This window comes from Erigeron canadensis, chromosome 1 (assembly GCF_010389155.1).
Source record: "Erigeron canadensis isolate Cc75 chromosome 1, C_canadensis_v1, whole genome shotgun sequence".
NCBI lineage: Eukaryota > Viridiplantae > Streptophyta > Magnoliopsida > Asterales > Asteraceae > Erigeron > Erigeron canadensis.
The window spans coordinates 9347237-9419325 of NC_057761.1; the positions used below are offsets into that span (position 1 = coordinate 9347237).

Consider the following 72089-nt stretch of genomic DNA (forward strand, 5'->3'; position numbering starts at 1 on the left):
ATCAGTAAGTAGTAGTCGCGTTTGTAAAACCGTCCATTCACGTAGTATGAAGTTTCCGGTATCGTGCTATTTTGCTTCGTAAGATACAAATCGGATTGGTTCAACACGTTGATGTCATTGTTTGAGCTAGGGGTACCAAAATAAGCATGTCAAATCCACATATCTTGTGACGCGGTTATTTCAAACATAATAGTGGGAATGCCATGTTCACCTCTCGTATATTATTCTTGCAAGTGACTGGGACAATTTAACCACTCGACATGTGTGCAATCAATGCTACCAAGAATCTCCGGAATGTGATGTCGCTCGTCATAGGGCCCCGAATATGTGTGCAACATCGTGTTAAGTAGGCGTACCTAGGTACTCTCGACCGTACAACTTCATGATGGCTTCACAAAGTGAGGTTCGAACGGCCACATGTAAATACTCATCGTACTCGTCGGATGGAGTGCTCGTTGCAAATTGTTGTATAGCCGAGGGCCATATGTAAGCATGCACCTCAGCAGATTTAACCGCCATGATATTTGGATACAAGTTGTATCTATATCTAAGATTGTTCTTGTTTAAATATGCAGTGAAGAAAACACAGCAAGAAGAAAAACCTTTAATAATCAATAGACTTCTGAACCAAGAAACTCCATTTCCATAAATCTTTTTATTATTTTGCAGCTCTTCTTGAAGTTTAATTCTTTTCGATACATTGGCGTTATACTGGCCAATCAAACTTCTTTTTTTCATCTTCATCGTTACCAATTTCAGTTTCCTGAGCCAAATTTAGGGTTTAATTTCTTCTATGAATTACGAACGTTTATTTATATATGGGTATGATATAATAGGAAGTTTCACGCGTAGTTTCTACATTTAACGGTATAATTAAAATGTTACTTTGATTCACGCTCATGTTTTCTCCTTTCTCTTTATGTGTACATCCAGTTTACTTGTTTTTGAAAAATCTAATTTGCCCTAAAAAAAATAATTTATAAATAGCAACTGAAATTTGTGTAGAATTTATACAAGGGAAATTTGGAAGAAAAAGTGCAGATAAAACAAAAGGTTATGAAGAAGGCCAAAGACGTTCGAACTTACGTTGGTATGCTTTTTTAACAAGACCATAGGTCTTAGGTCTTAACACTGCTATAAAATGGTTAAATACATTAAACTTTATAAAATGGTTCTAATATTAATCACTGATAGCGAAGAACCCAAATGTACACATCCTCAACCATAAAAGACGGTTATAGCGGCATAACCGCGCTTGAAGTTGGTTTTTATTCTTGAAATGGTGATGGTGTTATATATTGTTGAATTTAGTTTAAATGAAAAGCTCTATTGACTTTTAGAAAGACATACAGCCATACAGCAAGGCCAAAGCTAACATGAGGGTCAAAATTTATTGATTAGAGGGTTTATTTGATACAGTGAAAGAAAGAGGGGAGGTTATGGAGTTATGGGACCTCCAATAGTAGGAGATAAATGTCGTTTATTTTTGTACAAACAAATCATCATCCATTTGAATCACTCTACCTTAGAGATTGAGATTCTGTGGTATATATATATAATTTGTTGTTAAATCTGTATAAGAAACGTAAGAAAACTTACTTAAAAAAGGACAACGTTATCATAAACTCCCAAAAAAGGTCCTAAATGAAATCCTACCCCTAAAAGATGAATCACGTTTAAAAGGTTTTTGAAATATATAAGTGAAAACCGATACTCAGCCATAAATATGCCCATAAGACAAATCCACAACAACAATACCAGAGAAATCACATTCTTTTTAACATTTTTGTAAACAGTGATCGAACATGAACGACCTATATGACCTAAAAATTGCTTGTTTTTGTTGAATAAAAAAGATGACGTCTAAAATACAGTGAAATTGTTTAAGGGGGCCAGAACAAAAGTGAATCTCATGTAAATCAGAATAGTTTTCACTCATCTGCAGAAGCTGAAGTGTGAGCAGGGTATTTCTTTAAGATATCATCCCATGTGCTCCGTCCCTCAGACACCTCCTTCACAACAGATGCTACCTCCTCCACGTTCACACGAATCTGATCTTTGGTATCCCTCTCACGAATTGTAACTGAAGTTGTCGAATCTACGGTAACAGCAAATGGCACCCCAAGTTCGTCCGTTCTAGCATACCGTTTACCAATAGATGTACCTAGAAACAAATCATCCAATCTATTAACCTTTTGTTGCTTATGCAAATAAATCATTTTCACATTCAATTTTTTATTACATCAAGAAAAAATTTCATTTTTCTTTCTAGAGGTTAGACAAAGTTTTAACCTCCAAAATTTTACAGCAGCTTGAAGCTTCTATTGGTATTTGGCTATTTGCAACTAATATTAAAGAAACTGCTTAAAAAATCTTAAAAGGGTTATGAACATTAAAAGGGGCCAAGTGTTTTACTAATATACTTAGAGAATATACTCCTTAATAATTTAATGATAATTTAACTTGAGGAGATAAAATAAATTAAGAGGTTTATTGAACTAAAAGCACACTTAAGCGACGTTGGTTCACCCTAGGTGACATTTTCTTGTTGAACTAGTTTTTGTGAATTTTAACAATTCTTAGATAATTCACAACCTGCACTTTCCAATCTTAATAAGACCATTCTTAACCATTCACCTTCTTCACCTACATTTTTTTCTACCACATCAACATCGCCTTCTCATCACCATCACCTTCTTTTTTTCCCTTGAACTTTCACCTTCAAGTTTAATATCTCACTATACCCCACTATATCTTACAATACAACCAATCAAAATAGAACAAATAATAAAACAAAAGAAACCAGACCCACCAATTTTCTTTTCACCTAGGTGAACCATTTCACCTAGCTTACTTCACCTAAGCATTTCACCACCTAGGCCTTACGAATGGTCTAAATGGGTTGAAAGGGCCAAATTCCCCTGACAAATGCGCACACACAAAATTGAGAAAACTCCCACATACCTGTGATATCTTTCTTGTTTGAAATTCCAACTGCAGTGAGAGATCTGGAGATTTGTTTAGCAACTTCCTCATATTTCTGATTTTGGACCAATGGGAAGACAGTGCATTTAATGGGGGCCACAAGAGGAGGGAACCGGAAAACATTCAACTGTTCATCCCCAGCTTTGCTCGGCCTCATGTAGAAGGAGTGTTCGTAGAGACAATAAATGATTCTTCCAATGCCAAAGGAAGGTTCGATCACAGAGGGTGTAAATACTCTCTGGTGTTCTTTCTTCTTTTCCTTAGATATGGACAACATGTTCTTCTTTATTGTAACCGTCTTCTGAAGAGTGCAAACTTCAAATTCTACCTCACCCTTGGATTCTAGTGCAGCCTTCATTTCCATGGCTTCATTTTCATTCATCGCCTAAGAAAAAGCAAGCAAACAGAAGTTAGACCTACCTTTGTACAGAATTCAACTTAATCAAATACTTTATTGGGGGCATTAGAACACCATAGCTACTACATTTACATCTTAAAATCTTTAAGCAAATTTCTTAGATTTACTTTGTCACTTTGTGAATTCAACACAAATATATAAAGGTGCATAAAGTCAACAAATTACATGAAATGGAGAAACTGAGTTATTAATTTCTTGTGTAACAGGCTTAACAAGTTACCCGTACAATACTCATGTGCTTGACATCACAAATTGCTTTAATATCAAAAATCATATTCAACATAATAAACATTTATTAACTAAGAAAGACATAAGTATTGGTGGGTTAGCCAGACCAGTTTCGACTTGCTACCTAACCCATCAGACCTGCCCAGATTGCAACCTCTAAAATAACCCGTGATATTGATTAATAGTCACAAAGATTAGCCAATCGTCAGCATTACATACACTTCCTGACATCCACTGTATAGTCCCAAATTTCAACTACCAAAATATATAGTAACCTTATTTTAATGCAGTTAATGTGTATACAAAATGAGGCCATGTGTATACAAAATGAGGCCACAAGTATACAATCTGATTCTAATGTACTATAAGTCAGTACGGGTTGGGTCAACAAATGACAAAGATATTATAAGTGAGCAACAATTAGCAATCACTTAAACATCAAAGACATTAGGGGTCTCCAAATCGCCTGAAGCAAGCAAATATCACACTAGACAAAATTAAACCAAAAGCCAGAAATTAGGACCGTGTTTAGTTGTGGAAAATGTTTTCTAGTTTTCCATTTTCAATTTCCTAGAACATGAAAGGAGTTTTCCATCTCTAGAAAACGAATGAAATATTTGAAAAAGCGTTCAAACCTGGAAAATGGAAAACAATTTGAGGTTTTCAAAATTTAGAAAATGAAAGGTGAAAAACAATAAAAAAGTGTTTTCTAATTTTCCATAGAAAAGTGGAAAACAGTGGAAAACTATGATTTGAACGTGTTTTGCGTTTCCATGTTTTCTTGGAAAACAAAATGGAAATCAAGGGGTGCTTTCCTCAACTAAACACACCCTAACGGCTCGCTGAGAAGAAAAGAACGACAAAGAAGTCAAGTGCTTATGACTCATAACTAGAGGGGAATCCCAAGTAAAACAAAAGCATCTTAAAACAGCAACTTCAACATGTAGATGATAAGGTCAAAGGGCAACTACAATGCAAGTATAACCACTATTACCAGAAAGAAGATTTATGGTTATATGTTTGAATAATGTATATGTAAATAAACATATTTGGCTAGTGTCAGAAAAACAATAATTCCAAACAAATATTCATAAACTGCCAAGTTTCTTAAACTTCTAATTAAGTTTTCTGATATTTATCATGAAAGAACAAAAGTTGGATGTTCAATAGCTAAACAAGCCTGATCGGTAACAACCCACAAGTTGCGATTTTCATGGGACAAATAAGAGAGGTAAATGATGATTGGTGGGTAAAGACGGAGAGGGCAATACCGAAAACCTAAAAGACAGTAACTTGCGCACAAACTATCCATGTAAATTTAATCTTTAGAATCACAATAAGTCTGCCATATCTGATATAAAAGAAACTTTTTACCTCAAGTGCTTCAACAACCATCTTTTGATTACCCTTGAACGCAAGCCCAAGCTCCTTTTTAGCAGGTGTTATAACCAGTTTCTGGAAGTACAGTAATTATTAGTGGTTGCTCAGTTTAAAATATCACAAACCAGCTTCATAGGTATAACAGTTACCTCCACTTCTTTAGGTTCTGCGAACTTTTCTTGTGCGACAAGAGCAACACCACTTTTATCCTAGGTAATAACACAGTTACACAAAACTTCATACAAGGCATAACATTACATGGAAATAGCATGTCAATAAAATGTCAAGCATGCAACTGAGTGTTATAAATAAAACACATACTGTGTGTGCACGCAAGTCATACGCCGATCTATCAGCAATCCCAACACACTCTATCCAACCATAAGAAGACTCGATTTCTGCATCCCAACAGTCTGCAGCGTAGTGAGCCATCTCGTTTGGGAGATGTTGTCTGAACCGCAATCGTTTTTCATCTATCCCCAGCCGTGTCAAAAAGAGATATACTCTCCCAATAAAATAAGCAAGTGTTTGATTGTTTACAATCCCCTGGAATAAGCAAAGTTCAGTAACCACAAATGTCAAATGTTTATATGATACCTGTGCAATTAAAGGAATAAAAATCTCTAGTGAGAACTAACCTTTGAAACCGCTTCACCAAGACAAAGCTTTTTGGCAGACTCTCCTGACATTTGTTCGTCCCTTGGAAACATGAGAAACTCCAAGTTTGAAACTTCAGAATACTTGGGATGTGATTTGTCATCAGGGTCCACAAAATGCTCTATCTCCGCAAGTGTGAATTCACGTACTCTTAAAAGACCTTGTCGAGGAGATATCTGAAAAAGTTACGCGCATGTCAAATTCTAGAACCGGACCCCTAGCCACTCATCACAGTACTAAGAATATGACCGATAAAAATATTGCTGGTTTAAATCTGTGAGAAAGTTGATTTAAGCTAAACAAGCATCATCCTTCCAATTACTATTTTAAACATACATAAAGCACGAATGGAATGCACTGGTTTGCAATCTCAAGTTTTCAAGAGAGCAAATGACCTCGTTTCTGAAAGCTTGGCCAATTTGAGCAGCAGCAAACGGCAGCTTGTTTCCATTGTAATAGTACAGGTCTCTGAAGTTGACAAAAATACCCTGTGCGGTTTCAGGACGCATGTACCTAGATATTTTAGAAGAAACGAATTACAACATATAAGTTATTAAGTTGAATGGAACATAAAAGCATAACCATTGCAATTTTAGCAAAACATATTAAACATACTAGAAAAAATATTACGGACCCGGTACTGGCGCCAGAAGGACCAATTTGAGTCTGGAACATAAGATTAAATGGATAAGGATCAGAGAGCGGATTCTTGGTATCGGGTGCAACTATACCATATTCCTTGATCTTCGCACCGAGTTGTTCAGCAGAGAGATCGTCAAGAACAGCAAGAACATGTTTCAATTCAGCAGCCTTTTCTGCACTGATACTCAAGTCTTTCTCCAACTTATCCTTGCAATGATCCTTGAGCAGGTGATCAGCTCTGTAACAAGTTCCACTCTTCTCATCTTTAACCATAAGATCAGTAAACTTGTCAACATGGCCAGAAGCCTTCAGTACAACTTCAGGTGTCACACATGGGCAATCAACTTCCAACATATCCTCTTCCAAAACAAAATGCTGAGGAACATTTAAATACAGATATTAGACCCTATATGTAGCACCAAATTGATCAACTTACAAGCATAAAGTATCAAAAGTCGAATTGGCATACAAGAAAAGTCCCACATGGATTTACAAGTTTACAGCCTACCTCTGCAAACTAATTTCAATGAGAAAGAGAATATGACACTCATTCCCTTTATGTACCCATATTACACCTCTATAACCAAAGAAATTTCCAACATAACAAGACACCCCCCAAAAAAAACTGTCGAACTGCTATGGGTTGCCCATGTCATAACCTATGGTTCCTAATGTGATATCTCCGATTGTTATAATATAATACCAATGAAGAAAGTACGCACATCGGAAATAATGTATGTTAGACTTCTCTGAAATCAACATCAATCCTGATTCTCATTTTATACTCACCTTAAATATGGAGATAAAAAAAAAAGTGACACACAATGTCCACACAAGTATGAAACTTGAAATAGCACCCCGGAGACCAGGGTGGCTACCCGACATATTATGATCGCTTTTCGGTTACATAGTTAAAATTTCGATACACTCCTTCCCCCAAATTGCAACACTTGTAATTGCAAAATTAATCCAACTTTACTATCCATCACATAAACCAAAAAACATTCATACATACATATTACTTCATCCAACAGATTATAGATAAAATTATGAATTTATCATAGGCAAATTTTACATTTCAAATGTAACAGTACACAATTTAAGTAACTTCAGTCAATATATAAACTACTTTACAAAAAATATATACAGATAATATGTATATATATACATATAAAAGTTATATATATATATACCTGACGCCAGAAAGCAAGGACGTTAGATTTAACGGCACAACCAGGTGGACCGTAATCATACAAACCAGCGACACCTCTATAAATCTTAAAAGAAGGAATATAAAACAAACGGCGTTCAAGTGTATTAACGACAGCTTGACGGAAAGCATCTCGGTTAGCAACGCCGTTACTTTCCCCGCCGCCAGAAATAGAAGCTTTCAACTGATTCTCAATACTTGTTTTCTCAATCTTCAAATCATTAAGTGCTTTAACAGCTTCATCAATTTCCGATTTCGACGCGCCGGATGATTTTAGTTGACGGATTGCGTTGCCACGCGCGTCGATCGTTGATTGCTTGTCGGCGAGTGCCTGACGGAGTGAGTCTTCGGTGGCGGCGGTTGTCATTGTTGGTATCTGCCGGAGATGGGAGAATATGCGGCGGCGGTTGTGGTGGTGGTGAGAGGTTAGTGATGATAAGAAGGAAGTAAATGTGATTGGAATGGGATGATGAAAATAACGCATGCAATCACGGTGAGGTTTTTTTATGTGGTCCCGATTTTTGGATATTTATTTTCCGGTGAGTGGTGGGATTTTGATTAGGGTTTTGGGATATTTGAGAGTGGGCTAATTAGTTGGGCTTTAGTGTACTCCACTCAAATATTCTTCATTGTTTCATAAATTCATATGCCTTCTTTTCTACCAAGTTAAACAAAAAAAATGATTTAAATATTCCTTTAATACCATGCAAGAGCTTGTAAATACATGATAGAGTGGTATCCATGTAATCTAGCGATAGTAGTGATAGCGATGGTAACATGTCTCTAGTGGGAACGATTGTTGGTGATAGAGATAGAAAGTATCAACATGTATATGTGTGGGAGAGATGTTTTGGATTTTAAGCTTGGAAGAAAAGTTTTAGTTTAGAGGGCAGCATTGAATTTAAGTTTGTAGAATTGTTAATAGAAGTATTTTGGTTATCAATTAGTGCTAAAAAAAAGAGAGGGGGAAAATGTATTATAAAAAAGACTATACATGTGTATGAACAATATCTATATCGACTTTAAGGTTAGTTTAGTTGATGAAAGTTTTATATAGTTTTCTATTTATAGCTTTTTATAAAATGAAAGAGGTTTGTCATCTCTAAAAACAAATTACAATTTTAAAAATGTGCTTCAAACTAGAATGTGTTATTTTCAATTTTCATATTGAAAAACTAAAATACATGTTCGAAGGGGAAGGTTGGAAAATGGAAAACATTAAATGTTGATATCTAAGTTATTTTTCGTAGCTCTATAACTTGGTTTCTCATTGTAATTTGATCATCTTTTCTATTTTTCATGTTTTATTGGAAAATGTTATTGGGAAAAAAGAAGTGTTTATTATAACTAAACAAGACTTTAAGTATATATAACTGTGTAAAAGAATTTAAAAGAATTTTACCTCTTTATTTTCTTCATGTAGGTGAAGGAGTAAATTTGTTCTCTTTTATAGTGAGAAAATTTTTCATTACTTTGTAAATTTAGCCCCAGTTTTCTATTTGTTTTTGACACAAATCTACCTTTTATTTTTTCTCAAAGTTATTTCTAGCATGCTTTATCCCCGTATGTTATACATGAGCGTTGATTAGTGAAGTAGGGATTATTATCCAACAGATAAGATTACTCCAACTTGACAAGTTTGATCGACTTTAGAAAGACTCATTTATTTCTTAATTAGCAAATCCTTAATTGTAAAAATCAGTATAAAAGGCAATACTTGATTGTTTCTTCTTGAGTTTAAAATAACAAAAAATTTAGTTTATGTTGAAAGGGGAAATGTTAGGTAAAGTATACAGTACTTATCTTAGGTAAAGCAAGGGGAGATTATGTAAATTTCATGGGAGGTTATGTAAAATTCAAGGGGGCAATGTATGTTTATCAAATTCAAAGGTTTAATTTGTAACTTTTTTTAAAGTGACAGTACTTAACCTTATGTAAAGTCTGCAGCACGAAACACTTTCCCATATTGAAAATATCCTGTCTTTTATTTATATAAATAAAACAAGATTGTCTAAAAAATATATTTTTAGAAAAATTCATATGTGTCAAGCTTGAATCGTTTCCTACCAATATTGATAATAGTACATGATGTCATATATATTTTCTTTTTTTCTTTCTTATTTACACATTCTCAGATTTTTTTTTTTAATAAATAAATTGCTTCTATGTTTTTATTTGTGACTTTTTACATTTTAATTTTAAAAATCATTGGTTATATGTCTTTAACTATAGATTTGCATATTATAAACAAATATCATGTTAAGACATACCTTGCCAAGAATTTCTTAGTTTAATTTACATAATTGTATTTTTAAGTTTTACTCTTTGTTGTAGTCTCTATATTTGTTTGTGCTAATGTTTTTCTTTTCCGAAAACTTCTCCCGAATCGATAAAAAATTCCGAGCACGTCTGGTCAAAGTATATATTGTCTTTACCACGAGTCATTTTCTAGCTAATTTTTTTTAACTTTTGCACATATTTGCGGGTGTATAAACAATAACTAAAACATTCGTTTTTTAAAGTCTAAACCATTTTAATGAAACTCTGGATTAATAATTTTATACAGTTTTACATATTAAATTATATATTTATCAACAACACAAATAACTAGATCTATACCCGGTCGTTGACCTAGTTAAAAACAATAAATATAGAATGAAACATGTTTATTTTGTATATACCAAAAGTGCAAATAACCATATGAACTTATGGATGGTTCCTGATATCTGAATAAAAATTATATATAACTAATCAACCCGTTTTTATATAAATTTTATTACGCTGAATCTTATTGATTTAGTATGTTTTATTTGAAGTTTTGAACTTGGTTCTCATTAGATATCGTAAAAGTTATACATACCAATATGATAGATTTTGTTTGATCTTTATATATCTTCAGATGAATCAAATACAAAAATATCCTCAAATGGATGTAATGGGTCAACAGTTGCCCATTAATTTGTAAAACCTAAGCATTATAATAACTTTATGCTCAAGTAGTTAACAAAATTATATAAGATACAATTGTCGTCATTCTTAGAAAAACGTACGAACATTACACATGCTAGTTTCCTCTCTATGCAATTCGGTTGAAGCTTGCATCTTTTTTTCTTGTTGTCCACTTATAGTTATACAATTATCTTTGTTTACGATAAAACCCGACCCGACTCAAACATAAATATATATATACACTGTAGAAATAATATGCACTAAAACTTGTGAAACTAACACGGCCATCTTCCATTCAATGGCGAATTGTAGTATGCAAAAATTGACATTATTTTAGAGATTACTCAGGTATATTGTATACTTTCCATATCAATGTAAACTTTTTGCAAATCATCTTATTTAGGAACCTCATTGCTTGCCATGCTTATCCTAAATAAATAATAATAAAACCATAACCATCTAAATTTTAGCATATATATGAGACTTGAAAACACGAATACAAAGGGCATGGTATAATCATGTCACTGTGGAAGATCTGTCTAGAAACAAAACATCTAAAAAATGGAAGATCTGTCTAGAAACAAAACATCTAAAAAAGTAAGTACCCTATCATGTACGTTAATTAAAAAAGCGTAGTGCATTTTCAAGTTGGGTTTGGGTTTAATTTAATTTCTCTTAAATAAGAAGTCATCTCTTTAAAATATCCGAATACGTGTTAAACAATTTTGACCATCTCAACCCAATTGATGAGTTTTAGTTTTGCTAGAAAATTTGTTTAACCCTTCGTCCCTTGTTCCCGTAAAATCAGGTAAAATTTTTCAAAGTCTTTTATATTTTTCTTCAACGGCCTAAGTAATTTCATTTTTCCTGTTGAAGAGCATCATCCTTATAACTTTGAAATTGAAATAAATGTTTGTGGCATCAAAATCCTATAAAGAATGACTTTTATGTTACATCATGTAATGATATAATCTAATAATACATACAAAAATAGAATTTATATACACATTTTGCATATAGTGAAATATTAATAGGAACATGAAAAGGATATTGAGATAGATGAATTATATGGATAATTATAGAGAGGTATGAATGTAAACATATTACTTTTTTCATCTTCTTGTTTGAAAATTGTAATGTATTGAAATGAGAAAAAAAAAAGTTTAGCAGGATTTAAAATAGTAGGGTAAAATCTCCTTAACATTTATAAGGATTTCTTATTAATTACATATTTTGATTGTTTTGTACATTAAACAAAATTGAAATAGCAGTCGTTTGTATATATATGGTAAATTGGTAATATATGGCAATGTTGGGCAGTAAATGTTTTTTTAGATGTGTAGATAGATGGCATACATATACGTATATTTCACTTTTGTTATTTAACCTTTGACTTTTTCATTTCAATTTCAAATAATTTTGACTTTGAATTTAAAGGGTCAAGATTAGAGTTAATTATGAATTTGGATGGTTAAAATCACTTTAATCAACTTATTTTTTTCTCTTTGCTATGGTAGCCATATATATATAATATACTACTTATTTTTATTTTTTTTTAAATTTTATAAAATAACCAGAATTGATTAGCTAGTTTATCAAAATATATTTGTATTGGTTTTCGCTGACCTAACTCTTATAAAGATTCTTTACATGGATTTTCGTCCATATTTGTCCAACTTTGTTTTCTTCTGAAAAGTTGAAGTTTGAAACTTAATTAGATGAGATATCGTCACCTCCATAAATTGAACCCACATGCTGATATAAAATCCTTTTGATTGATCTCTCATAGACTCATACAAACATTTTCATTTGTCAATCTATATGCTAATAAAGTTGTCTAGATTTTGTTTGTGACAACGTTAAAAAGATTATATCATGTAACCTACCTAAGGTACCAAAACATACCCGATGGTTATCAAATATACATCAAAAAGTTCATATCCCTATAAAACCAAAAATTCTGATAAACATTGCACTCTAGATCCCCTGAAACGTGTAGCTGTATCAGACTTCAAATCACATGTTTGACGGCAAAAAGGATTCTTGGCGTTGAAGACCAAGTTCTTGTAGTCTAATATACCAAGGATTGACAGATCCTATGCAGCTCCGAGAATCGGGTGAAATTTCACAAATGCTACTGTGAAACATCTATCGTGAAAGGAAAACTCCAAAGTTTTCGACTACACTTTTCCTTCATACTGAAAATTCAATTTGTAATCGTGTTGTAGATTTGCCAAAGTGTTTCTGCAAGGACCCTCTGAAACACCGAAAGATGATAAGTAAATGGTTATGAATCATGCTTGTGGAAAGGAGATCATCACCCACTTAAATTAAACCCATTGTCCCGACACAAAATCCACTACAAAGAAATACTGGTTTCCCAAACTACCATGTAATACTCAAACGGAAGTTGAGTATGGACTTTGTGAGACGAGTAGCAGTAATATATGAAGTATATTAAGATAAGTAATTACCTCCTAAAACGGTATGAAGATATTGAAGATCATCAGGTGAGCAAGCATCTATTAAAGCATAAACACCTGGTCTCAATGCTTCATCTATTTCCCTGCAATAAATTTCAATAGAGGTTTAGTCGAATATTATACAACTTTCACCGAGCCATCGAGATTTAGGTAACTATTATACAAGTAGGGGCGAACATAGTTTGAACACGAAATACAGGTCCAGCTGAGCCAGTAGTAGTGGCTCGGTCCAGCCCAAAACCTATAACGGGTAAATGAACTTGTTCCATTTGTCTTGGAAGTTTACAGGAGAATATCTTTGAATGGTGCGAGTATCAGTGTACAGATGTTTCTACCATCATGCCCCAGTAAATACAGACACATCTAAAGCTATATTTTTCAGCCAGGCTGATAGTTCTGATTTTTCCAACTTATGCTTTGGTTCACTTCTTGCAGTATTGCTGCAAACTAGAGGTGTCAAAGTGGGCCACGCGGGTGGCTTGTGTAACGGGGTATACAAGTATTTTGCTACAGGTTGCGTTGGCCTGAACATTGTATGTCCAATGCAATGTTATATATAATTAGTATTCCAACTATGATAGGAAAAGCTTATAATATATATTCTGAACTTTTAAATTTTTAAATGAACTTATGTAGAAGGTTTTATACTTGTACTCTCTGGGTAGAGATCCCCTCAAGTTAAGGTAACTTGAGGGGTAAAGTTGGGAAGATCTTGACCCTAGGGTTAAAATCAAAGGACAAGATTCAAAAATGATAATTCAATCTTGACCATTGATTTTAATCCAAAGGTCAATAACCCTCCAAGTTTACCCCTCAAGTTACTCCTAACTTGAGGGAATCCTCACCCGTGCTCTCTCTAGATAAAAAAGAAGAAAAATAGAAGGGTAGCTACAGACTTTGTTCCTTAACAGCTCGATTGCTATCCTACCCTACTTTTCTAAGTAGATGTCTAGACTATTGCAAGTCATGTATACCAAAAGAAAATGTCATCACCATAAGAGTGGACGGAGCGCCTTGGGAGGGGAGGGGTACCGGTTGGCACACCGCGCCGACCCCCCGATACCGGTAGGGTGGGGAGGGTTTTGGTGACAGTGGTGCCGGTTTGGCTGCCGCTCCTTTTGTCTGTTACCAATCATTGCTTTTTTCCTTTTCCTTTTTTTTTTCAATAAAATATCTGTTTCTTCTCTACACAAAATATACATACAATATATGTATATCTGGTTAAATGGAGAAGACAAACACAAGCACAGGCGCAACATCCAATTTATTTAATTTCATTTTTACACTTTACCCCCTAGACTTTTAAGTTTTTATTAAAATGGATTAAAATGATACATTATTATTTTTTTATTTCTTTTAACATACTTTAATAATGTTTTAATTTTGTAGAATTTAAAAATTTTGTATTTTTTTAAAAAAATTTTATGAAGTGTTTAATTTTGTAATGTTTATGTATTTTAGTGGTACTTTTAATTTATTAAATAAAAGTTTTAGTTAATATTTGATTAAAATTAAATAGAAAAGGGTGGGGAGGGGAGGGGAGGGGTGGTGAGGCATTCCTAGCATTAGGCAGTGAGCGGGGAGGAGAAGCAAAACCGGGGAGGGGAGGGGAGGGGTGGCGAGGCGCTCCCCCCACCCTAACTTTCGGGCAACTTTAGGCCTGTTACATTCTTCAATCCATTTGACCCATTCCTTATTAGCTGACTTTGTACTAAATTCCATAAGTAAATGAATCGAAATTACCACTTCTACTACAAAAAAAGCTTGAAGCTATGATTACAACTCACCGCCTGATGCCAACTTTCAGAGGACCATATCCAGAATAGACCAGTATGTAAGTAGATAAAAATAGGCGACAATCCTTGCCAATTACATCTTTCTGTTGCCGTATCTGCAACAACAAAATTAGATCACAAAACTTAAACATGTAAAAACTCTTACAATTTGTAGGTAACTACAAAATGCACTCAAAAGCTGAAGTGGTAAACTATTAGATTCTTCTGCCATAGATTAAAACGCCGTTTTGACCAGCCTATCAGCATTGGTACAATTTTGGAAAATAAAAACCACTATATCTCAATGTACAAGTAGTGCTGAATAAAAGCAAACCTCCTCGTAAATTCTTCGAAGAAAAGTACCACATTTAACTCCCTCCTCTAGCTGCCATACAAAACTGTTTTTTTGCACGGCTTGCTCTTTGTTTGCCATCTCCAAACAATGAAGAAGAACAGAAACAGAAGCTTGGACTAGTGCAATGTGCTGTAAACTTTCCCTGCAAGTTGAAGAATTTGTTAGAATGACTCTATATATGCTTGTACAGCAGCAAAAACAATTGAGTCATTATTGGTAGAAGTGGCAAGAGGGAGATACATGTTAAAAAGTATCTGGACTCAGTACATATATTTAACTTTTCTTCAATATATATAGTGTATCATGATAAGAAAAATTGTATAGACTCAGTAGCATACTTTAAATAAAATCACTTCAGAGACTATGGATTACGTATAACTATGAGCAACTATCACCCTGCTTCATTTTAAGCTAACTTTTTTCTATTTTTCATATATGACCTGAAAAAAGGACCCAATACTGACCCAATTTAGACTAAATGGGACAAACTCCACCTCTAATTTAGTTGTGAAAGGTGGTTTAGAAGGTTTCGAACCTTTTGTGATGCCTAAGAAAAGTGTGCAACATCCGGCAACACGCTGCATATAATTCAATTGTATAGTGTCCATCTAAAAGCTTGTAATTCTTGCTCTCATACTTATCTTCAACACCAGAGGACCTCCGGAAAGCAGATTGAGTAGAAGCTTCAAAGGTTCTAAGCTGGAGAATATTTTGGAAAAGTGTAGCTGGGATACTCAGTGCTTGTGCCACGGAGCATGCATCCATTTGATAGAGAGCATGTTTTCCTGACACTTTTGTTAATACTTCGATACACATAAGTACAACAGATCCTGGATCAGGACCAAGACAATTAGGCATATTAGAACTGAAATCCTTGTAGAAGATTGTTGGTCCCTGCAAATGCAGAATAATGTTGAAAAGGCAACACACCGAGCCCAAGATATCCATTTTGACCATGCTCATGCCCTTCCGACCTAAAAAAACAAGGTAATCGTCAGTATACATTATATATTATATTCCAATGTCATATTGTTACAACATTAAACAAGAGTCGCAGTAACAGAACACAAAATAGAATTCAACACATCATTTACATAGCTAATGATGGCAAGGGCAGAGGTCCTCATTGGGGGATTTTGGCTTCCGCAGCCGCAGGTTACTAGGGATTTTGGGCAACAAGGTATCAAATTGCATGGGTTGCAAAAACTTTATATTGAAAAGATAAAGGATTATCTTATTTAAGTGAACCTATGTCAATTTTAGAGATGGAGCACATCAAATATGACTGATTAAAAACAAAAGTAATAGATATTTGATTGAGCGTTAGAGTTGTCAAACATCGTTTTACCTGTAATGGCTTCAAGAACTAAATCTAAACAATCAATGCTAGCAGCAACAACTGAAGAAACTATTCCTCCGCAAGAACTTCCAGCATATATTTGATAACTTGCCATGTTGCCTCCCTGCAACCCCACGAGGCCTATTTTTATGGACTTCATCGCAGAGGAAATGTACTTATCTGATGGTTTTCTGACTAAAACTTTTAACGAATTCCTTAATCTCATTTTAAGTTCATCTAAGCTAGAGTAAGCACATTCAGAGAATACAAGTGGACCATTCATCATCTTCGTACTTGATTCAGTCTCATGAGATTCTAAAGTAGCTTCTTTTCCTTGTAAAGAAATACATTTCCCAATAGCCTTCAAGTGCAAATCAATTAATCTTTCATAAAGATCTGTAGGTAATGGAGAATTAGTTACAGAAGGATGATTTGCCGCTTCTTCAAGAAACTTTCCAATTCCATCCAAAAATACGGAAGTTAAATGTGATGGTGTTCTAGTGTTGTTTGAAAACTCCAATAAAACAATTTCTGAAATCGCTATGAATATCTTCATCAGGTTCGATGACAATGACATTTTGGTTTGTAAATGCAGCTTGAGAATGACTGAAAAGGCAATAAATAGCTGTCTGAGAAGAAATGCTGCTTCAAGATTTTCCCCAGCTACGAGGCCGTGTAAAAAGCCCCTATTTATATCCAAGATATCCATATCCACATCTTCCAAATTGAAGTTTTTGTCTGCAGTTTTAAGTAGTTTATCATCTAGAAGAACCAACTCACACAATAATTGGTTCACGACAGTTGTGTAAGTATCAATGCAAAGTTTCAATTTGTCAACCGGTTCGAAATTTCTTCTCAGAAATATGGCTTTTAGATTAATACTCTGTGCATCCATATGGCATAATGTAGATGAAATGCCCCACAAGAATCCATGAACACAGGCAATATTAGAAGAAAGCTTCTGAAGATGGCTTTTCGAATTTTTATCACTTTGAGGGGTGAGCATCACTTGTGAGTGATCTTTTAATGCCTCAGCTACATGAATCAGAAAGTTTGATGCATCAAGACTTTCCGAGTGATCACTATCTTCATGATCAAATGCAAAACCAGTCTTCAGTTGAAATGGCTTCCTAGAGGATATAAGAGAATGACTTGCATGGATGAAAGTACCCTTGATGAGAGTCAAAAACACATACGCGGTGTAATCAGTCAGTGAAATGATCAAACCGGAAACCTGGGTGTCACCATCCATCGAAAATGCATGCTGCACTGAGAGTAACGACTTTATAATCCATAAAGCAGGAAACTTGCCTCCAAAGTGTAAGGCACCAAGTGAGTTTTCACCGGCTTCCAAATTCTCTTCACAAAACGTAGCCATCAGATGTTTAAGGGTTTTCCGGCAGCAAAAGAGAAGCCGTAAGAGATCATAATGGTCATGAAATAATGGAGTGTCATTATCACCAACCAAAGTGCCAACTATAAGCCTGAAAACCAAACGAAGCACTCGGAATCATTAGTCAACAGCGAAGAAAAAATAGCATTATCTAACTTAAGTGAACAGAAGAAAAAGAAGATAGCGGAAATACAATGTCCATATGTCAATTAACTATATATATTTAGGCATTGTACTCAATAACTTACGGCAGAGTTCGCATAAGAAAATATGCTACTGACAACTACCTATCACATTGCTTGAATAGTCGTTCCTAAAAGATGCTATATTCAAACTCTTTATATGAACTTACTAAGAAGCTAGTTTTCATGCTATTTGGTATAGAACAATATCCTTTCATAAAGATAAGATGTAATCAAGTAAGCTATTGACTTAAAAATATAATAAACAGATGATTTGATCTCATCTATCATATATTTGCCCTAGACAATATCTAGCTGCAAGCAGTACGCTTATTAAGTCGCATATGAGCTGCTAACAGAATTACATTAATGAACAAGAAGAGTTACCTTTCGAGATTTAATATACAAGTTGCATAGAGGGAGAACGATTTAGAGCTTATACATCTTTTTGGCATCCAAGAGAGAAAACTAAGTGAATTTTCACAAGCTGTATATATTATCCTAACTGATGACGAATCAACTTCTTGCTCGATGCAACCTTTCCTGATAGGGAGATCTGATGGGAATTTAAGGGAACTTATAACCTCAGCCCAATTGGGTTGAGCTTGCAATTCGATAACTCCATTACTAAATAATGGTGACACCAAATCTTCCAAAAACTGACAAATTCTTGATGCCATATGCTTTCGAACAAACTAACCAAAAGAACAATGTGATATTATTAGGTCCAATCACTCTTCAAGCTTAAGTAAAATATTCATACAGAAAATTTAAAAGAAAAAACAACTCATTAATTAGAGGTGGCAATTATGAACAGGTCAAGTTAGATTATTATTTATCTCAAGCAGGGGTCAAGTGGGTATACAACCACTTAGATCATACTATTCAAAGATCTACCTCATTTTAGAAGTGTTGTGTTTGTATTAATCCAAATTATTATTTTGTATTACTCATATCAGCTATTAGTTAAAGTACAAGAAGGTGCTTGAACACAATCGACCATCGATGTAAAATAAATCATGTAAACTCAAACACATTTTGACCTGTTACCCAACCCAAATCTAGCCACCTCTTATATTACAGTAATTCACTATATAACATATTTCATAAGCTCTTGAAGAAAAACATCATTCATCAAACACATAAACATGAACAGTAGAAGAAAAGGGTCCACGATACCATCTTACTTTTTCCTCGTAAAACATTGTGTTACTGAGAAGCTCCAATGATATGTCTCGTCCATTGACTGTCTTCAAGTTCCCAGCTTTCATAGAACTATTATGCTCTCCAAAGTTATTGAAAGTATTGGCTGCATATGGAAGAGAATTTTGAAGAAGAACTGACAAAAACATCTTCAGTTTCTTCTTAGCAGCATGCATACTCCAAATGTCAGTATTCTGGCAGACAATGGACCAAAAGGCACAAGGCAATGAACTCTTATCTATTGCAGCAACCGCAATATCCCATCCATCTTCTGTTGACTTATTATTTGGCTGCCATTTCTTCAGTAAAGAAAGGTGTCCCATCAAGTAGTTAGCAAGACCTGTTGCCTCTTTTGATAACTTTGAAAGCCGTTTTCGTAAGCGGTTGTTCTGTTTACTTGAACTACTATCCTCGTCAGAAATCACCATATCATTCCGCTTGATCACAAATTCAAAGGAATTGATCAGTCTATTCAAGTCAACAAGCCTCTGAATAGTCATAACATTCAAAACATATGTCAAAGGGGAAAGATCAGCCACACTTTCTTTAGGAAAAATGTCTAAAATTGCTTCTATAATGAGAAGAAGAGAAGCTGAAGGCTGAACGATCCAAGAAAAATAGCCTTCATCCTTTTCAGTCTTCTCCAACCAATCATTTCCAGAACAAGCTGTAAAAGAATCTCGCATCTCTTCTGACATCCTCTTGGATGTAGTTGGTGGTGCAAGACTAGCCGCCTGGCGGTATAAACTTCTACTAGACATATACAAACGAAAACAAAAAACAAAAATCCAATGAACATGCAATGTTTCCTCTTTGCGTTCTGCTTGATTAGAGAATTTCTTTCCAGAAACTGTAGCCAGAAACTCATAAACTCCGTCACTTGGTTGTGAAATCAAAAGACTCATACTAGGACGAATTACTGTCATAAAAGCATTTAGAGAATCTCCAACAAGACTGCTGTTACCAGTAGAAACCATCAGTGAGTCCAGAATTAAAGAATACACCTCAGATAAACCGATACCAAGAATCTCTGCTTTCAATTTAAGGCAAGTGCTAAACTCATTTTGAGATGAATTTTCTACATTACCATTCATCCATTTGAGAGATTCAGAGAGATCAGAGGCTAACTCTCGAATACACAGACTTACTTGCCCTTCAGGTATAGACTTTACTGCATTATGAATAGAGAGCCTTAACTCTGATGAGCATAATATCAATCTCAATGACTTTGTCCATGATTCATGGTATAACGAGGACCTCCAAGAGTCTGAATGATTAGCTTCAACATCTCCTACAGATGATACAAAATGCCTGACTGCTTTACAAAGTGCAAAAATAGAGGTACCAACCTATTAACAAGTACAACTCGTGTTAGAAAGTCGACTTTGGATACATATAATGGAAAGGAATGATACTTGTCACACAAGTTGGGCATCCAATAACCAGTTCACATAGATATATAAAGCAAGTACTTTCTTATTGATAAGGATTTACATATAGATGCCTAGATGGAGGGTATACAATCTGTATAATTGTATAATTACTGATTCAAAGAAGAATCACCACTAACCTGACGAAGTTCGCTGTAGAGGTTAACCATGTGGCATCCAAGATGAAGTATTTCTGGAATTACTGAGGTCTTGTTCTGCACGTTGTTCAAAGTGTGTCCAAGGGTCCCAAAAGAGAACATCAAAAGCCATAGACTTTCTAGATCATTGCCAAGAACCTCGTAATCAATTTCGAGTAAATAGCGTATGCACAAAACAAGCTCGGTGCCTAGGACCTCCACCGACTCCTTACATGTTTTGTTATTTGCATAAAAAGTTGATGGCACTATCTGACCTATTTTGGCAGAAAGTAGTGTTATTTTATTACAAATCACTTTCAAGAAATTAGCACAAGCCCCTTCAGAGGTGTCATCTACCCTTAGATATATTTTCTCTTGCATAACGATTTTAAGAATTGATTTGATCGATTTGACAGTGCAATAAACATCTTCTAACACAGATCCTAGTTCCACTTCATTTTGAAGGTAAGTATCAATATCGCCTAGAAAAGGCTCCATGATCTGTACCAAGACATCAAAAAGTGACTTCCGAACCTCAGGACTTAAAGAGGATACAACTTGACTTTTCTCTGACACTCCGCTATGGCTACCAGAAGGATAAATATCAACTTTGCTAGAATCATCAGTCACTTTTATGCCCTCTTGCCTTTTTATACAATGAACATACAAGCGAAACAGCTCCCCTGCACCAAATAATGCCAATGCATTCTTCGCCACCACTATTCTTCCTAGCTTAACAAACAAGTGCCTGTGATAACTTTTAATAACTATTTTCATGTCTTTAGCCTTTCCATCATCAGAAACTGTATACTTTGTTAGTCCCTGTAAGCTCAAAAATCCATCAATGTGTGAGGGGTGAAACAATCCTTGACACAAGACTTCTTCAACTAGCTTCAGTAACTTACTCATCCACGGAGAGTTACCGGTGATAACAGATTGGTGTAGCACATGGAGTAAACACAGCAACGGTTCCAAAAGTCGATCCACAAGATCTTGAAAACCATTTTTCTTATTCGGATGAAGCCTCAAAAACTTGGTGAACGGATCAAGTACAAAGCATGTCAAATTGAGGACAATCATGCCTAATTTGTTATCGTCAAGCTTGCTGGTAATCACATTCAAACCAAGCTCAAGTACAGTACCAACTAGCAAAATCCATAAATCTAAATTTTCATTGGAAACCCCACCATGTGATGCAAAAATGGATGAAATGCAATCAAGCATTGTATAATATAACACTGACTCATCATCATTCAAATCCTTGATGACCATATTCCTAGCAACACATTGTATAACCTTTAAAATATCCTTAGCAAAGCTCAAAGAAACATTAAGCGCCGTACCCTCCTGTAGACAAAACTTGAAAATCGTCCAACATCTATAATCTAAACAAGACCCACTTAAACCAAACTTAACCCCTTCAACTCTAACTTTTTTCTCAGAAGAAATCAATGCTGACTGCACCCAACTGTTAAGGAAAACGATTAGTCTTTCTAAGCTAACAGCCTCTGGCGCCTTGGTGGTGTCGTCTTCTACTTGACTATATCTCAATTTCACAAACTTATAAGCCAGATCCACCTTTCTGCACACAAAAAAAAATATATATATATTTCAGAAAATGTCAGCTATAAGTATTTCTTGTCGGACAATGTTACGAATTAGCAACCAAATGTTACCATTATTTCACTAAGTAAGTCATACTCTTTTAAAGAGCCGAAACCATAGTTATAAAGAAAAGAAAAGATCTGTTTTTCAGAAAACATCACAGCAATAAGAACAATATAAAACTTCAAGTTTGAGTAGCCTTACGTGTAAATCTTTATTGCTAAACATTTCTTGTTTACAACTCATTTCGCCCCAGATTTAAAATTAGATTAACCCTATGCATCAAATCCTTAAATTACAATATAACTTGTAACAAACAGATAAAACTGAACCCGGGAATGGCGAGTCTTTTTGACTCAGGTGACCTAACCGGGTTTTCAAACCTAGAGACCTCTTGCAAGGAAACAGATAAACTGAACCGGGTTTTCAACTTATAAATTGTCATTACAATAAAATACTAAGATTAACCGTACGAAGTAACGATATACGTGACTGATTTAGTACGCCTAAAAACATTCTGGTGCTAACACGTGGATTCCGCACATTCTCTTAATCTTAACTCTTAATCTTAACGCAAACGATTTTTCATCATGTTTGTACGACTACCAAATTAGTTACATTTATCATTTTTCTAAAGATATACATTTAGTCCTAGAAATACAAAATAACTTACAACAAAAAGAAGATAAAATGTAACAAACATTATAACTGTAGTAGCAAATAATAATTAAGAACAAAGAGAAGCTTTACTTTTCGATATGAAGATTATTATCTTTTAGAGACAAAATTAGCTGCAAATTTCTCCATGGAGACACATCTTGTATTAATTTTTTATTATCTTCTTCAATTGGCTCATCGATACGAGATGATTTCGAAGACTTTTGATTGTGTTTTTGATCTGAATCTGAAAGCTTTCTTTTCTTTTTCTTATTATTGATTTTCATTGAGTTGTTGGCGCTGCTTGTTTCGGCTTCATAGTCCGCCATTTTTTCAACTTATAAAGGGTTTTGGGGTTTTAAGGGTTTATAACTGCCTGCAGATACATATAAATAGTAGTGCCCTGTTTTTGTGTTTTTTTTCCTATTAATTTTTTTTTTTTTGATTTGGCATAAGAATTTTATTTCCATTTTTTTTTTTAATGAAAAGCAAGTATTGTTCACACAACATCGCCGACACACCCAAATTGGAGGCGACGTCACCGATCACTGAATACACTTACGTACAAATATTAAATAAATTCCAATCTTGCCCACTTAAGTCATATCTGTCGGCTCTATACTTATACCAAAGGAAACTAATGGTCTTGATATCTTAAAAAACCTTCTCAACACTAGTCGTTCCCTTATTGAATCTTCTAACGTTCCTTACTTTTCAAATGCACCAACAAGACACAAATATAATTCTTTTAAAAACCTTTTAGTATTTTTCCCAAGATTCATATACTCCTCGATACGAAGAATGTCTTTAACCGAAAAAAGAAAAGAAAAGAGGATTAACTTTGCACCAAATGTTAACTCTATGCCATATCGGCATATCACTATCGCCAAGTCACATGAACAAAGAATGTGTTCCACCGTTTCTTCAGCCCCTTCGCATAATAAGTAGTCCGCATTGTCAAAAACGACATTCCTATCTTTTTACTTAAAGCCGTCTGAATAAAAATTTGAAGAGTACATAATTTACTTTATTTTAAAGTCGTCTGAATATATACAGTTTATCTATTTTATATCAAAAAAATCTGCATGGTTGGATCAGTGATAACACTGTCTCTTATGAAGACAGAGGTCATTGGTTCAATCATCATCCCATGCAAAGGTTAGGGGGGTTTTTCTATCATTTAGGTAGAAAATGAAAACAGTTATTTTCATCAAACAACTTTGATGAAAAATAAACAATTAATATGTGCTTTAAAAGCTTTTACCATTTAAGGGGTTAAATTGAAATTTGGTTAAGATTTAAAGAGTTAAAATAAAATTTGGTTAAAATTAATATGTGCTTTAAAAGCTTATGCATTCCACGCATAAAAATACTTGTACATTAATATAAGTTTTTGGTATATATATAATCTTTTCTATATATAAAGTTTAAGTCGATACCTAAAAATAGCTAAAATAAGCTTAGTTGGCACAACCATAACCTTTTCCTTCATTAATTTAATCAAAACAACTTCATTAATGACGTATGCAATATTAAGTAAATTACTTATTAGATAATTATAGGAAACAGGATTTGACTTTTTAAAAAAACATTCGTGTGATCTTCATTTTATTCCTAGTAAAATTGATTTCTCCTCCATCAATATACAAATTAATTTTCTATTCCTAGATGTTTTATTTTTATTCCAATCAATCAATATTTTATAAATCTTACATAAACCTCAATTTTCCATTAATTATACATCATATTTGGGAGTGTTTGCATCAATCCATAACATTGTGTTTTAAAATTAGGTTTTTAATTGCATAGAGTTTTTTAAGTTGGGTTTCAATTTACATATTTGATTTGGTTAGTAGTTGGTACGATGCAATAGTCTAACATTTCTTGGGTACATTAATAACTCTAAGTGATCATGTTAATACCATTTTATTCACCGTTTATATGTTGTAACTTTTCGGTCTTTTTTTTTTGAATTCTTGGCCATCTCTTAGAGGAATCGCAGCACAACCATGTTGAATCTTTTTAAACATTAATATGGCAAGTTCCAACATATATATATATATACACACACACACACACATATATGCATGATATTCGCGTAATGCAGCAATGGTAGTTATGATGGCGGTCTGCTTGTGTCGGAGACAGGTGATGGTGGCGCGACTATAGGTGATGTTGAGTAGTGTAGGATAATGTAAGTGTTATTAATGTTGAGGTAATTAATCTAAAAGATAGTGAAATCTTTTCTATATATAAAGTTCAAGTACATACCTAAAAAATAGCTAAAAAAGCTTAGTTGGCACAACCATAAACTGATTTGACTTTTTAAAAAAACATTCATGTGATCTTCATTTTCTTCCCAGTAAAATTGATTTCTCCTCCATCAATATACAAATTGATTTTCTATTCCTAGATGTTTTATTTTTATTCCAATCAATCAATATTTTATAAATCTTACATAAACCTCAATTTTCCATTAATTATACATCATATTTGGTAGTATTTGCATCAATCCATAACATTGTATTTTAAAATTAGGTTTTTAATTGCATAGAGTTTTTTAAGTTGGGTTTCAATTTACATATTTGATTTGGTTAGTAGTTGGTACGATGCAATAGTCTAACATTTGCTTGGGTACATTAATAACTCTAAGTGATCGTGTCAACACCATTTTATTCACCGTTTATATGTTGTAATTTTTCGGTTTTTTTTAATTCTTGGCCACACTTGGAGGAACTGCAGCACAACCATGTTGAATCTTTTTAAACATTAATATGGTAAGTTCCAATATATATATGTATGTATATATGCATGATACTCGCGTAATGCAGCGATGGTAGTTATGATGGTGGTCTGCTTGTGTCGGAGATAGGTGATGGTGGCGCGACTATAGGTGATGTTGAGTGGTGTAGGATAATGTAAGTGTAATTAATGTTGAGGTAATTAATCTAAAAGATAGCGAAATCTTTTCTATATATAAAGTTCAAGTCCTACCTAAAACATAGCTAAAAAAAGCTTAGTTGGCACAACCATAACCTTTTCCTTCATTAACTTAATCAAAACAACTCCATTAATGATGTATGCAATATTAAGTAAATTACTCATTAGATAATTATAGGAAACATGATTTGACTTTTTAAAAAAAACATTCATGTGATCTTCATTTTATTCCCAGTAAAATTGATTTCTCCTCCATCAATATACAAATTGATTTTCTATTCCTAGATGTTTTATTTTTATTTCAATCAATCAATATTTTATAAATCTTACACACATGTTATTAAGGCCTAAAGGCATGGCATGAGCCCCTTTGACCCATCTTATTAATGTATACATTATATTGTTACAAGTGAAAGGGTAATCGTTGTTATCACATAGATATCCACTTATTCATTTTGTATCTATAAATAAAGGTGGACACATGTCCTACAAAATATATACACACATGAAGTAATACTTCATACAAGAAAAAAGGGAATCCTATATATTGTCTCCCTCTCATACATAATAAAGGGGGCAATGGTTACATGAAGAAGCATCACTCTCTTATAGATGTAATCACTTCTCACCACATATATGGGGGAGCATGTATATTTACTGCCATACGTTGGTACAAATCACACAAAACAACAATAAGGGATAATCCCACCTCACTTCAATATCCATAGATGACAAAGATTCTCTCTTTTCTTCTTTTATATATTACCTATCAATTATATGGGATGATATCGAACCCTTGTATATATTATCTCACTTATCACCTATTATCTCCCATTGTTTTAACCTCGATTCGGTGCACAAACATTTGGCGCCATCCGTGGGACCTCATACTCAGATCCTATAACCACCCTAGATCTTGTTTTTTGTATCGAATCAAGAAAAATGGGCGATGTCCCGCCAGGGTTTAGGCAAGGTTCCCAGCAAACAACCGGGAACAAGCCCGCTAGAAACTCCCCACCCGAGTCCGGGCCAACAACTGAGACACCAATCAATGGCGATCCGCAAGCTAATCGGCGAGTTGATGAAAACACTGAACGCCTGGGACAAACACCAGGGGGACAAGGGGGGTTCACGCGAGGGTCCCCATCTGGGACCCCGCAATTATTTGATCTAGACTATATTATTCGAAATTATAGTCATATCAATCACACCATTAGATATCTCTGAAGTATTGGGGCACTCAACGGCGTCACCAGGACGTTGGACTTCGACGATGAAACAGAGGATGACTATGATGCCGACACCCCTCCAAGGGGGCTCCAACGATACCCTCGAATACCGAGATCCCGAGTCAGAACCGATTACGGGTTCGGGCTGGGAAGCGAGGGCCTTCGGCCCCGAACATCCCCGCATTGGAAACAGCCGGAAGGACACGAGGCCTCGAGGCAAGAGAACGCGGCCTCCGGAGCCAGCGCTCAGACTAATGTTCCCTAGAACCCGCAAGACCTGGGGGCCAGTCTCCCAATGCACCTCAGTCAGGATCTGTCCCAGGAAGACCTGATACAATGAACAACGCACCTTCCGGACATAATGTCCCACTTGGAGGTTATCAAGGGCCTTCAGGTCAAACCCTCCAAGGACCCTTGGGCCAAGCTTTTCAAGGACCTTCGGGTCAAGCCTTCTAAGGACCCTCGGGTCAAACCTTTCAAGGACTTTCAAGTCAAACCTTCCAATGACCTATTGGTCAAAGCCAATCAGGACCTTCGGGCCAGACCCTACAAGGACCTGCAGGACAAGGCTATCAAATGCCTCCAAACCAAGGCTATGAAACGTGAATGGACCTGGAGCACAACAATATTCCTCGCAACAATACGGTACCCAACCTTCAGGAGGAATTTATGGCAATCAACCAACAGGGCAGGCGCAGCCTCATCAATATTATGCATCACAATACACCATGTCGACCCAGGGGGTCCCACAAGGCGTCGGGGGACAGCAGTACACCATGTCAGACCCCGTCACAGGATCCTATGGCCCACAGGGCTGGGGGCTACAGTATATCAAAACGCTCTGGAATTACAAATGGTCGGAGGAAGTGTCGAGAACTCGCCATTTGTCGCCTGGATACAAAACTATCCCCTTCCAAAGGATCTTAAATATCCTTCCCATCTAGGAACATACAAAGGAAAAAGTGATCTCGACGATTTCTTGGAAGCATTTGAAGGAGCGGCAGAGATGATGGTCTGGAACGTGCCGATTGCATGCAGATTGTTCAGGTACGCACTCGAAGGAGATGCCAGAGAATGGCTGAAGAACGTCACAAAATGATCCATCGTTAGTTTTGATGACCTTAAAGAAAAATTCAGGGCCCATTTCAGCCAACAAAAGAAACACAAGAAAATCCATGTGGCTGCCCACGGAATAAAACAGAAAGACGCGGAAGGTTGCACAGCATTCATGGACAAATTCACTACCGAGACAGAGGATATCGTAGATCTTATAGAGTCACAAAGGATATCTGGGCTACTGCACGACCTCCGGAGCAAAGGTCTGGTCGAGTTGAAAAGGGCTCACGTATACCTCGATGCCAGGGACACCGCTTCGAAGGGAGACACAAGCCCTACGCACGAAAAGGAAACTCCAGCAAGTTGAAAAGGAAAATGGGCAAACGATAGAGAAAAATCAAGATATAACCCATATCACAAGGATGACAAAGGATACCTCAAGGTCAATCTTCCAGAACTGCACAAAAGCCCAAAAGAAATAATACTCACCGAAAGTGTCGCAAAAACTTTCCCACCCTGCCTAGATTAAGCGGAAAAAACAGGAAAGACTCAGAAAGTATTGTGAGTTCCACAGGGACCATGGCCATGACACAAATGTGTGTTGGCAACTCCGGAAAGCTATAGAAGAAGCAATCAACGAAGGAAAGCTCTCACACTTAAAAAAAAGTGTCAGGCAACAACAAGGCATGAAGAAAGAGGATGACGTAGATGAAAAGAAAAAAGGCCCTGAAAAAACTATTTATACCATCATGAAGAACAAGCCTATGGCAGGACATTCGCTCCCAAAGACCTACAGGGGAGACATGAGGAGCATCACGTTTCCTTCGACCTATAATGGCAAAGCCTTCAGAGATCCCCTGGCAATCTCAGCACTTCTAGAAATATCAAAGGTAAAAGATATTATTGTGGATACAGGAAGCGAATGCAACATCCTATATGAGAAGGCGTTTAGGAAGTTACACCCTAGGTTATGAATGAACTTTAGGAAGATGGAAGCTTTGGTGCAAGGGTATTGCGGAAGTACAGTTGAACCACTAGGAAAATTGTCGGTGCAAATGACAATAGGAAGGGGACGTTGAAAACGAAAGGAGAAGATCACATTCTTGGTAGTAAACAGAACATCACCCTTCCAAGCAGTCCTAGGGAGGCCTGGGATCCAGAAATTTGAAATGATCTCGTCCGTGGTACATGGTATGATCAAATATGAATCGGACGGATGAGTAGGGACCTTGGTGACAAAGGCAAAGAAGCTATCTGAAGAAGGCCAAGACGGCCCCCACTGGCTCTCATGGAGTGAAGGACCCTACTATGGTCGCATAGATGGATAATGATTTGTCCAAAGGCAAAGCCCCATTCACAAGGACAATTAGTCTTTTTTATTTTATAAAGCCTAGAGGATATGGTATGTAACCTCACTTATATTAGTAAATAAAGGCTTCTTATTTCTCAAATATATCTTTTCTGAAAAGACGCATATATGCGCAGAAAAAGTAAAAATATACGCATACATATGCATCAAAATGGGGACGCCCATATATTGGAATTCCAGAAATTAGAAGGACCTATAGTCCAGACAAACACCTACGGATATATCCACATAAAATAACATGCAAATAGGTGTGCATGGATAACTGCTTCAAGGGCAACTCCTAAGCTACAAAAGCAACTACCAAAGTTACATAATACCCTATACGACTGCATTGGTTAGACAGCTCTTAAGCTGCAACACTGATTCAAAACTAAATAATACAGCAGCTCCTGAGCTACAAAAGCAAAGTTCCATAGTATTAAAGCAGTCTATAAGACTACAACTATTAATTATTAGCTACAGTTCCAACACTATAGGCAAAAGAAAATATCCACAAATAGAAATTGTTAGCAAAAGAGTAGTTTTTCAAAGAGGCGCATACGCCAAACAAAAGGCACGCAGGCCTTAACTATTTACTGAGGGTCAACAACGGCTTCGGGTTGGATCACATCAGGAACAATCTTAAGCAAGTCTTCAACAGAAATGTTGGGGTTAACAACAACCTTCTCCAGGTAAGGAAAGACAACGTCCTTCCACTTCTTGTCAGCTACTTCAAGGTCATGGGAGGCAGTGGCAACAAAATCTCCTCTGCAGTGTAAATCACATATGTCTTCAGCAGCAAACTCCTCCAACACAGTTGACCTCTCATCAGCTCTCTCGGCTGAAGTCATCTCCCCCAAAAGCTGACCAACTTCATCACTATACAATAAAGACTTGCTCACATACGGGATCACCTCTATAACTAGCCTGACACGATCTTGCTTCGACATATCAACTTGCTCACGCAATAACCTGTTGCCCTCACGCTCCTCAGCATACTCCTGTTGTAACCTCAACATAGTTTCATCATGAACAGCTGCATCTGCTTTCAACATATTTATCCGTTGCTTCAAATCCTGGACATCAGATGACTCAACGGTAGTAATAAACCTGGCCTCCTTAGCCCTCAAATCTTCAACAGTGGCTACCAAGGATTGCACCTCCAAATTCTTGGACCTAAGATCAATAGACATTCTAGAGAAACGTCTAGCAATTACTGCATCAAGATAAGTATGAAATTCACGATCCTTTTTGAAAACACAGAGGATTGTCTCATTGTCCATATTATCGATCTTCTTGACATATTCAGCATTCATATCCTCACCATTCAGCCAATCAAGGATTTCCTGATCATGGACATCTACTACAAAAAAAAAAAAAAACAATAACAACTTTGTAAATAATATTGCAGAAAAAGAAGAATACAAAGGATCATACCTGCAGAGGGCCTGCGGAATTCAGTCTCTTTCGCATCATCTCTGACCTTCATTCTTTTCACAACACGGCCTGCAACAGACTGCGGGATGCTAGAAACAGGGACCTCCTTCTTCTTTTTCTTCTTCGCAGCAGAGACCCCAGTAATTTCAACTTCAGACATATCAACGTTCAAGATAGGGGGATTCACAGCACTTGACACCTCCGGGTTATCATTCTGAACACCGGAAGAACCAGCATCAGCAACAAGGCTCCCTTGCCTTTCAAGACGAGGTACCTCGGTTACCTCTTTCAAACCCTTCCTTACAAATTTCCTAAAAGTCATATTTGCAATAAGCAATAAAGCCATCGCGGTGATCAAAACCAATGGAAAAAGAGATTATCAAAAATAAAAAGAACATCCAATCCTTACCATCTATATCTACACCACCAGGCAAGACACTTATCACCCTTGCTTTATACAACACAACATCAGGGTACAATATGACTTGGATAGGGTTTGATCGAATTTCATGACACAATTCATCAATGACATACTCAGGAAAGGGATTCTCATATTTTTCATGGATACACAATAACTTCCTATTGGTTATAGACTCAAAGCCACTAGGGATCAGAGAAGCTTTCATAAAGACAAAATCACTTTTCCAATCACGGATATCGAGACCACCCCTTTTAAAACACCCAGCTTTCAAGCGGTTACCAACTGTAACCCAATCACCAGAGGGGAAAGTTTGAACAAAATCTAACAACGGTTCACTGCCATATGCTCTACACATAACCTCGAAGGCAACTATCCTTGACAAACAAAGTGGGGTGGCAGTGGAAATATGAACATCAAGATAATCAAGGACACTAAGCATAAAAGATGAAAACGGGTATCTAACATTACCCTCAGTCATCGATTTGATATAAAAACCGACATACCCATCTGGGGGAGTCAGAACAGTATCACCGTCGGAGGGGATCAAAAAGACGACATTTGACCAGGAAAATATTTATCCACAAACCTATTCAATTCTGACCAGATAACAGTCGATTCAGTAGTTTTAATGCCTCCCTTCGTCATCAGAAGACACAAATCGAAAGGCAAAATAGAAAAAACAGGAAAGAAATAGCGTACCTAATGGCGAGATCGGAAGATAATGAGGAGCATAAACCCTAAGAATAAAAGGGGATTATTTTTGGAAGTGAATAAATAAAAGCAAAAAAGGACTGACAGAGGGTTTATATACCTAGCTTCATGAAGATCACATCCGTCCATAAGTTGCCTAGAGACACGCGCTCATTTACTACCTTTAATTACCCCTCAAATCAAATTAATTAAGGCGGTTTAAGAGATTTTACAGAAAACACCCCTGGAGAATATAGCGACGCAAGTTATAGTCCAACGCAATGACTATTTAGCGAAACTCATCACCTTGGACTGGGGGGCTTGATGACATACCCCTCCAGCGGTAAGCAAGGCCTGGCGCAGTGATACAAAGGGTCGTCCGTAACGAAGGCTTCCGCAGCTAAATAAAAAGGATAAGAATCGTTCTCCTATAAATTCGGGATTTGGCCTTATCATCTCCGACTGATAATTAGGGAAATTATATCCCTGACCTAAGACTTAGATAACCCTAAGCGACCTACTTGTTCTCCAAAAACACTTCCCCTATAAAAGGAGGATCGCAAGACCTACTAAAGGCATTCAACAAAACACTCTTGATCATACACAGATCGCACAAAGGACTTAATTGGCGTAAAGAGACTGACTTTACCTTTTGAGAACCGCCAATAAACAACCCTTATCACCCATTATCTCCCATTGTTTTAACCTCGGTTCGGTGCACAAACACAACTTTTATTCAGCTTTTACTTATAATGTATTGTGTTGATTTTTAAATAAAACTAAATTGCTGTTTGGAGCGTTTGATTTGTGAGATATCATGCTACTCGATTTATTTGGTTGAATATGAGTCCTCTTGCAGCATATATATATATATATAAGTGTTATTGTTAATACTTTTGCATTCATAGTCCCCACCCTCTATCTCTTAAAGGCTCTGTGCTCCCGCAATTCTGATTGATCTTGTGATATTGCATTTAGAAATTCTTTTCTTATGTGTTTTCATTTACGACATCTCAAAGTTAGAAATTGGACTAACAACATACTTTTAATTAATTTGGTTGGTTGTCTCATGGTTGTGATATTACATTTAGAAATTCTTTTCTTATGTGTTTCCATTTACGACATCTCAAAGTTAGAAGTTGGACTGACAACATACTTTTAATTAACTTGGTTGGTTGTCTCATGGTTGTAACTTGTAAGTACACTTATTCATTCCAAAGCCTTTGTTGTGATGGATTTAAATGTAATTAAATATAAAAAGTTATTTTTATACTTTTCTGATCAAGTTCGGATTATCACTCGGGGTGATTAACTAGTCTCTTGCATAAATTAAACAACATCCCTATGACATCATTATTTTATAAATATTGCTTAGTTGTCATTATTATACTTATTTCCATCAAAAAAAATTTTTTATTTTTTTAATTTATGACATCATCCTATAAAAAGTTTAAATCATTTTTTAATTGATTTATGATTTATTTCATTTTTAGCTTAAGTCTAATATAAATTAAAATGTTCTTATTTAATTTAATTTTTTTCTTTAAACAACTATATATCAAATTTCAAAAATAGTATCACCATCTTTTTTCGTAAATCAGCCTGTGTATATTAAATAAAAAAACAATTGTTATCAAATCATCATTTTATAAAATTAGCTTAATTGTCATCTTTAAATTCTTTTTAAAGTTAAGTTATTTATTTATTTTTTTAAATTTTTTAATGATATTATAAGCACTTTCCTTCTTTAAGTTTATTTAACTTTTATTTTTGTTATTTATGATGTCCCTTTCTATAAAAAGAAATAATTTTTTTTTTCTTTTGAAAAATCTAACATTTTATACATGGTCTTTTACATTTTCATCATCTAAATTGTTTTATCATAATAGATTTTTAAATTATCTGCATATTATGCGAGTTAATAAGCTACTTATATATATTCGAAGTATAAGATATAATATTTCAAGATTATGAGTATAATTGAACTATCTCATAGTTCTTAGATATCGACATAACTTAATATTATAAAACTTTTATTAATAAGTCCAGGTTAATTAGTTAGTCCGTAAATGAATAAAATAGGCTATAAAGCAAATAGAACTTTTTTTAATTAAACATAGGCTATAACTAAAAAAGTTATTTAGCAAGGGGTTAGGAATTATAAAACAAGTATTAAAATAACACAAAAAGACAAGATTTTGACCTTAAATCATGATTAAATTGATGCACGAAGATTCACGGAACAATTGATATACGATGATTTTCATGATGCACAGTAATTATCACTAAAGAAAAACTTTTTGTTTATTTATTTTACTTTAATACTTATTTTAATTTACTTAAAACCTATTTCGTAAAAGCGAGAAGTGAAGGTGGTGTTGTTATGCACCCAGGTTAGGTAAAATCCTTTTCAGATCTTGATTTTTTAATTCATAAAAAACATAGGAGCTAATTATTAATTAATTATATATTAAATATTAAAAAATTAATTTGTGAGACCAACTTAAATTTCACTTGGTAAAATTGGCTGTAACTAAAAAAGTTTTTTTATTAAACATCTCATTACAAATGAGGCAATCAATTCAACAATAAAACTCAACAAACAAAAACCTCTTCCTTCTTCCAAGTCTTGTTCAATTCAACCATCTGTCAAACCCCAGCAAAATCCTCCAAGTAATTCTCAATTTCCATTTTAGGGCTTTCTTCATCATCGATTATTTCTTCAATTCCTTCAAGGGTTTTGCTCCTGGTAACAAATCTTGTTATCCATTTCATTCATTTCCTTTAATTTGATCCTGTTCAATTGCTTGATCTAGTGTTCCAATTTTCAAGATTTGATATTATTTAGGGTTTTGTGTTGTATATCATAGTCAATTGAAGATCTGATAGTTTGTATATTTATCAATTCATTTTTTTCTTGTTAATTTGTCAGAATGTACATGCTTGATCATCTGAATTTTGTCAATTTTTATCCTGTGTATAATTTGATTCAATCTATAATATTGATTTATGCATTACAATAGTGAAGTACCTGACTGTTATTCTATTGGTGTTGAAAAGTTTTTTGATTTCTTATTATTGCTAAAATTTTTTGCAACTCTAATCTAATATGACTAATAATAACATTGTGCATTTTGAGGAATTTTGTATCGATACGAGAAATTACACAACTTTATTGAGTTTAGTCTATACATAATTGAGCATTGTGCATGCCTTCCATTATTTATCGACAACTGCTTCGAATTGGGATTTATTATCTGATATGAATTTTTAAAAATTGATTTACATATTTTTCTCGTTTCATCAACCAGGTCTTAACTTTGTACCAGTTCAATAGATTTTGATTTTAGGCCTCACGTATGAGCTTTGATGGCTGACCAACCTAATTTTTCTGCTGGGTACTCTGTTGGAATTAGTCCCTCCACCCCTGAGGCACAAACACGTAGACCCGATAACAAAATAAGTCCTCCTCCATTTACTCCATCTTCGGGTCCCAGATTTGTAACACCGACTATACAAACAAACCCAGTACCTCCCCCTTCTGTAAGAAGTTCACAATTGCCTTTACCTGGAAATGGCGCTAGAACAGGAAGTCCTGTTCCCCATTTGAGCACACCACCAGGACCTCCTGTATTTTCTTCACCGGTTCAACCTGCTGCTGTGCCATTTCGAACATCTCCATCAACCCCTCAACCAGTTGCGTTTTCTGCAACTCCATCTTTGTCCGCTACACCACCATCAAATTATTCAGATGGGGCAAATGACTTACAGCGTCATGTGTTGAGTGATGCAGAGGACATGACATCTCTTTCTGAAGCACCAAATGTTCTACTTTCAGCACGTAAGGTATCTCTTTGTCCTCTTCCTTTTTTTTAATCATAATGCGGGAAGAGATTTTTTATTTTTATTTTTTGCTAGAAAGACAAGGGAAATAACTGGACACATAAGCGTTGAAATGAATATGAACAAGCATTTGGTCCCTAAAGTTCAATTACATTAGGGAAAAGAACTCAGAAAATTGAGTAATTTTCCATTTGATTTCTTTATAATGCGGTCCATACTTGCCTTGGCAACATGGATGCGTTGAACTGGTCTGTAGTTTTGATATGGGTCTTGTTGGGTTGGGTTGACTTGAAAACACTTTTTTCTAACCTAGTCACTGGACTTTAATAGTCGTTGCTAAAATCACTTAGTGTTTGAAGACCTTTAGAGAAACTGTTCAATTTTGTACAAATGCTGCATGTTCTGGTTGTAATCATCCAAAACTCTTTAAAATCGAGAAAGATAGTGGTTTTGATATTGTTTTTTGAAGTCCAGAGACAAAATTAGAATTGAAGTGGAAACTTCTTTTATATATTTCAATATTAATCTTTCAAGAGTTGGATCGTTCATGAGATGTCAGAGATGGCAGCTTTGACAATTGTATCTACTAATAGATCAATTAGGTTGCATGTTACCTAAAATGGCTTGAATGGGTAAACCACAAAAATACATGCTAAGAAAAAGGGTCAATTGTGTCAAATGTTGCCGACAGTTTATTTGAACATATACCAGTCTGTTAAATAATTTTGTTCAAAGTTTTTTGATTATTATGTTAATACTTAATAGTACAAGTCTTTCAAACTCCCATGTGTATTTTTTATTTAAAAGGAGAAAGAAGATTCTGATTGCATTTTGTCTCGTACTATAGTTACATATTTAGATTCATTAATCGTTATGGAGTCACCCAACCTGCGTGGTCCACCCATTTTGCCATCCTGGCATAATTAAAAGATTTACTCCTGAACTCTTTTGCTTCCTATGTAGGTACTGAAACAAAAGAAACTCATGAATGTACCCAGCTTGGGATTTGGGGCATTGGTTTCTCCTGGACGGGAAGTCTTACATGGTCCTCAAATTGTTCATCGGGATCCTCATCGTTGCCAAAATTGTGGAGCTTATGCAAATCTTTATTGCAACATCTTGCTAGGATCAGGGCAGTGGCAATGTGTAGTATGCCGAAATCTGAACGGAAGCGAAGGTGAATACGTGGCCTCCACAAAAGAAGAACTTCTTAATTTACCAGAACTAGCATTTCAAATGGTTGATTTTGTTCAAACTGGGAATAGAAGACCTGGTTTTGTTCCTGTCTCTGATTCCAGAATGTCAGCTCCTATTGTTCTTGTTATAGATGATTGTTTAGATGAACCACATCTTCAACATTTACAAAGCTCCTTGCATGCATTTTTAGACTCACTTTCCCCCACAACAAGAATTGGCATCATATCATATGGAAGCGTGGTTTCAGTTTATGATTTTTCTGAAGAATCAGTTGCATCTGCTGATGTTTTGCCAGGTAACATTTCTCCCAGTCAAGAATCGTTGAAACAACTTGTTTATGGAACTGGGGTTTATTTGTCACCTATTCATGCTTCATTGCCCGTGGTACATTCAATATTTTCATCTTTGAGACCATATAAGCGGAATCTTCCTGAGGCTTCTAGAGACCGCTGCATGGGGGCTGCGATAGAGGTTGCATTAGCAATTATTCAAGGACCATCAGCAGAGATGTCACAAGGGGTTCTGAGAAAACCAGGAGGTAGTAGTAGAATTATTGTATGTGCCGGGGGACCAAACACATGTGGGCCCGGATCAGTCCCTTATTCTTCCAGTCATCCAAACTATCCCTACATGGAGAAAAATGCATTAAAATGGATGGAAAATTTGGGCCGTGAAGCTCATAAACGTAATACATTAATTGATATCTTATGTGCGGGAACGTGTCCGCTTCGAGTTCCTATTTTACAACCTCTTGTAAAAGCTTCTGGTGGGATCTTGATTCTTCATGACGATTTTGGGGAAGCTTTCGGTGTGAATCTTCAAAGAGCATCTAATCGAGCCGCAGGTTCTCATGGTTTGATGGAAATACGCTGTTCTGATGATATAAATGTTTCGCAAGTTATAGGCCCAGGGGAGGAGGCACATTTGGATAACCATGAAGTTTTTAAGAATGATAATTCAGTTTCAATACAAATGCTAAGTGTGGAAGAAACACAATGTTTTGCAGTGTCAATGGAAACACGTGGAAACATTAAAAGTGATCATGTATATCTTCAATTTGGAATTCTGTTTTCGAATCTATACCAAGCGGATATCACAAGGGTGATTACGGTTAGATTGCCAACAGTAGATAGTGTTTCGGCTTATCTTGAAAGTGTTCAAGACGAAGTGGCGGCAGTGCTTATTGCTAAAAGAAGTCTCTTACGGGCCAAAAGTTTTTCAGATGCAATTAGTGTCAGGAAAACCGTAGATGAAAGAATTAAAGATATCACCAGTAGATTTGGATCCCAAATGCCAAAATCAAAACTTTACCAGTTTCCGAAGGAGTTGTCGTATATACCTGAGCTTTTATTTCATCTTAGGAGGGGTCCACTTTTGGGTAGCATTCTTGGTCATGAGGACGAGAGGTCGGTTTTGCGGGATATATTTTTGAATGCATCCTTTGATTTGTCTCTTCGAATGGTGGCCCCTAGATGCCTTATGCATTGTGAGGGAGGCACTTTTGAGGAGCTGCCAGCTCATGACCTTGCAATGCAATCTGATGCAGCTGTTGTTCTCGATCATGGGACTGATGTCTTCATTTGGTTGGTAAGTTACTTGGCTTAATACTCTCTGTTAACCCCCCCTCCCCGGTGAAAAGTTATTATGCGTCAGCTACCCCCGAGGTGGCACTTTCTACCCATGTACTTATGATGGGCCGATTTGGGTTATGTTTTTTTTTATACCTAAAACCGGTCAAGATATGCTTTCTTTTTTGTGAACAAGAAACAGGTTGGTTCAAATTTTCATTGTTTGGATCTGTGTTTCCAAAGTTTCTTAGTGACTTTAGGGATCCTGATCGGGGTTACATAATCGAATAATTAGTTCACATTTAGTGGTAATCAGAAAGTTACATTTTTCATCAATAGCAAGTATTTTAGAAGCACTTGTTCAAAAGGGAAAGATACAGTAATAATCAGTTGATGATTATAGTAATCAATTTTGCAAGCGTGTTGGGTTAATGAGTGGTATTGCATCTTAGAATTAATTAGTAAATTATGCATTTACTCATTTCCATAATAACTATACTTAGGGATTATGAGAGGTTGATTATTATGCTTAATGACTTAGAGACTGCAAAAGCATGAGCCATTGTAGAGAGACACTTTCCCCGCATAAGCTGGTTTTGTCTGTTAATTGTTAATTTAATCTCTTGTTTCTATAAGCATGTAATCTCAGGGTCTTTTCAGAAGAACCTAGACTGTTACTAGATCTTAAATGATACTTTAGGCTTGCCGTCTTTTACTATAGAATGAGTGCATCTCATTTGCGAGCATTTAAGTCGGAATTAAGAAATATAGACACGTAACTACAAAGCAGACCCTTTAGGCTCTCCATAATCTAGTATCTAAGCGTTTCCATCAAAGCTTTGCTCACCAAATTTAGTACTCATAATGTCATACAGACCTTCTAGGATTAATGGAAGGCTGTCATATTTGATCATCTTTTACTAAATTTATGACTTGATTCGGCTAAGCTGATATTGATATTTGTTAAGTGTGACTGGAGGTAGATGACTGCTCCCATTTTTTCTAATCTTAATCTTAATATTTACTAGAAGCAGCAACTTTGGACCATTTACTTAGAATGGCTCGAATTTGGGTTTCACTTTATTTCTAATGACACAAATGGGTTAAGCTAAAAGATAGAAGCAAATCTGATTGTGCACCGAACCGTGTAAGCCTAGAAAATTGGATTGTGAGTGGAAAGAACCCTTGAAGGTTTTTTAGGGTTTGTTGGCGATTCCCCGAAGGTAGGAACGGTGTTCCTTTACGCCAACGAAGGTGGATTGAGGTGGTAGTCGAATTGTATTCGACGTTAGTTAGGCTTTTGGATCGATCCTTGATCGCATGTATTGGGAAATTCCTCCTCCCTGAATATGGGAAATTCCTCCTCCTTTTATTAGGAGGGGATTCCTTGGAGGAGAAGGTTAGGGTTTTCCCTATTCCTTTTTTGAGTAAAACTCTACTTACCATGTTTATCCGATTTAGTATCCTTAGGAGAATATCCTAGAATATTCCGGACTAGGTAAGTATATTTATCTTCGAAAAGGGGTTGTGTTAATCTTTTTATTCGGTTGAGTTGATCGAGTTAAGCACCTTCGTGTTTATGCCCTTCGTAGATGTGCTTCGTTGTGACGTCCTTTGTATGGTGGCTCGGAGGGGTACATCGTCAAAAACGGACTATAATGGGCCAAGGTCCAAACCCTCTAAAAGTCTCTGAAGTGTATCTAAATGCATAAAAGTTTTTTATAAATGAATGAAGTTCAGTCCCATTATACAAAAAAAAAAAAAAAACATTCAAAAGAGTGGTTGTAAGTGCTTGGCGATTATCAAGGGTTTTGGGTTGGAGCCCCCTCGCACCCTTTGTATAAAAAGCCTTTTTAACACCTTACTAAAATCGATCATAATATTTTTGTTATCTTTCAAACATGTTATGTGTAAACTTGAGAAATGCAAATATGCTGTTTACTTAATGTACAAAACAGGTAATTTATTTTTATATAAATACAAAAAACAAAATCTACAAACCTTATTATAGCCATATCTTTAAGTAGTAATGAAGTTCACAAAATGGATAAGATGTGTTGAGGGTTGACCCAACCTGACCAAACCATTCTTGACTTGCACTAAAGAATTGCCAGATCCGCAACCCTGAATTTGCCACCTCTAAACTCCATCTCCTTCTCAAATCGAACTGTACTCATGCTGATTGCATTAACCATGTTTCCACCTTCAATCATTGTGCATGTAAAGGGGCTAGGTTGCCTTCATGCAATTGTGTATAGAGATCTGATTACTTGTGATTTCTGTTTTTTGCTAGTTTATATTATGTCTTAGGTGACAGACTAAATATTGGAAATAGATGACATTGTATGTGCTATTGACCTAGTAAACGCTCGAACCTTTATTGCTAGCTATCTGAAAAACATTCTAATCTTACATTGTTGGAATCAGGGTGCTGAACTTGCTGCACAGGATGGAAGAAGTGCAGCAGCATTAGCAGCCTGCAGAACGTTGGCAGAAGAACTGACTGAGACAAGGTTTCCAGCTCCTAGAATTCTCGCATTCAAAGTAATTATTAAATTTCCTTCCTCTTTGAACCTATAATATGTTATATCGAAATAATAATGAACTTTTACGGAATTTGTTTGCAACAGGAGGGCAGCTCTCAGGCCAGGTATTTTGTGTCTCGGCTAATACCTGCACACAAGGACCCTCCCTATGAGCAGGTGAGTTGACCATAATATGCACAGATAGTAGCTTTAATCACTTTATTTGTGGATGTGTAGATTTGGGTACTTTAATTAAAAATAGTTTATTAAAACTTAGCTAAATTGGTAAGATCAAGTCAAATGGGTTAAAGGTCTGCCTGTACTTTGTATTGGTTGCCTCATTAATTCGCTTTATTTAAAGATTTAAATTTCAGTGTAACTATAAAAAATAGTATCCATAGTCATACTTAAAACATTAATTGTTTATTAGTATATAACAAGAAAAAGAAAAAGTGCTACGGGTCAATCTGACCCTTTATGTTCCTTGCTAAAAAAGATTTGTTTTGAGCTATCGCCAAATCAAACCAGCTGCTCTTGTTTTGCCTCCTATTGTTGTTTTGTTGGATTCCCATCTCTCTTATGCGAATTCATTTGTACAGAAGTTAATTGTTTACATGTCAATATTGGTAAACTAAAGAAATTTGGCTCTGATTAAAATAGGGTCAAAGTCGTTCCATTCCATAATGAAGAATTTACACTTAACAATGTTACATTGCTGTATGTAATTAGTAGTTTTGAAGTCTGCTATATGTATTATATGTTTACAAAGTTAAATGAAAAGATTCATAATAGTAAAAGGATGGTCGGTCAATTTGACTCGTCTTTAATTTTTACCTGTTTTGACTCATTACCCAACATGTTTGTACTACCCGGTTTGCTATGTAACTGATGAACTAATTCACAAGTGAAAAATTTTGTTGACAGGAAGCAAGATTTCCACAGCTTAGAACTTTGAGTGTAGAACAAAGGACAAAACTGAAAAGCAGTTTTATTCACTTTGATGAACCAAGCTTCAGTGAATGGATGCGTAGTCTCAAAGTATTAGCACCTGAACCAAGCTAAGCTTTCTGTTTTTGGCAAGGCAGACTGGCTAATGTCAAAACCAGTTGCCGACAAATATCCAAGTTTCCTTCTTCTTTTTTTGGACAATCGAACACATCATTTAGGATTTGTTTTATTTTTGTTCACATTGAATATGGGTGCTGAAAAGCAGCAATGAGGAAATAATCTGGAAGAGAAAAGAATGAAAATTTATAGTTTACTTTTATGGTTCAATTTTGTAGTTTCCCTTTGTTTCCTTGTGGTATATATAGCAACGGCCTTCAACTAGTAACATATATTTTTCATTTTAAAACTATAAAAAATTTCAAAGATAATATAGGTGTGCATCCGATAAACCACTTCCGGATGTCCCTGGTTCTGCACTTCGTTGGCCTCCCATTTGTGCACATATATTTCAGCTTCTGCTTTTGAATCCAAATGATACCTTTTAAATGTTGGAAATATATCTCTTGCATTGCATACCCTCGTCCTGAGCATCCCCTATAAATTCTGCATTATATGGTGTTTTGACGCTATGGGAGAGGGTTCAAGCTTAAAGACGTATTCAGGTGCTTGTATTTTTTTTTCTTTTTTCAAATATATATATATATTGGTCGGGTATGACGATGTACATTTTTTTTTCCCATTCGGACCTGATTGGTGCTTTTATATGCTTTGGAAGACATATCAACGTTTCAGTAAGTTTGTTTATGTGACACATAAAAAGCCTTGGTAGATCACACAACGGAGTGGAGAGATGTGAGGATCTTGAAATTAAGTTCCATATACAAGTTTCCTGTCCCATTTTTTAGAGGCTAGATGACATTTCTCAAGAATGAGAATTTTTTCAAGTTGATTCCTCAGTCAAGTTTGAAAAAATTTTAACCTTTAAATTAAAATCAATGACTAAGATTCAATTTTGATCTTCATATAAAGACCGAGATACTTCTAATTTGACCACTCTCAAGAAGTCACGTGAGAGAATCTTCACCCTTTCTCAAGAGCATCTCCAAGACTCCAAACATCACATCTACTTGCCCGAACATGTTAAACACAATAAACAAGTAAATTGAATTCATTTTTTACTCCACCTTTAAACATTGAAACATGAGACCCAATTTGTTTCATGTGTCAGAGTATCATCCATATTGAAGTGAAATACGTATCTATATTTATTTATGATACATTATAAACCATCACGTTCCTTCTAATTTCTTTTAACTAAGTTATTGATAATTAAAATGTCTATTTTTTATTCACTATTTAAACAACTTCACTTTAAATATCTATAATATCTACTTGAAATACTTATAATAACCTTAATTAAGTGAAAATACAACATCAACTTTTTTAACTACTAAAATAACTACAATACCCCTTTTACATCAATAACCTACACTACTCCTCGCTGCAGCCACAACCGCCATTTCTGACAGGCGCCACCACCATCACCACAACCTCTCCTGATGCGCGCCACCACCATCACTGTCGGCCATTACACCGTCGCATTTTACGAGCATATGAGTAATTATATTAGTTAAAAAGACCTTATATTAGAATGGTGCTTATAAAAGTTATAATCTATACTGCTTTTGTGTATCAATATTTCAGATAATTTCAAATAAGTGTTATCATTCATATCACATTATCCCTTTCCCAAGTTTAAATTGGTTTGGTGATTTGCGTCAGTGATATTTATACAACAAGTTTTAGTCATCTACAACAATTCCTCCATGATACAGTTATACACTGTGCAATAAATTTTGTACATTTATTGTAGATGACTAAAACTTGTAGGAATATCACTTCCCATTCTAATAATATGACATTTTTTCTTATGTCCCAACATATGTGGCAATCATCAAAGAAGATACAAATTGATATGATAGATTTATCGATATTTGTAGAGTAATAAACAAGTCTACGGCACGATTAAAAAAAATACTCCTTAAATCGGCCAAATATTTGAACTTTTTTCTAATTAGTCTTGGCAAGGACCTCTCTCCGTCATTACATGTTTATCTTCTTAAACAATAAACACTGTATATACTATAGAAGTTCCCGCGTAACGCGACGACAGTGATGACGGCGGTGGTGGCAGTTGTATTTGCAGTAGCGGTTTGGTTATTAACGTAAAAATAATTGATGTAAAAAGGAAGTGTAGTTATTTTAAAGATCGATATATGTATGTTGTAAATAATCTCATTAATGGTATTATAAGTTTATTAGGTGAAATTATTTAAATTAATGAATATAAAAGATAAATAGTTTGGTAAATAAGAGTTGAATAATATTGTTTATGGGTACTTGCGGTTGAGTATTTTTTTTTTTTTTCTCATGTAGCACAGTCGCATCTATAACAAGTGGTCACAGATAGTCATAGACTCAGGTACGAAATCTAGAATTTTTCTGTTATTTTAGTTGGTAATAAAATGACGACACATAAACACATGCATTTCATAACAAATAATATCGTCATATTTGGTTTTTGCCTTTATTTTTCTCAACTACTTTCACAACTCCCCGTATACTTTTCTTGTTTCACCCTCTCAATATTTTCTCACTCACACATAACTCTTATAGATTCCACTTCATGATCCATCACCATCACCTCCAAACTTGCAACTACTATCACTATATGACATACCTATATGGCTATATACATATATCCAAATATAGAGTAATAATAATAATAACAATAATCATCATCATCATAACAATAACTTGGTGTTTTTATGATAAGGTCTCCCTTGTCGTGTTGATATGATTTTCTAATGATTAAATATTTAACTTAAATCTACAATTGCCTAACAAAAAACCATGTTGTCATAAATATGTTTCCGTAAAGCTTGTTATGTCAAATATATTTATTTAGGGTGATACCACATTAGGTTCCTCTTACAAGTTACGTCGTTTCATATATCGTGATTACGTTTTATTGTTGATGTTGTGTCAGTTTATGTGTTTATTAAAAATTTGGTATATTAAATATATATATATATATATGGAGTTAATGTATGTACTGCAGCTGTACATATTTATGGGTACTGCATGGGTATTATCAGGGGGCGGTTTTAGAACATTCATAATACTTGAAGGTTAAATTTGTAGTTATATTTTTAATTTCCTTCTTAGCTGCACATATTTGTGTACTGTTTTAACAATACATATCATTTCCCATATATATATATATGGAGTTAATGTATGTACTGCAGCTGTACATATTTATGGATACTGCATGGGTATTATCAGGGGGCGGTTTTAGAACATTCATAATACTTGAAGGTTAAATTTGTAGTTATATTTTTAATTTCCTTCTTAGCTGCACATATTTGTGTACTGTTTTAACAATACATATCATTTCCCATATATATATATATATATATGTTCTAGGTAAAATAAAACAACTATTAAAGTAAAACAAATAAAATGATTGGTTTTTCTTCGGTGATAATCATCGTGCATCATGAAAATCATCGTACATCAATTGTTTCGTGAATCTTCGTGCATCAATTTAAGCACAATCTAAGGGTCAAGATTTTGTCTTATTTGTTTTACTTTAATACTTGTTTTACAATACCTAACCTATATATATATATATATATTTAAAGGCAATAGTAACGAAACCAAAAAACTGAATAAAAGTTTTCAAGATATTATTTCAAAACCAAAAAGAGGAACATTATGCAAGAAACCATATATAAAATAATAAATGAAAACAAATAGGGTATGACTTGACGAATGTAAATAGTGATACGGATGCCAAGTATCGCAATCAAATGGATATCATGGGGGATACTATTCATAAACTATTTTATTAATAAAGACTAGTAGGTACAAAAATTCCCACCATGGGGGCCACAAAATGTTGTTTGTACGTATTTTTTTAAGATCAAGATATAATCAAAAATATCGTAGACGTTGTTTACTCCCATATTAGTAATTTCGTAAAACACAATTTAAAAGAAGCCGATATACATTAAACTAAATTAAGGCAACAACATAATGTACATCATGTTTATATTTACTCTCAAATATTACGAAGGAAAGTAGTTTTACATAAAAAATAAAATAGCTAAACCAAAACCAAAAAACACTATAAAAGAAAAAAAAAAACAAAAGAAGGAAAAAAATCTAAAATTGAACGAAAAAAACAACTAATAGTATTTAAATTTTTTTATAAAATATATATATGCAAAACAAAATGTTAAATAATAAAATAAAGACTAGATTAATTTCTACCAATAATGCAATAACCTTCTTTCATTGTGAAGAGCCCAAAGTCCCAACCCAATCCAATCCAATCAATTCAATTATTCTTATTAATTTGTTTTGTTCAATATATTAACATGCAATTAAATTATAAAATAAACACTATTCATAAGCTTAATGTTTAAACAACAATAAAAATATTGATAATAATATTAATGAGAGGCCATGAGGGTGTGCAAATTTAGAATATCAATAACTTCAAGTTAACGGGTTTGAGAGACCTGCCAACTCGTCAACCAGAACTCAACCCAACAATCCGAAAAAATCGGGTTAGAGGGTCAAATGGGTTGTTGATTTCAGATTCAACAGATCATACAAATCGACGCGTCAAATGGGTGGACGGGTTAATTTTTAGTCAAATAGATTACAGGTTGGTGGGTCAAATGGGTCGAAGAGTCGACTTGTTAACTAAAAAGGTGTATTCCAATCCACCCCAAAAAAAATCGGGTTGCCAGGGCGAAATTTCACAACCCTAGTTTGGTTTTTTCAAGTTGACTCTAGGTCAGATTTCGGTTGGATCGAATATTGACAACCCCATGCAAACCCACTTTCAACCTTAGGCCTAATTTTTAATGGGCGTGAAAAAATATTTTTTTTTTATGTATGTTGAAAGGACTCGATTTGACTCGACCAAAATACAATTTTTTTTAAGATGCGTCGCATATTTTTTTCAATAAGAAATATGTGTCGCATGCATAGAAACATACACCGCATTTTTGATCAGACACGAAATACGCGTCACATTTTTTGCTCAAAATGAACCCAGACTCCTTAAAACTAGGGATGGGTATGGGACCGGTCCCGGTACCGAGTCTCAAATTTTTCAAAAACTTTGTACCGGTCCCATTTCCCATCCGGTACCATTTCCTGGTACCAAATCCTGGTACCGCGGTCCAAATCCCGCGAACCAAGAAAAATGGGTACCGGTCCATCGCGAGTCCCATTCGGTACCACTTTCCGGGATTGGGATGGGATCGGGACATGGGAAATTCATTTCATCCCTAATCAAAACTCCATAAATGTACCGCATATGCCTAGTATGCGTCGCATATGGGCATCTGGCAGCAAAATCACCTATTTTGATTTTTCATATAGCTTGTAAACTTTCTCCAACGATTTTCATACTTCAAACCAAGTTGTTAAACTTTAAAATGAACTAAAGACACATGATTCAACTTAGAGAAAACTTTCGTACACATAAACAACTAAACCGTAAGTTCCAAAATACCAACTTTCGTACCAAGAGCCACTGGGAGGTGAGATAAACTAGGTCTATATCAAAAATACAGTTCTTTCTCAGATGGCCCAAAATACCTTCAAGTCTACTAGCTCTTCAGGAGTCAACACTTGAAACCCACTAGAACTAGTTCCTTATTCTGGAACCATCTATAAAATGGTAAACAACTAACACGTAAGCAAATGGTTTTTGATGTTCGACTTTCACTTGAGCATAAGTCAAACACTTTTATACATACTTTTCACATCTCGTTTCATTTTGGGCCACCAATATTCTTTCTTTAAATCATGGTACATCTTGGTAGCGCCGGGGTGGATGGAATAATTGGATTTGTGAGCCTCATCAAGTAGAACTTGCTTCAACTCACAAGAAAATGGAATCCAATAACTTCCATCGTAAGGTAAGGCCACAAGAATCCTTAGAGAAATATTGGATTTGACCTTGAATTCTTTTTTTCTAAGGGTTGCAAGGCTTTTTTTTTAGCCAACTTTATTCGTTCCAAAAAGTCATTGGTGATTAACACCCACAATGGTGAGACAATGATTAATGATGAGAACTCTTTCGGCTCAATGCATCCGCTACAATATTAGCTTTCCCGGGATGATACAAAATTTGACAATCATAATCTTTCAAAAGATAGAGCCATATTCGTTGGTGATTGTTGAGATCTCATTGCTCAAAGAAATACTTGAGACTTTTATGATTGGAATAAATAATAAATTTTGCTCCATAAAGGTAATGACGCCAAATCTTCAAAGCAAAGACAACCGCCGCTAATTTCAAATCACGGGTAGGGTAATATTTTTCATGTTCTTTCAATTGACTTGAAGCATATGCAACGACCTTTCCTTTTTGCATGAGAACACAACCGAGGTCGTTGGATGATGCATCACAATACACCATCATATCAATGGGTGGTGTTTATTCGGTCTTTAAATATATAAGTTGTACAAGTAATTATCTTAAAACAAATCAACACTTATCGAGCAGAGAACCCGGTCTATGCAGTATAGTCTAGTGATAAGCTACAGGATCGTTCACAGGGACGCGTTGCGTTACCTAACCTAGTAATATGTGTAATTCTAGTTGTTTTGGGGGTTTGTCACTAACTCCTAATAAACTAATACTTGACAGTAAATTAAAATAGCCGCAACCCATTTTCAGCGAGAGGCTAATCTGAAAATATTTTGAAAAAGCAAATAACGCTAATTAAATTAAAATACTTGTTTGGCATCTCCGATCTCATGGTACGACCAAATATTATCCTACTGGTTTGCTAGTCTGTTGGAAACTGCGTCGCGGCTCAGATTCTCGTTAGATTCACTTCGCCTAAATAGTAGTGCTGTCGCTAGACTCACTCTACCCTATAAACAAATTCTCGCTAGATTCATTGTTTAAGCATTAATGACCTAAAGTTTGTGTTATTAATTTATCTTTTAATTACCCAACCGTTAAGCCATGGCTAGATATAACTTTCTCTAGTGACCACAGTGCTCGGTTACAAGTCAAAGGATCGCGTCTGACATTGTTAAGCTTCATGTTCAATTCATCCTAGTTACTATGGTTCTGGATCCCTCGGTTATAAGTGAATCACTTTTTACTTTTAGTTATAAACCGACTAGTCATTTTCTATCCTAGCATATTAGTCCTGGTGTATGATCATAAACAACCATCAGAATTAAACTAATATGTTCAGATATAATACCAATAGCAACATGAATTATTAATAAACATGGATCTACGATAAACAGTAAAAAACACTCCAACGGAATCTAAGCAAACACAGTAAAACAAGAAACGTCTACATGATCACATCGATCCAAACAAGTATTTAGCCTACTAGCCTAGCATTATTAAAGGAATAACAAAGTCTGAAAAGATGAAAGACATTGTTTGATAATAAAAGTCAAGGTTGTATATATCGCTTTTCGCTATCGTCTCGGTTGACCACCGATAAACGATATATCGGGTATATATCGGGAATATATCGGATTTATCGGGGATATATCAGAAATATATCATTTCGGTCGACCACCGATAAGCGATATATCGGGGATATATCGGTTGAGATAACCGAGATTTACAACCATGATAAAAGTAAATAAAAGATGAAAGATCTAGACCAAGAATAAAGATCGGAAGGTGTTAGAAACTCCAAAATCTCCTTGGAATTTGCAAAGTCGATCTAGGGTTGTTGTTGGGCGGCTAGGGCTGCTGAATCGGCTCTCTCTTGGGGTTTTGAGGGTTATTTCGGCTTAAATATAGGTGAAAGTCGGTTGCTGAACTGGGCTGACCAGCGGCGCTGGTGGGCTTACCAGTGACGCTGGTCCTTGGCTTGAATGGGCTAGCGGCGCTGGTGCTTGATGGCCAGCGGCGCTGGCTAGGTGCTAGCGGTGCTGGTGGCTCCTGTTGTAGCTTTCGCATCTTCGTGTAGCTCCCGATTCACTTCCTTGTGTCTTGTAACTTCATAGGCTTCCTTCTTGAGTCTCTTGATGTCATTTACCCTCTTTCGCATCTTCCGTGAACCTGCATAATCATACAATCTATTAAGTACCGATAGTTCCAGAATAATGACACATTTAAGCATTGAAATGAAGCCTTTCGATAGGGTTTTTATCACAAAATGGACGCTCATCATGGGTAAAACAAGTACCGGTGCTTGACTTAACTTCTCTCGTAATAGTTGAAATGCAACTTCTTGCTCGTCTCTCCATTCGAATTTGATGTTTTTCCAAGTTAACATGGTTAACGGGGAAACGATTTTAGAAAAATCTCATATGAAATGACAATAATAACCCTTTTAGCCATGAAAACATATCATCTCCGATGAATTTTTATCCTTTTTATATAAACTTTTATATAAAAAACTTTTAAAGGTTTTAAAGAGTTTTTTGACACTGAAATTTTTTTCCACAAGTGTATATTCAACAAGAACTATTTGACAAAAAAATAAAAAATTATGATTTTAACATAAATTTATGAGTTAATTGCAAGATTGGTCCCTGTGGTTTGTATGTTTTAGCAAGGGGGTCCCTATTTGAGAATCGTTGCAATAGGGGTCCCTATTTTGAGAATTTTTTGCAAAATTGGTCCAAATTTGACGAATTCATTAAAGGTGGCCGTCAAGTGTGCACCTGTGGGGGTGTTTATATACTTTCCACCCCACAGGGACCCCCATTGCTAAAATGGAAAAAATCACAGTGACTAATCTTGCAACTAATATCTTGATATATTACTTTTTTAATTTAAGAGATTGTAATATATAATTATCTGCTCGTTAGGTCTCTAATAGTAAATTTATGTGCACTTTAAAATTTTAGTAATAGAAAAATACCTTATATCAATAATTATTTTTTTTTTAAAACTGATTTATATATAAACTTTTGTTATTATATAAGCTTAAATAAATAAAAGATTGTATGTTAGTAATTTGATATTTATTAAAAAAAAACAAATCTGTCCAAATAATAAATGTCATATATGGTATTTTAGTTATCTATTCTTGAGTCAAATAAACAGAAAGTCAACAACATTTTTTGAAATAAAATAAATTATTAAATAAATAAAATACACAGAAAGTCAACAACATTTTTTGTGTATTTGACTCGAAAATAGATAACTAAAATACCATATATGACTTTTATATTATTCGAACAGAATTGCTTTTTTCTTTTTAATAAATATTAAATTCCTCACATACAATCTTTTATTTATTTAAGCTTATATAATAACAAAAGTTTATATATAAATCAGTTTTCTGAAACAAAAGTATTTATATAAGGTATATTTTTATTATTAAAATTTTAAAGTGCAAATAAATTTACTATTAGAGACCTAACGAGCAGATAATTGTATGTTACAATCTTTTAAATTAAAAAAAATAAAAATATCAAGGTGTTAGTTGCAATATAGCTCCCTGTGGTTTTTCCATTTTAGCAATGGGTCCCTATGGGGTGGAAAGTACATAAATACCCCCCACAGGTGCACACTTGACGGCCACTTTTAACGGATCCGTTAAATTTGGACCAATTTTGTCAAAAAATCTCAAAATAGGGACCCTCTCGAATAGGAACTCCCCTGCTAAAACGTATAAACCACAGGGACCAATCTTGCAATTAACTCTAAATTATTTTGGAAAGCCTAGAAATTTAAGCTCTTAATTCTTAAAAACCCCCCAACAACTTCTTGCCAAACACCCCATTCTATCAATCTTACGTGTACTCACCTTTTATAACTGCGGCAAATTAAAACTATATGTAAACAAATAAAATACATTATACATATAAATAGTTGCTATGTATACGACTTGTTATTATATCTCTGATTCTATATCCAATTTCATCGCACCTGCTACTATGAGTTTCTAAAGAATTTCACGCTATAGTAAAAGTAAGCTTAACTTATTAATTTTCTTACATTACTGCTTATCGTAATTCACCGCACATATATATATACATACATGTATATTGGTTATTATATGTATCATTCCTGCATTTTTCGACGTTAATTTCAATGAATTTGATCGGAAACTTCTGTTTTCTTTTGAGTTTTTATCGCATTTTGTTAATTAATTAGTTTCTTTGATATTTTGGACGTTAATTCCAATGCAATTTGTTTATATTTCTTGATCTGGATTTTGTATTGCGTCAATACATTACTCACTTGTACACTGTACTCAATATACTTGCTATTATACTATCATATTTCTGTTATATATATATTATTTACTTATTTGTAATTCTTTATTTTAATGCGAAGGTTTTAGAGATAGGTTCTTGCTTTGATAAATTGGAGCCATTGCGGATTTTCCGTAACCGTTCCTCTTTGCAAACACACCTGAATCTCGTGTTATTATCATGGTTTAATTATTATTGTTTATATGAATAAACAAAAAATAAAAAAAAATTACTAAATTATTGTGTTTAATAAATAAAAATAAATAAAATGACGAACGAAATGACGATAAAGTCACGTAAAGTAGACGTCGTCGTATTAACTGATGAAGTCACGAAAGAAGTGATGAAATGCATAACATGATTGTTTATATTCATGTATTTTGGATGTTCAAAACCAGAAATAGAAATATATCAATAATTAATTTATTTTGTATATTTCTTTATAGGAAAGATAATTATGATATATATTTTCGTAATAATCATCAATAATAATACATTCCATGTTTACACATAATAATAACAATATATCAGTTTTTGTGAAATCTGAATTTTCGGTACTACTGTGAACTACTTGGATCTGGATTAGGTATTCTGAATTGTAAGTAGTTGGTACTTTAGAAATCCGTTACGGTTTTTATTTTTGCAGTCAAATTGTTTGATGAAATGTCTTTGAGTAACTATGATGAACATTTTTTATTTATTTCTATATTTGATGTATTTCGGTGCTGTTATACGAGCTTATCGTTTGCTATTCGTTTGATGACTTGATCTATGATAATGGTGATTTTTTGAACGAGTAATTTGTAAATGCGGATTGTTTGTAGAAAAACTGTTTGATGAAATGTTATATATGATGTGTTTCCAGGTTATTACTTGAAAGTGAGGCATCTTTTAGTTTCGTTAATGATTGGTTTTTATTTTCTTTAATTAGTAGAGGTGTGTGATGTTGAATGACGTAAATCTGTTTCTGAATAAACTGCAGATCAGTGAGCCTACGGTTGAGTGTTACATTTGAGAATGTCTATGGCATCGTTGGATTTGCCACAAAACGAAAGCGCGAAAAATGGTGATTATGATAGTGATTTTGGTTTTTCAAAGCTACCAGATAAGCTTAGGCACTTGAATATGGAGAGACAGAGATCGTTAGACGAGAGGTCCCTTTTTGAGGCATCACCACGGTACACTACATGGGCAGAAAATGGCCAGAGGCCTATTGACTTCGAGAGCATCTTTTCACCAAGTAAAAGATCATCCTTCAATACCCTTGGATCTCAGTACGGGATGGGGCCAAACTCTATGTTCGCCGAGGCTTGGGAGTCTTTGAGGAAGACAATGGTGCACTTTCGTGGTCGACCTGTAGGGACTATTGCGGCACTTGACAATTCTGATGAGAAACTAAATTACGATCAGGTACTCCCCATTTAATACTAGTAGTTTAGTGCAATCGTGCACCTGGGTCAGAGGAGCTCCATTATACATTGTAGCTTTTTTTTACAAAATGTGAATGAAATATAATTGTAATTTCATACTTCTCCAACTACCCACTTTCATAGTTATATACTTTTATCTATTACGCCAATTGTTTTTTTCCAATGGTGATAAAGTTGACAAAAATGAATGGTCACTTTAAGTTGTGAACCCCGAGGTGCTTTCTTTTGTTTAATGTTGCATGAGGTCTCAATTATGATTTCTATCGGTTACTTGGAGGGTCAAGCACTCATGCTGTTTACCAGAAGGTCTAAAATGTGTCAACTTGCATATCAAATAGTGCTTTGAGTTAACCCTGTGAATTAATTGTGCAAAACAAAGGCTGCTTTTAATTAACCCCATGAACTAATTATGCAAAAGGTTTTTCTAGTCAAGGTTAAAAAAGAAGTGAATGGTCATCTGTGACAATAAGACAAGAGAAACATAAATTAATCATAGAGGGTTTATGCATGTGACACCATCTGCGTGCGAAACCACTCTTTCATTTTTTGCGTACTCTTTCTGTGCTGCATTAAAAGCATACTTAGGTAGTATGATGTTCTGTCAATTTTAGTCGTATATCTGGTGTGGATGTTGTGACCAGTTTTCTTTATGAATAGGTTTTTGTGAGAGATTTTGTTCCAAGTGCTTTAGCCTTCCTAATGAAAGGAGAGCCTGAAATTGTCAAGAACTTTCTTCTTAAAACTCTTCGGCTCCAATCATGGGAGAAGAAAATTGATCGGTTCCAATTAGGGGAGGGTGTCATGCCAGCTAGTTTTAAAGTACTTCATGATCCGGTTCGCAACACTGAGACTTTAATGGCAGATTTTGGTGAGAGTGCAATAGGACGAGTTGCCCCTGTTGATTCAGGATTCTGGTGGATTATATTGCTCCGAGCTTACACAAAATCGACTGGAGACACTTTGTTGGCTGAAATGCCTGAATGCCAGAATGGTATGCGGTTGATACTTGCATTATGCCTTTCTGAGGGATTTGACACATTCCCAACTCTTCTTTGTGCTGACGGATGCTCTATGATTGATCGTAGAATGGTGAGTATGAAAATCATTTCCTTGGATTTTGTATATTTAATTAGAAAGCAGGAAATCTATGTGAAGGTAAAAGCATGTTAGGCATATCTATTTCTATTTAATCTAGGAATTAGAGGTGGCAAAATAGGTGGGTTGTGTTTGTTGGTTGGTTCAAAATAGGATCAGATTGAATTGGATCAGTTTTGTATGTATACCTTTGACCTGACACCATTATATGTAAAAATTTGTGTCAAATATACAAACAATTTGTACCATTACAAGAATAATCTATGTTTGTTTGGATATAATATCTTAGGACGCTTATGCTTCAAAAGTATCTTTTGGGCATCTTGTAAGTCTTTTGCTTGACCTGTTTCACCACTTTATTATTAAGATTTTTTTCACTTGAATATAAATACTACAAATTGACCCATTCACAAGTAAATGGGTCAAAATTGCTACCTGTATGAATTCTGTGGTAGCATATTTTCTTCTTTGGCCTGATTCCAGACTTTCATATGCATACATACACTGATACACATATATAATGTGCTTTTGTATGCAGGGAGTGTATGGATATCCAATAGAGATCCAGGCACTTTTCTTCATGGCATTGAGATGTGCTTTAGTTTTACTCAAGCAAGATGAAGAAGGGAAAAAACTCATTGACCGAATAGTGAAGCGGCTTCATGCTCTAAGTTTTCATATGAGAAGCTACTTTTGGTTAGATATGAAGCAACTGAATGACATATATCGGTATAAAACAGAAGAGTATTCTCATACTGCAGTCAACAAGTTCAATGTGATTCCTGACTCCCTTCCTGATTGGGTTTTTGACTTTATGCCAACTCATGGGGGATACTTTCTTGGAAACGTGGGGCCATCTAATATGGACTTCCGTTGGTTTTGCTTGGGAAATTGCATTGCCATTCTTTCTTCTTTGGCAACCCCTGAACAGTCAATGGCAATTATGGATCTTATAGAATCCCGTTGGGAGGAGTTGGTGGGACATATGCCAGTGAAGGTTTGTTATCCGGCCATCGAAGGCCATGATTGGAGGATTATAACTGGATGTGATCCAAAGAACACTAGATGGAGTTACCATAATGGAGGATCGTGGCCAGGTACATTATATACGCTTCTTTTCATTAATGTTATTCATCACTGCATTTCGATCAATAAAAATTAAGTATATGCGTTTGGCATGTTTGGCCCATATAATTAAAAATGGTTAATTTGGCTTATGTTTCTATCTCATAAGGATCAAGATAATGCAGAATAGGAAAGTAAAAGAAACGGTCTTTCTGTATTTCTAATGCATAAAACCTTTACTGTGCTCTCTATTTTTTTGACTCATGGAAGTCAAAGGTAACGTTGTCAAATGTTTATATTTGATATTTCATATGTGCTTTAAATCGCTTTAGCTTTTCTAGACATATGTACATCATGCCGGTGTTGAACTGGAAAAGTAATATATTTGCTATAAATGGTCAAATGTGAACTCTTTCTTGAAACCAATTGTCCTGCTTGGTAAACAACATAAGATGAGTAATGTGCAATAGTTCATAACCTACTGGCTGTCTATGCAATTAAATCTTGATGTACATTGCTTTTGGGGTACTATTGTATCCCCGTCTGAGTTCTGGAAGTCAAAGCTTGTAATTTTAGCCTCCGGACTGCTATAAAATATTATAGGTTCCTACTTGTGGCATTTCTTTTGTTATTGAGAAAGTGGTATCAACTGACCACCTCATGTTTCCTAGACTAGATAATATTCTGTTCAACTGACATTTTAAACGAATCCCCTTTATAGGTCTGCATTATAATTCTGAATTCTTGACATACTATAGCTTTTTAAAGTAACTATCACTTTGCTTGACTTGTGGAAGTGAGACTAGTGGTTCAGTATTCGAAATTGATACAAAAGTTTGTCTTATTACAAGTAACATTTTCTTACTTGTGAAGAATTTCTAATTTAGCATTAGGGGCTTATCAAGTTTTTCTTTAGAAATTGAAAAGCTCCTAATCAATATCGAAGTTGAAAAATTGGTTCGTTGACTTATTACCCACCTATAAAGCTGACGTGCTTATAAAAATTCTATCTAGTATGATGAACTTTGAATCAGGTTTTTAATTTGATGAGTAGTCACTAGTCAAATACATGCTCTTTTCTGGAGTGTAGTGTCTATTAGTAGTTGTATCTTTTGGTCTATTTGTACCAGCCAGTTCTTTGAACGCAAATTTTCATATAATTTTTAAAATTATCACGTCTTTATTGACTCTTGGAAGTCAAAAAGCTCTGCTGCTCATTGGAACATATTGTGATTAAGTTTCTTGTGGGTGCAGTGCTCCTATGGTTGCTCACGGCTGCATGTATTAAGGTAGGACGTCCCCATATTGCAAGGCGTGCCATGGAGGTTGCAGAACTTAGGCTGGCAAAAGATGGGTGGCCGGAATACTATGATGGTAAGAGTGGGCGGTATATTGGAAAACAGGCTCGCAAGCATCAAACCTGGTCTGTTGCTGGTTATCTGGTAGCTAAAATGATGCTCGAAGATCCATCACATTTAGGTATGATAGCACTTGAAGAAGACAAACAAATGAAAGCAAGTATCAAAAGATCAAATTCTTGGACTTGTTAATCTTCATTCTTTTTAGTATTGTAAGATCTTGGCATTTTTCATGAGGGTTTCCGTAAGTGTTCAGAATTTTTCAGAAAGAATTAATTGTTGATTTGTAAAAAGAGATGCAAAATTGACGCTTGTTGTTAGTACTGCAGTTTTTTGGGTTGTACAGTTTTTTGAGTAAAAAAAAAATTTATAGAACTAACCTCTGCAATCAACCGACCTTAAATTTGATTGGGCTCAAGCTCGGCTCGAAAAGATTTGAGTAGGCTTTCGGCTTCATAAGTTTATAGTATGCAGGCTCAAGAGATGAGTGGTTCTAAACAGATTGAAAATATATATTTTCAAAAAAAAGGTAAAGACTATATGAAAGATTTAATGTTAGTCTAATTAGAATCAACTACTAACATAGTAGATTTTGAGAAATTGGCAATTTAAATAGAAGGTTATGTTGATAAATTGAATATGTAATTCAGAATTAATTGTTTCGTCTGTACAATAGTCTCGAGAAATATCGTCGAAGTACTTGACTAAACTTTACTTGAACTGAAACCTTAATCCTTTTCTTGGTTCGTGAAGCTACAATTTGAACATAAAATTTAAGTTCGGTATACAGACCGACCCAACAAAATTGTCATTTCTTCATTCCATCTCGATTATCGGTGCATACCTGGCAATTCGCAACAAAAAAATACCACAAGGATGCAAATGGTTGTCTAGGGGTATCTATATCAAACACTCGCGTATGTATCCCTAGTAAAGAAGAACTATCGGTTCTGGCCAGATGTTATAATCTACAGTAACATCATGAATTCGACATCCGTTTTTAGATTGTGATGGTCAGTCATTACATGCCATACATAAAACCATATGATACTTTACAATACCCCCTGTGGCTCTCATGATAAACAACATTATACAAGAAGCATTTGTAATTAGTACATAGACTTAAGTAACATGTTATTTCTAAATGTTTGAGTGGAAGTAGTACATAAAGCGTTTTAAGTTGTTTCATTACATTGAAGATGGCTGCAAGAGTGTCGACGCAGAGGCTAGAGGTTCATGAACAACCGAGTTTGTTGAAACTGAAATCGGGTTTCCTTCTAATTGCAGCATGATACTTCCGAGCAGTTCCATCAGCATCTTCTTGAACTCGTCTTCTTTAACGAGCTTGCCATCATCCATATTAAACATCTTGCATGATTCACTAATAACCTGGTCCATCTGTAGATTAATTTTGAAAACTTTACATATTAGTTACTAAAGCTTTTAATGATATAAATGTCAAAAATGATTCTAAGTCTATATCAATGATCCAAGTGAACCATAGTGCGTGATTGTTCATTTTAGCTTTAAGGATATGTCATAAAGGAAACGTATTATACTTTGCGGTGGAACGAAGACCCAACATTTCTACTTGTGTATGCATTAATTCGGGGTGACAATTTTGACATGATTACTTAAACATGGCTCAATCTTGATTATATCTTCTCTGTCTTTTCAATGGATGGAATGTAAGGATAACTGTGAAAATTTTCAAATTACATGTTTGATCACATGTGAATAAGTCCATTTACATGTAAAAGATCATAAAAGTTCATAAGAGAACCAAAAAAAAAAATGTTAAGACGATGTAAAATATATATGAGTGTTTCTGTGTGTGTTGACAAACCCTAAAAAAAAGGAGCGTTTAACCATAGCATACCTGATAAACAGCACCAAATGGTGGCAATGCTGCTGAAGAAGCCACAAGATCGAGCCCTAGTCGCAGACAATCCTTGGAGATTCTCCCATTATGATCTTTTGGCATAGACTTCACGGCGGTATCTAGAATCTAAATTGCATATTTATGTGGTTAGAAGTAGCTTTAAATAAAGGGTACTTCTATTTTAGAAGTTCAAGGAATTTAAGGATAAGTTGGTCACATGAAAAAGATCAAAGATTGCCAACTACTTTATGATTCTAAATCTGGGATGGTTGGAACATGTGTTTATACAAGCAACTCACCACATCATGTTTTTTTTTGGTACAATTCAAGAAGTTTAAAGAATAGCGTTCGATACTAAGTATGCCTATCGAAGTACAAATGTGGGTCGGATTTTGTGGCATAAAGCAAATAGGCTTCGATTTTCATCAGTTTTTTCAATTTCTGTCCAGTACCTCCCATCAAAAACTGTTTTGAGTATTAGTCAAGCGTTAAACATACAGTTCAATATTGAATTTATATCTTAACGGCAGATAGATAATTAGTATTCTAGAGCAGAAATGACACACTCTTCAAGGCCCGGAAGTAGTAACAAACTAGATCAGAGGAACGCATTAACTTATGAACAAGTTGACCCGGCTATATTTAACCTTAGCCAGTGAAATAAGTAGAATAAAAATAGGTCAACACGGGTCAAATGGATGAAATGGGTCATAGTCATACAAGTTGAACATCACTCTGAGGTTCCCTGATTTATATAAATCCTAAATCACTTAATTTTAATATGATATTATCATGATTTTGAATTAAAGAACTAAAGAGAAAAGCGAGAACACTTTAGTTGATTTACAGGGAGCAGCTCACATGCCATAATTGTTTGTAAGAAAAATATTGCTAAAGAAGTTGATGCAGGTGGTTCACCTCACACACTAAAATTTTACAAAAAATAGATATTTTAGACGAAACGGGCTTTCAGTCGAAGTATAAACATTATTGCTGTAAAATGTTATAAATTATGGATTAACCAAAAGGTTCCATTGCTAACTAGCATATAAGGTCTGAATGTGAAAGCATTCAGGTCAAAGAGCTTTATATAAAAATTAAAAATCTAACCTTTTCCAGCTCAAACTTATTAGATAAGAGTCTCCTGATGCCAGATCCATCAAAGGTGTTCTCACTGTGGGCAACAATAACAGGCTGCTCCTTGAGACGTTGAGCCACAATCTCGGCTACCTTTCTAAACTCGACTAAGAATGTCTCTTGGGAAACCGGCTGCTCTTGAGTAACACCACACAACTGTAGTGCTGGTGTTATAATATTGCTAGTAACCTGAAGCAATAGAATATCTCAAAAAGTTATGATCTGTGCTAATTAGGGGTGACAGTTTCCACCAATTCACTTATGAAAATTAAATAGGTTCATTATCAGTCGTGTTTTTATCGCTACTTTGGGTAAAATAAAAAAGATGTAGCTTAAATGGAAACTGGTCAGGGGAGTCTAAGTTTCCCAAATGTATTATTAATGCTTGAATGTGATGCAGAAAATTTATTGTTATAAAAATGGAAACACTATCATTCTTTGCAATAATATACGATGCACATTAATGAACACAATACATTTAGTTATGTTTTTTTAGCCAAAGATCGTTGGTCACCCCAGAGGCATCTCAAGCTTCTGTGGAGCCTAAAGCAAAATATCAAAATGGAGCCTTTTCTTGTATGTATAAGAAGTATAGAATAATATGGGAGCTAAAGCATCAGCTTTACCCTTGACACACATGGGTTGCCTAAGCCTACCCAGGCCAAATATAACCCGTTTCTGACCCATTAGCTAACTCGTCACACCTGACCATTTTTGCAACATCTAGTGGAAACCTTTACGTTTATGAATCACCAAAAACCATAAAAACTTTTCAGTTGATGAAATAATTACCCAGGAATCTAAAACTGGAGGCATCCCTTTATCTACTGTAATTTTCTCAAAAGCCTTGTTAATATAGTCAGTAAGAGATCCATTCTGAATATCAATCTCTGAGAATATGGATATCATCTCTGGTTCAAAACTTGGGCTGTGAATGAATTCTAGTAGGTCTTCCCCATCTATGCGTAGAATAACGATAGGATCCCTCTTTAATCCAGCAGCCATCCCTATTAGAAAATCTGAAAGAACTTTCTTAAATTCGGTCTTGCTCACTTTGCGGTCTTTACCATGGGTAAATTCACTAAGAACCTGTATAACAAGTTTTGAATGTCAAAATGCAGAACTGATACATATGAAAAGCTAAAGTTTTTAACTTTGCTTACTATAGTTGTAATGCATAAACACAGAAGGCTTTTAAACCCATGCACGAGACGGTCTTTCATTACCTAAAATTAGGTTCACCCTAGGATAAAAGCAAAGGGACCGATTTAAAATGGTTCAACTGCCTACCAGCCACTTTTAATGACACTTTTAGACCTCTTTTCAAACACTACAATATTTAACTTGTGTATTGTCACACTTCTTCTTTAATAGCCAAATGAATTCGAGTTGGAAACTATAGTATATATGGGAAGTTGATTTATCCGAATGATATGACTACCGGTGGCTGGGGTTGTTGAGAGTTAAGACTAATGATTTTACAATAAGTAAGTAGGCGTCAAGTGAAGATTATATAATGATCCCGACATTTCCACTTGTTATACCAAGTCTTCCATATTCATATGTTTGGCATTAACACAAGAAGATCAAACATCCACATATCAACTTGTTGAAATCCAGATAATTAAATTGTCATACATCAAAGAATTAGTATTTTTGTTGCTTTTTTTCTTGTAATCCACTGTATTGTCCAATGTTAAACTTGGATCTTATTAGTAATAACATAAACTTGCTTGTTTTTTGCCATTTTAAAACTCATTATATCACATCGGGTAGGCCCGAAACATTCCTCATCTGTCTTGGAGCACCTAACTTTTAGGCATGCTTTATCGATCCAATCATTCTAATGCGCTTTACCATTAGCAAATCTATAATAAACTTATTCCTCACACACGCCATCAACTTTTTTTACACTACAAGCCATGTCCACAAAAGACAAATTCGTAATATATATATATATTAAATTACTATGTTTAGACCCGTATCGACATACATACAGATTATTTATAAGATTTTCATGATCATTTTTGACATACTGAAAATATCCATTATATCTCTTTTTTAATTTCAATATTTGATTTTGGTTTTAACAAATGTCATGATCAAGTTATTGAAAAAACTATTAGACTAATATATTTAAAGCATATAGTACCAATTTTCTTGAACAAATTCATTGATTATTTAAAGCTTTTTATTAGGGACAACATACAACCTCAATCTCTGTGCTTTGAATATGTATAAATATATGTATTGTCAACAAAATGATGTCAGAACAAGATAATTTAAGTTAAATCCCACTCACTATATTCTAAAGTTACTAAAAAGCACTTCAAGGAGATATATTTAACTCTAGTATATTCAGAAACCAAGTAGAATCATCTAGAGTCTAGACAATATCGCCACTGAAGTCAAACACATGATATCAACCAGATAAAAGTAATAACTGGTCACAAATATAATCCACGTTCACATGCATTTATCTACACTAGTCAATACATAGTTTGACTATTTGACTTTAATAGTGTTGGGAAAAAAAACTATGTTTATGAATATATTATTCAAATCATTTTATTCTACATGTTATATGCAACGAATTACATGTGTATTAAACAAGATTGTTGAATCATTATGAATGTGAAATTGGGGGTTTGTATGCAAGTTTCCTCCATTACTTTTGGGTTTACAAGTTTGACACAATTTTAGAAATATAAATACATATACCAGCAAAAATGTTCCAACCATATACTAGTTTGACACATTTTTTGATTGGAAAATAATGATCTATATGCATAGTATCGATTTTGAGATTTTATAACAAAAATGTACACATATACAAGCAAGGTTGGATAAGGGTTCTACCCTCATGTCTTCAAGGCTGGAAGTCTTTTTTTTATTTTACATAAAACCTGTCTCTTTACACTGTTGTAGTATTGAAAGCCAAAACACATAGAAGGCGGTATTGTGTGCTTACTTTTTTACTTCTATAATTATTACACCGGCCAAGTCATAAGTTTATTTATAGTTTGGGACCTTTTGTGTTACTTGCTTAGAATTTGAGATAATTCAAACAGAAAATGGACGCTCAAAAATATTTTACTATATGTTAAAATAAGACAATTATTCTTTTCCAAATAATAATTACTAGACCATACTATTTCGGTAACATAAATCATGCATGTTTGGATTCTTTAACAGCTCACAACTCATGATGTGACCATTTATTTACTAGTATCATTTTTTACTTATGTTCCTAGCTATAGCTTAAAGAAAGTTAATTTCACTATTCCGATTTTGTTCTAAAGAACAAAAATGGCATAAACAAATTAAAACAAGACAGATAGTTTTATGCAAAAATATACGGAGTAAATAACATTTTAATAATAATAAAATCCATACCAAAAAGAAAAAAAGCAAAAAAATAAACTAACTATATACATATGTATCCTACCATGCATCTAGCTACCACACACGAAAATGAAGATAAGTATTTTAAGATATTGTATCATCAATAGCATTATTGCCATTACATATTAGTAGGACAATCTTTTTATTATAATACAGGAAGCGGCTATCTACACACATCAACTGTTCCCAGAAAACACATCCGAAACGCTCCGTTTTATGTAAAATGCCGCGTTTGGCAGATGTGTAGATAGTAAAAGTTATAAGGAGACTTACACATGGTCTGATACACATGTCAATCATTCCCCCATTTTAGGTACCGTTTAACCTAATACGTAACTTTTATGTAAAACAGTACCTAAAATGGGAGAATGACGTGTCAGACCACGTGTAATTCTCCTTACTATCTACACACCAGCCAAACGCGGCGTATTATATAAAACAGGGCGATAAACGCGGCGTTTTACATAAAACGGTGCGTTTCAGATGTGTTTATGAACCGTTGACGGTGTATCTATAGTCACTCATACAGGAAGCAGAGTTATGAACTCAAAACAAACAAAAATCTTAAATATACAATCAATTTCAAAATTTCAGTTTGAGGAATGAGATCGAATAAATAAGATATCATGTCTAATATATTCAACTAAAGAGACCCGCTACCATTCGGGCTATAGATATCATGTCTAATATGTTCAGCTAAAGAGACTAAATAATGCCCGGCTACCAACCGGGCCAGGAAGCCGAATGGCGAAAGAATAGTACATATAACCGCTTGTATCATATTTTTTTATGTACCATATGTCTATGTATGCATATACTATAAGGTAACTAGACAATAACCAAAGGGCATGAAATGAGAGATAAATATATATAGTAATAAAATAATGAAGAAGTAGGGGGGTACCTCAGCGTAAATATGATCAGAATCAGGGGAAGAGCCTTGAGGAGGCAAACCAAGGGCAGCACCGATATCAGCAACAGCAGGTTGTAACTCTTTAACGGAAAGCTGACCGTCACAATCAATATCCAGATCATGAAACTTATCGTCTATGAAGTTACTAAATACCTTTTCATTCTCAACCAACTCCATTATATCTGAACCGTCCATCACCTCTCCACCAACACAACTACTACTTTTTGTCACATGATGATCATAATCACTTTTTCCACCTGATCCTTCTTCCATTGATTTCCTTTTCTTTATTTAGTCAAAAAGTACCAAAAGGGTAGTGAGAATCTTGTGAGGGAGAGAGAATTATGATGGAACTATGTGTGTGTGTGTGAGTTAATTAGGAAGTGTTCTATAAGAGTTATGAGAGCTATGAATTTTGGTGGCTATAAATGCAACGGGGAGGGGTTTTCCTTGTCATACAGAAGTGTTATATTCACCGACTCTTTCTTATGGTTGAAATAAAGGTTAAATTTTTCAAATGATGTTAAGTAATTAAATAAATAAAAAAAGTGACAATCGTATCATGTATTTGATATATAGTCACGGTATTACAATAAATATTGTATTTAATGGTAGATTAATTAAAAAGGTTTTAAGTAAAATAAAACAAGTCTTAAAGTAAAACAAATAAAAAAAATAGGTTTCTCTTCGCTCAAGATCACCGTGTATCATGAAAATCATCGTGAATTAATTGCTCTGTGAATCTTCGTGCATCAATTTAACCATGATCTAAAGGTCAAAATCATGTCTTATATGTTTTACTTTAATACTTGTTTTACAATACCCAACACTTAATTTAAAAAAATGATACTGATATTATTTCTAGACTTATATAGTTGATATTGATATCATTTCTAGACTTATAGAGTCTCTTTATAAAAGGGTAATTATTACTCAAAACAATTTCTCATCTATAAAAATACATAATTAAGATGTACATATATATTCATGTAGGGAAATGATATGATATTGTTACAATAAAAATTAGACATCTACAACTATTACTACATCGTTTAGTTGTAGTCTGTGCAGTATAACTTATACATTTGTTATTGGTGGATAAATTATGTTGTATAAATAACACTTCTCATTCATGTATGATAAAAATATTTTATGTAAGGATCATTACTATTTAAATAATGACATCAAAATACAACTATTGTATTCGAATGATTATGTTTTATAATGAACAATTGGATGCTCATTGTATATAATGTATTTTAAATTTCGGAAATTTAGATGTAACTAAGTAATTAAAGTGGCAACAATAGAGTGTCGAGTGGAAGTTTCACTAGCGGTCAGTGTGGTGCCGCAGGTGATCACCGTCGCCGAGGATAAAAAGTGCGGTGTGGCATGGGGGGAGTTGAGGGGTAAAACCTACTCGGGTTTGAAGTTTGAGTAGTAACGTAACTGTTGGCCTTTTAACGAATATGGTTTTTTTCTTTTCTTTCGAACCCTCTTTTAATATTTAAACACATACATATAGACATACACAAAGACACTCAAAACATCATACAATTTCAAAGTTAATTATCAAAAGTGAATCAAAGATAAAAACAAACAAATGTTGAGAATCTACACGAACGGGAAAGATAAATAAAAACATAAAGTTTGGTGATCACCGCCTTTTTTTATCCGGGGCGACGGTGATCATTTTAATTTGGCGGTGACATATAAAAGAACGAAAAAAACAAAGTTTGGTGGTGAAATATAAACGATGGAATGTTCTCGAACAAACTATAAGAAGTCTCAAAGTAAGAAAATGTCAACATGTATAGTTGGGAGTACATCAAAACCATGCATCTCGAAAAAAAAAAACAGTCGCTCGACTTTCGTTGATTTGAAGTTTTTCTTGTGTCTTGCTTTTATAATTGACATGAGTTTTTTCAATCCTTTTGTGGTTCTCACATTTAATGTCCCGGCCGAGATGAGTTTATAACATTGTTGTTTTGTTTCAAATCCGGATTGTAATCGTACATCGTTGTAACTAGTATCTTGCTAAGTTGTTTAATTTATAAATATATACTCATATATTCTATTAAAAAAAATACTACTCTCTCCGTCCTACTAATTTTGTCTACTTTGAGATTTTCAAAGTCAAACCTTATGAGCTTTGACCATTAATATTTCAACTTGTGTTATGTAATAGTTGATGAAAATTATACCAATGAAACACACATCTAAAACACAATCATTTCATATAACTTTCATTAAATATTATATAACACAAATAAAAATATTTATGGTCAAAATCCGTAATGTTTGACTTTGAAAATTTAGAAGTGGACAAGTGGGACGGAGGGAGTAAATATATAATAATAAAAATAAAAAAACTGAAACTTTAAATTAATATCACACCATAAGTGTGTGCATGTACAAAAATAATTCAAGTGTTTAGTATAGATAAATCTACAAAAACTACTGAAAAGTATACAAGGTTAAAGACTTCTCAAACATGTACGTGTAACTTGTATTTTTTCTCACTATGTTGGTAAGTAGATAAATCTATACAACTATGAAAATAAATAAATAAATAAATTTACATGCACACTATATAGCCTATAGGCGTAGAGAGACAAATGTTCCATCAAATGTATATGTAGCGCTTTTACACATAAATTTTTTGTTCCTAACTCATTACAGCAGAACACACCTTAGACGCAACTTACATATTGCGAGGACTTAAATGATTAAATGTGTTCAATACATAACACCCGCCAACGGAACAATTGCTACTCGTATTATTTATTGGAAGAACACGTCTTTATAAAAGATCTAAAAAAAAAAAAATCAAAAATATGATTTTAGTTAAAGCGACTCGTCCTAGAATAGACGAAAGCGATCATGAAAAGTTCAACCGTACCTTATCCTTATCTAGCTGAGTAGCTGTCGTATAAATCGGATATATTGTTCAAATTTTAGAGAATCTGACTTAGGGTAAAAAAAATTTATGCGGTTTAAAATTTTCAACCACTTTATTAATTTAATATCCACCCGTACAATGACTCAAAAAGATAATTTTTACTTAAACAACTTGAATTGACATGTTATATTATCCATTGATTCATGTACAAAACGTGAATATTATCCACGATATTATATCAAAGTTAATTCCAACATAATTTTGAGGTTGATATCAAACTACTGCATAATTGTTAGATATGGATTGAACAATAATCGCTTTAAAAATAGACAAATGACGTTACATCTATATGTGACATATATACATGAAGACTTTTTTTTTAATTAGTTTCGATAAGGCTTGTTCTAACTTTATATCTCCCCGTTTTAAAGTAAATATCTTAATCAAAACACAATGTTTTAAAAGGTGGTTAATTAATTAAAAGATGATAATATACATGCGTTGCATGTTAAAACAATTAGTTATAATTCATATTATGTAGTCATTGGAAAAAAAATGTATCCATGAAATTTGAAGGATGACATAACAATATATTGTATCATCAATAACGATGGATACATATGTATAATTACGTATTAAAATAGTAATGATTTTATATAAAATGTAATTATTAATAGATAAACATAAATAGAACTAATTTAAATGCATAAAGCTTAAACAAATTGGTTATTATTATTTTATTATCATTATTTTTTATGTATCCAATAGTAACCATTAGAATTAATTTAAACTATCAGATATTTAGCATGTGTAAATGCAATGTTTTGTTAGACCACCATGTATTTAACAACTTAGAGGGATATGGTAAAACCAGTGTTTTCACGACCAGACCGGCCGGTTGGATCAGTTGGGTCGTGCCCTGGGAGCATCAACGGCCTGGTTAGGCTATTGGGCCGAATATGCAAAGGACCGGGAGGCCAGGCCGGGAACTAGCGATTGAACCAGTAACCGGTAGATGGAAATTGGAAACGGCGAGATTTTGAAAGGCCATGGGATTGATGGGTGGAAAAAAGTGATATTACGAAAGATGATGAGGTGAACCAGAAAATTGAGGCGGCAGTGTTACGAGAGATAATGAACGGAATAAGGTGGTCGGAGGTTTAGTAAATCGAGGTAGATGATGTCGGAGGTGGATGGTCTGAGCTATTAAGGCCCCTCCTTATAAGGAACGACGTCTAACCCACGTCTAACACTATTCATCAGTTTCTCTCTCTTCTAGACACACCAAGACACACCCTTCCTTATAACTCCCACTTCTAACCCACTTCTAACACTATTCATCCATTATTATATTCTTTCATTTTACCTTTTCAAAAAAAAAAGAAAATGTTTATTTTATATTTTCGCTGATGACCACAACTCGGGCCCCACACACCCACGTTCACCTGTGTTCGAATTCAGACGTCGGCACCAGACGCCGGGCCAGACGCACCCCGTGCTAATAGCGTCGGTGGCGTCTGATGCGTCGGATTTGGCTTAGACGCACGACGATGTGCTTATAAGGACCGGTCTAAGTATGGTGTTCGTCTGTGTTGCATCGCGATGATTTCCGAATCTCAAAAAAGCAAGAGGTGCCTCATTCCCGCAACATGTAATGATATTAGTATGGTCTTTTGCTTCAATTTATCTTCTTGGAATCTTGGTGACTTCCGATCGTACGTGGGAGAGAATAGAGTTTGGGACTTCATTGTTATGTTTGAATATTGAGTCTGCATTCATTGGTATAATTAAAAAGTGAGACTTATGTGAAAGTGGTTTACAGCTCATTTGTGAATTATCATTTATAGTCCGATTCAACCGATCCAACCGATCTAACCAGTAACCAGTTAGAAGACCGGTTCTCCATCCGGTTCGGTTTTGAAAACATTGGGTAAAACCAATAAATTATTATCGTTATCAAAACGTTGACTTTTTGACTAATTTGACTAAATCACTATTTGATTAATAATAATAATAATAATAATAATAATAATAATAATAATAATAAATTTGAATAAACAACTAAAGTTTAGGATAAATTGAACAACTGAACTAAAATCTTATGCGACAATCAACTAATAATATCGACTAAGCTTAAAAATATTATCTATTAGTTATATCGAGAAATGTCAAATATGTTAAAACATGACTAATACAACATATATCTATTAACTTATGCAAAAGAGAAGTTTTGATTTTAAGTTGTTTATGAGAAATGGAAAAAACATGAGATTACCTTAATTCTAATATGACTTTGAAAAAATATAAATTATATATGATAGTCAATAATAAAAATATTATATTATCATAAAGTCAAATTAAACATCAACGTATCTACCAATAAACTAAAACAGGATTGACATGTTTTTTAAACGACACGTGGCGTAATTCTTGATCGACACGTGTCCTTTTGATTTATTTATTTTGTTAAATTAGTTTTTTTAGTTGTATATAAATTCGATTTCCTTATTATACTTAGAATTAAACTCTAACTATTAGTTATATCAAGAAATGTCAAATATGTTATAACATGACTAATACAACATGTATTTATTAACTTATGCAAAAGAGAAGCTTTGATTTTAAGTTGTTTATGAGAAATGGGAAAAACATGAGATTACCTTAATTCTAATATGACTTTGAAAAATTAAAAATTATCAATAAAAATATTATATTATCGTAAAGTCAAATTAAACATCAACGTATCTACCAATAAACTAAAACATGATTGACATATTCTTTAAATGACACGTGACGTAATCTTTGATCGACACATATCCTTTTAATTTATTTATTTTGTTAAATTAGTTTTTTAGTTGTATATAAATTCGATTTCCTTATTAGACTTAGAATAAACTCTAATTATTGGTTTATTAATACAAAAAACATTATAACTTTTAACTTTATTTGACTGATCGTTTCTCATTAATGAATTGTCTCTTTTTGTTTCTCAATTCTCATTAATAAGTTATTAACATGAAGACTTCAATTTGAGTTTACGATCCGACATCACAAGGCTATTTGCCATCATCCACTACACTTAGAAGTTACGAATTTGATGTATATCTTAAAATTTAAGGTAAATCCAAAACTTTAACTAAACATATTATATTTATCATTAATGTTTATTATAATTTAGTTTCGATCATCTATTTACTTTAACCACAATTGTCTCATATATACTCACGAATATATGAGGCATATTCAAATTTCTCTATGATACAATCTATATAGCTACCGTATATCATACGGGTATTAGGACTAGTATATATATAAAATGCTAATGATCTATATAAATGTTTAATAAGATTAAAATTTTCTTGCTTTTTAAAAAGAAGTATACGGATATATTCAAATATTTAGATTTAAGTTTATATGAATGTCAAATCACAATTTTTATTTAAAAAAATGGTTAGATGCGTGGGGCAGAGGGCTCTTAGTACCCACTTTTCTTGATCCAGTCTTTTCTTAGCTTCGGTAGTGAATCACCTACTAAAAAAAGGGGCATGCCCGCACGCCTTATTTGAGACTACTATACAACTTTTACGATAACTTTAGATTTATATTACGCATGATAATTTGATTAAAACTCTAGATTTGAATTATTTAATTTCATATAAATATGACTTGTTAGCCGACATGTTATTTTGTTAGGCGACTTGTAATTTTGTTTTTCTTTTGTTTTTAATTTTTATAATTATTAATTAATTATGACTAAGGTCTCTTCTTATAACACCCTCTTCTTTCCTACTTCTTACCCACTTCTTTCACTATTCATCAGTTTTCTCTCTCCAAGAACACCCCCTCCTTATAATACCCACTTCTTTCCCACTTTTTTACTATTCATTCACTATTTTATTATTTCATTTTTTTTACACAACATTTTAAAAAAAACACATTTTATTATAATTAAACACACATTACATTATTAAAAACACAATACAATAATTAAAAAGACGGTACTGGAAAAAAGCCTGAAAAACTGAAAAACAATACGATTACTCTTTAACGTCATCGTCTTTGATTGACATTTTTCCTATTCCACGATAAGCCGTTTCATTTGCCCACCACTTGTCGTGTTCTGGGCATTTAACTTCCCACGTTGTTTTGTCTTCTCAGCAGTTATCATGGTACAATTCCGCCCAAGTGCATTGGTCGGTCAACGTGTGACCGGCCTTAAAGACATGGTTGATGGCCCTCTTCACACTTTTACTCTCATCCTGCAAAAGATAAGAGTATGTCTGTTCGTGTTTCAACACCTTGCGGCCTGGTGCTTCTATTTCCTGAACGGTCTGGTCGCATTGTTGTCTCTTCTTCCTTAGGTAACCCAAGACCCCAGGAAGTTCAGTTTGAAG

The 72089-nt window shown here is 34.4% G+C and overlaps 5 protein-coding genes across 6 annotated transcripts; 2 read left to right on the forward strand and 3 right to left on the reverse strand.

Moving 5' to 3' along the window:
* Positions 1-1755: 1755 nt before the first annotated feature.
* Positions 1756-8001, reverse strand: LOC122599698 (glycine--tRNA ligase, mitochondrial 1-like). Its single transcript, XM_043772253.1, has 9 exons — positions 7504-8001; positions 6303-6685; positions 6064-6181; positions 5650-5844; positions 5333-5557; positions 5161-5220; positions 5006-5086; positions 2965-3370; positions 1756-2164 (listed from the first exon to the last, which is right to left on the reverse strand). The coding sequence occupies exons 1-9, from the start codon at positions 7885-7887 to the stop codon at positions 1932-1934; spliced, it is 2085 nt and encodes a 694-aa protein (XP_043628188.1). The 5' UTR covers positions 7888-8001; the 3' UTR covers positions 1756-1931.
* A 4224-nt stretch (positions 8002-12225) lies between these two features.
* Positions 12226-23365, reverse strand: LOC122585449. Its single transcript, XM_043757580.1, has 10 exons — positions 23122-23365; positions 20770-22348; positions 19184-20548; positions 18384-18691; positions 16431-17905; positions 15618-16056; positions 15062-15224; positions 14740-14843; positions 12944-13035; positions 12226-12726 (listed from the first exon to the last, which is right to left on the reverse strand). The coding sequence occupies exons 1-10, from the start codon at positions 23355-23357 to the stop codon at positions 12650-12652; spliced, it is 5838 nt and encodes a 1945-aa protein (XP_043613515.1). The 5' UTR covers positions 23358-23365; the 3' UTR covers positions 12226-12649.
* Positions 23366-34738: 11373 nt separating this feature from the next.
* On the forward strand, positions 34739-42557 carry LOC122578958 (protein transport protein SEC23). 2 transcript variants are annotated; one of them, XM_043751028.1, is made up of 6 exons: positions 34739-34898; positions 35461-35995; positions 36956-38776; positions 41185-41301; positions 41388-41459; positions 42207-42557. In XM_043751028.1, exons 2-6 carry the CDS (start codon positions 35519-35521, stop codon positions 42342-42344), a joined length of 2625 nt encoding a protein of 874 aa, XP_043606963.1. In that variant the 5' UTR covers positions 34739-34898; positions 35461-35518; the 3' UTR covers positions 42345-42557. The 2 variants fall into 2 exon arrangements, with proteins under 2 accessions (XP_043606963.1, XP_043606971.1); XM_043751036.1 differs by lacking the exon at positions 34739-34898 and having other exon boundaries at positions 35875-35990.
* A 10939-nt stretch (positions 42558-53496) lies between these two features.
* On the forward strand, positions 53497-57745 carry LOC122604375 (probable alkaline/neutral invertase B). The gene is made up of 4 exons (XM_043777270.1): positions 53497-53918; positions 54596-55027; positions 55572-56130; positions 57353-57745. The coding sequence occupies exons 1-4, from the start codon at positions 53526-53528 to the stop codon at positions 57646-57648; spliced, it is 1680 nt and encodes a 559-aa protein (XP_043633205.1). The 5' UTR covers positions 53497-53525; the 3' UTR covers positions 57649-57745.
* Positions 57746-58504: 759 nt separating this feature from the next.
* On the reverse strand, positions 58505-65200 carry LOC122604380. The gene is made up of 5 exons (XM_043777276.1): positions 64785-65200; positions 61268-61564; positions 60449-60664; positions 59336-59464; positions 58505-58854 (listed from the first exon to the last, which is right to left on the reverse strand). The coding sequence occupies exons 1-5, from the start codon at positions 65064-65066 to the stop codon at positions 58645-58647; spliced, it is 1134 nt and encodes a 377-aa protein (XP_043633211.1). The 5' UTR covers positions 65067-65200; the 3' UTR covers positions 58505-58644.
* Between the last annotated feature and the right edge of the window lie 6889 nt (positions 65201-72089).

Bases quoted from the DNA above. Each gene is read 5' to 3' on its own strand.
- LOC122578958 (XM_043751028.1), top strand. From the start codon at position 35,519: ATGGCTGACCAACCTAATTTTTCTGCTGGGTACTCTGTTGGAATTAGT. The intron at 35,996-36,955 runs GTATCTCTTTGT...CTTCCTATGTAG, and splicing joins TTCTACTTTCAGCACGTAAG to GTACTGAAACAAAAGAAACT. The intron at 41,302-41,387 runs GTAATTATTAAA...TGTTTGCAACAG, and splicing joins CTAGAATTCTCGCATTCAAA to GAGGGCAGCTCTCAGGCCAG.
- LOC122599698 (XM_043772253.1), bottom strand. From the start codon at position 7,887: ATGACAACCGCCGCCACCGAAGACTCACTCCGTCAGGCACTCGCCGAC. The intron at 5,558-5,649 runs GTTAGTTCTCAC...TGCTTATTCCAG, and splicing joins TTGGTGAAGCGGTTTCAAAG to GGGATTGTAAACAATCAAAC. The intron at 5,087-5,160 runs GTAACTGTTATA...CTGTACTTCCAG, and splicing joins CAGAACCTAAAGAAGTGGAG to AAACTGGTTATAACACCTGC.
- LOC122604375 (XM_043777270.1), top strand. From the start codon at position 53,526: ATGTCTATGGCATCGTTGGATTTGCCACAAAACGAAAGCGCGAAAAAT. The intron at 53,919-54,595 runs GTACTCCCCATT...CTTTATGAATAG, and splicing joins AGAAACTAAATTACGATCAG to GTTTTTGTGAGAGATTTTGT. The intron at 56,131-57,352 runs GTACATTATATA...TTGTGGGTGCAG, and splicing joins TAATGGAGGATCGTGGCCAG to TGCTCCTATGGTTGCTCACG.
- LOC122604380 (XM_043777276.1), bottom strand. From the start codon at position 65,066: ATGGAAGAAGGATCAGGTGGAAAAAGTGATTATGATCATCATGTGACA. The intron at 61,565-64,784 runs GTACCCCCCTAC...CTTGTTATACAG, and splicing joins CTGATCATATTTACGCTGAG to GTTCTTAGTGAATTTACCCA. The intron at 60,665-61,267 runs GTAATTATTTCA...CTATTGCTTCAG, and splicing joins CTCCAGTTTTAGATTCCTGG to GTTACTAGCAATATTATAAC.
- LOC122585449 (XM_043757580.1), bottom strand. From the start codon at position 23,357: ATGGCGGACTATGAAGCCGAAACAAGCAGCGCCAACAACTCAATGAAA. The intron at 18,692-19,183 runs GTAAGATGGTAT...TCTTTTGGTTAG, and splicing joins CAATGTTTTACGAGGAAAAA to TTTGTTCGAAAGCATATGGC. The intron at 13,036-14,739 runs GTGAGTTGTAAT...AATTTATTGCAG, and splicing joins CTGAAAGTTGGCATCAGGCG to GGAAATAGATGAAGCATTGA.